Source organism: Argentina silus (assembly GCF_951799395.1).
Source record: "Argentina silus genome assembly, chromosome: Y".
In the NCBI taxonomy this organism is placed as follows: domain Eukaryota; kingdom Metazoa; phylum Chordata; class Actinopteri; order Argentiniformes; family Argentinidae; genus Argentina; species Argentina silus.
The window spans coordinates 36102622-36174710 of record NC_139654.1 but is presented as its reverse complement, the minus strand read 5'-3'; the positions used below and the strand labels follow the sequence as shown (position 1 = coordinate 36174710).

The 72089-nt window shown below is 42.9% G+C and overlaps 1 protein-coding gene across 3 annotated transcripts; it reads right to left on the bottom strand.

Annotated features, from left to right (window-relative positions):
• Window positions 1–44236: 44236 nt before the first annotated feature.
• LOC310824212 (TATA-binding protein-associated factor 2N-like) lies at window positions 44237–55679 on the bottom strand. 3 transcript variants are annotated; one of them, XM_083697029.1, is made up of 16 exons: window positions 55584–55679; window positions 54917–54947; window positions 54651–54693; window positions 52548–52614; window positions 51726–51813; window positions 49919–50019; window positions 49361–49502; window positions 47934–47968; window positions 47410–47442; window positions 47173–47291; window positions 46954–47083; window positions 46775–46879; window positions 45369–45444; window positions 45202–45284; window positions 44808–44916; window positions 44237–44617 (listed from the first exon to the last, which is right to left on the bottom strand). In XM_083697029.1, the coding sequence occupies exons 1-16, from the start codon at window positions 55591–55593 to the stop codon at window positions 44578–44580; spliced, it is 1212 nt and encodes a 403-aa protein (XP_083553155.1). In that variant the 5' UTR covers window positions 55594–55679; the 3' UTR covers window positions 44237–44577. The 3 variants fall into 3 exon arrangements, with proteins under 3 accessions (XP_083553155.1, XP_083553156.1, XP_083553157.1); XM_083697030.1 differs by having other exon boundaries at window positions 45205–45284; XM_083697031.1 differs by lacking the exon at window positions 47934–47968.
• Between the last annotated feature and the right edge of the window lie 16410 nt (window positions 55680–72089).

Genomic DNA, 72089 nt, shown 5'->3' with positions numbered 1-72089 from the left:
TATGTTCTTTACAAGTGTATGTAAACTTCTGACCACAACTGTATATGTCCGGCAGAGCTTTTTCGGTCTCCCTTGGTGAACACTCCTCAGCTAACACTAGCATAATGTGTGGGGTCCAAGGATCCATTTTGGGACCTATGTTGTTCAGTCTCTATATGCTGCCTCTAGGAAACATTATCAGAGAACATGGGATTAATTTTCATAGCTATGCCGATGATACACAACTGTACATTTCTTTATCACCCAATGACATCAGCCCTATTGATAAACTAGTTCAGTGCATTGATCATATCAACTCGTGGATGTCCCTTAACTTCTTACAATTAAACAAAGATAAAACGGAGGTCTTAATCATCGGAACAAAGGTTGAACGAGAGAAACTATGCACTAGCTTAAAGTCTCTAGCACAAAACACCAAGCCCCTCGCAAAAAATCTTGGCGTGCTTCTCGACCCTGATTTGAATTTTGAATCACACATCAGTAATATCACTAAAATATCACTTTTATCACCTTAGAAATATTGCCAAAGTGCAACCATTTCTCTCCCAGGCAGATACTGAGAGACTTATGCATGCGTTTATCACTAACAGGTTAGATTACTGTAATGCTCTCTTCTCTGGTCTCCCTGGTCTCATTCTCTTCATTGGTTGCTTGTCAGTTTTAGAATTGATTTCAAGATCCTTTTGCTGGTGTTCAAATCACTAAATGGTCTAGCCCCTGAATACCTATCAGATATGCTTTCAGTCCATCGAGACCTCTCAGGTCCTCTGACACTGGTCTTTTAGACATACCCGGGGTGAGGACAAAGAAATACGGGGAGGTAGCTTTTAGTGTCTATGGTCCTCGCCTCTGGAATAACTTACCTCATGAGCTTAGGGTGTCACAATCCATAAACACTTTTAAAAGAAACCTCAAGACACACCCTTTTAGCTTAACTTTCTCTTAATCCATTTGCACTTCTATTTTTGTTTTCTATTTATTTACCCTCTTAATCCATTATTATTTCTATTTCTACTCTATTCTCTATGTATATATGCATGTATGTACAGTGCCTATAGAAAGTCATCATACCCTGTGAAATCTTTACCTTTTGTCACATTACACCCTGGAAATTAAAATAAATCAAATCTAACTTTTTTGAGCTGTATGTATACATAATAACCCTCATCATCAAAGTGAAAATAAAAAAATTAAAAATTAATTAGTGAAATACCTGGTTTGGTTAAGTGATCAACCCCTGAGAGTGTACCATTATAAACTTGCTCAGGTGCAACCAATCAACTTCCAGATCAAACACCAGGCTAATTGCCCCCCACCCCCACATCAATTGTAGTGGTTTTGATTACTTCAGAATAAAACCAGCTCTTTCTTGAGGATTCCACGACTAGAAGTGCATGGTTCTGCAAAGAATTCACCATGGTTGGAAAAGTACTTTCAAAAGGCCTCCGGGATAAAGTTGTAGGAAGGCACAAGTTAGATGAAGGCTACAAAACGATTTCGAAGGCTTTAGCTATCCCTACCGTTCCGTTCAGAGCATCATTAAGAAGTGGAAGGCGTATGGCATCACCAACACCTTGCCTAGATCAGGCCGTCCGTCCAAACTGGATGACCGAGCCAGGAGGACATTGATCAGAGAAGCTACCAAGAGGCCAAAGGCAACTTTGAAGGACTTACAAGTCTTTATGGCTGGGACTGATCTGTCTGTGCATGTGACAACAATCTCACAAGCTTTACACAAAGCTGGCCTGTATGGCAGGGTAGCAAGAAAGAAGCCTTTTCTGAAAAAGTGCCACACTCAGTCTCGTTTGTGCGATGCAAAAACACACCTGGAAGATTCTGTTGCCATGTGGAAAAAGGTTTTATGGTCAGACGAGACTAAGATTGAACTTTTTGGACTGAACTCCAAGTGCTATGTTTGGCGAAAACCAAACACAGCACACCACCCAAAACACACCATACCGACTGTGAAGCATGGTGGTGGAAACATTATGTTGTGGGGATGTTTCTCTTCAGCGGGGACTGGGCAATTGGTCAGGATTGAAGGGAAAATGGATGCTGCCAAGTACACCCAAATTCTTGAGGACAACCTGCGTCCCTCTGCTAGACAGCTGAAGAAGGGCAGCTCATTCACCTTCCAACACGACAACGATCCTAAATATTCCGCCAAAAGAACTACGCAGTGGCTTAAGGATAGAAAGGTGAATGTCCTTGAGTGGCCAAGTCAGAGCCCTGACTTAAATCCGATAGAAAATCTGTGGATGGACTTGAAGAGAGCAGTCCATCACCGCTCACCACGGAATTTGACTAAACTCGAACAATTTTGCAAGGAAGAATGGGCAAATATTCTCCAATCTAGGTGTGCAAAGCTAGTAGACATATCCAAACAGATTGATGGCTGTAATTGCAGCAAAAGGTGGCTCTACAAAGTATTAAATCAGGGGACTGATGACTTTTCCAACCCTGTTATTCTTGTTTTTTTTTAATGGGTTTTGATTTCAGGCTGTACGATAAATATAGTAACTATTTCAAAGGGGTATGATGACTTTCTATAGGCACTGTATATATATATATATATGTATGCTTGTATGTATGCTTGTATGTTCTGTACTTATATATTTTAAATTTTACTGTTAAGCACCTTGTATTGCAATTTTGTATGAAAGGCGCTATATAATAATAAATAAAGCTTGATTGATTGATTCAGAGTTTCGTGGGAAATGGCCACTAAAATACGCCTAACAACCAGTTTTGTATAACCCTGCCCCTTCTCGCATGAGTTCCTCCTGGAGCTCTCCTGAGCCGCACCCTCTCATGTGAAGATTCATCCTCTGAGCATCACTTTTTCACGTGAACATACTTAATCCCTTTAGATCATGACATTTTTAGGCTCCTTTTCCCTATCGAAAACCATTGCTGTTTGGACTCACCATACATTTTCTCAGCTCTGTCTAATTCCCATTTCTCTCTTAACAAATAAATTATATAATAAAATTATCAAATGATTACATTTCAACTTTTTACTCTTTACACATGGTTAAACAGATTAGTTTCATAATTTAAATCATAAAACAGGTAAAATCTCCTTTCAACATAAATCAACCTTAAATCATCTGATTCGTTACATTAGATGTCTGTAACAAAGTCCGTTGTACACAGAGGCAGACGCAGCGTTTGAGTTAAGGGAACAGCTTCCCGTTTATTCATTAAGCGAATTGTCAATACTGTTTGGGCTTTCCAGCCTCTGGCGAAAGTCTCTCTCTCGTGTCCGCAGTTCCCAGCTCATCTCGCCTACTGAAATGGCAGAAGCACACACATCTTAAACATTCGCCGACGAGACTTAATTCGCAGCAGGTGTGCAACAAAAGTCTCGCCGACACAACCCCGGCCACGGTCCTGTAGCTCCCTCTACAGGCCGAACGCTGCATGTCCCCCCACATACCCCCACCGCCCGACACAGGCCGGGTACCCGACGGCCGACGACCTACTCCCCCCCCCCTGCACGGGAGAGGAAGTCTGTCACGACCATCTGCGCCCCCGGTCTGTGCACGACGGAAAAGTTGAAGGGCTGCAACGCGAGGTACCACCGGGTGATCCTCGCGTTTACATCCTTCATGCGGTGGAGCCACTGGAGGGGGGCATGGTCGGAGTAGAGGGTGAAGGCGCGACCCAGCAGGTAGTAGCGGAGGGTGCCGACCGCCCACTTGATGGCCAGGCACTCCTTCTCCACGGTGCTGTACCGGCCCTCCCTCTCCGACAGCTTGCGGCTCAGGTACAGCACCGGCCGGTCGGCCCCCTCCACGCGCTGGGTCAGCACTGCTCCCAGCCCTCTATCCGACGCGTCCGTCTGTAGGGAGAAAGGAAGGTTAAAATCAGGCGCATACAGGACCGTTTCTCCACAAAGAGCCCCCTTAAGGGCCTCGAACGACCCCTGGCACTGGCCCGACCATTGGACCGGATCCGGGGCACCCTTCCGGGTGAGGTCCGTCAAGGGACTGGCCAGCTCTGAAAACCCTGGTACGAACTGGCGGTAATATCCCGCCAGCCCCAGGAAGGCCCTCACCTCCTTCTTTGTCTTGGGCCGGGGAGAGGCGGCGATGGCCGCAGTCTTTTCAATCTGCGGTCGCACCTCCCCCCGTCCCAAGTGGTACCCCAGATACCGGATCTCCCTCCGCCCGATCACGCACTTTTTCGGGTTGGCCGTCAGCCCCGCCTGCCTCAGGGACCGCAGAACAGCAGCCACACTCCGCACATGCTGCGGCCAGGTGTCACTGTGAATGACAATGTCATCTAGGTAGGCCGCAGCATAGGCGGCGTGCGGCCGCAGAATACGGTCCATGAGGAGCTGAAAAGTGGCTGGGGCTCCGAACAACCCGAAAGGGAGCACGGTGAACTGGAATAACTCGAGCGGAGTGGAGAATGCCGTTTTCTCCCGGGACACCGGCGAGAGTGGAATCTGCCAGTATCCCTTCGTGCAATCCAATGTCGTGAAGTACCTGGCCGTACCAAGCCGGTCCAAGAGCTCGTCGACCCGGGGCATCGGATATGCATCGAACTTGGAGACCGCATTAACCCGTCTATAATCCACACAGAACCGTATCGCCCCATCTGGCTTGTTGACAAGCACGATGGGGCTACACCAATCACTGCGGGACTCCTCGACCACACCCAGCTCCAGCATGGCTTCCAACTCCGTGCACACAACGTTTCGTTTGTGCACCGGCAACCTATAGGGACGCGTACGCACCGTTAAACCCGGCTGCGTTTCTATATGGTGGTCGATGAGCGTAGTCCGACCGGGCAGGGGAGAGAACACGTCAGCGAACTTAAGCTGCAAATCTGCAATGTCCGCGGCCTGGCTAGCAGAGAGATGGTTATCAATATCGACCGGAGTGCTAACTTTCGATTTTGGGACTTCCGGACCGAACTCCTCTCTCTCCGGAATTACCGTAGCCAGAGCAACCGTGACCACGTCGTTCCATTTTTTTAGGAGATTGACGTGATACACCTGCAAGCTATCCCCCCGGTCCGAGCGTACAACCTCATAATCCACGTCCCCCATGCGACGTGTGACCACAAACGGCCCTTGCCACTTCGCGAGTAATTTCGTGCTGGAGGTGTCTCCCGGTGTAAACTCTCGTAGGGTAGTCCCCCTGTCATACAGGCGTTTCTGACGCTCCGGGGCTTGCAGCAAATGCTCACGTGAGATAGCCCCTAGGGCGTGGAGCTTTGTGCGCAAGTCGAGGACGTACTGGATCTCACTCTTACTGTCGCTAGACCCTTCCTCCCAATTTTCTTTAAGCAGGTCTAGGACACCCCGGGGCTTACGCCCGTAGAGTAATTCAAACGGGGAAAACCCGGTGGAAGCTTGGGGAACTTCCCGCACCGCAAACAACAGGGGATCTAGCCATTTATGCCAATTCCGACTATCCTCGTGGACAAACTTCCGGATCATTGACTTCAAGGTCCGATTGAACCGCTCACGAAGGCCGTCAGTGGCCGGGTGGTAAACACTGGTTCGAATCGCCTTGATGTTCAACAAGCCATACAGTTCCTTGAGGGTGCGTGACATAAAATTAGTGCCCTGATCGGTGAGAATCTCTTTCGGGATTCCCACGCGGGAGATGACTTGAAACAATGCTTGCGCTACACTCCTGGCAGAGATATTGCGCAGAGGTATTGCCTCGGGGTATCGGGTAGCGTAATCTATCAAGACCAACACAAATCGATAACCCTGTGTGCTCCGTTCAAATGGCCCGATAATATCCATCGCAATGCGGTCGAACGGGTTCTCGACCAATGGTAAGGGCTGCAAGGGGGCCCGTGGAATGGCCGGGGGATTTACTAACTGACATTCCCGACAGGAAGCGCACCACCTACGCACCTCTGCCCGAATCCCCGGCCAATAAAATCGAGCCATTATACGGTGCAGTGTTTTGTCATACCCTAGATGGCCCGCCATGGGGTTGAAATGAGCCGCCTGGAAGACCATTTCGCGGCGGCTGCGGGGAACCATCAACTGGGTTACTTCCTCCTGACTATGTGAGTCACGACTTACTCGATATAACCTGTCGCTGATAATCGCGAAATAGGGGTGGGCGCGCACCGTGTCTGGCCGTATCAAAGTACCATCAATTGCTATCACTTGGTCAAAGGCTGATCTTAGGGTCTCGTCACGAGACTGCTCGAGGGGGAAGTCGCCTAGCAGCGGATAGTTCGGCGGGGAAGTCTCGGGGTGAGGCGCCCCCGGCTCCCCGGCAGTGTCGCGAGGCGCCGCCTCGGCACAGAGCACATTACACGCCACACACCTCCCTAGCTGTCGTGCACGCATCCCGGTAGCCCTCTTTACCGCTTGAGGAAACCCCTCCCAATCCACACCTAGAATCAGGGGATGCGTGAGGCGTGGGCTAACCGCCGCCTGTACACTATGGTTTTTCCCCTCAAAATGAATTTCGATAGCGACCACCGGATATTCGTGAATGTCCCCATGCACACACCTCACCCGCACCCTCGATGCCTTCAACAATGCCCCCGGCCGAACCAGGCGCTCCTGGATCATGGACTGCATGCAGCCCGAATCCAAGAATGCCTGGTGCGTATCATGTTGTTTCCTTACCGGAATACGATACGCCGCTCCTGGTCCGGGGGGAGGGCCCGGTATGTCGCCGATGCGGATGACCTGTCCCACGTCCATCGCCCGACACTCGGCCTGCATGTGGCCCGGCCGTCCGCACCGCCAACACACCCCCCCTGTCGCTCGAGGTGCTCCCTGTGAGGCCGGGGTCGGTTCCGGATAGGTGCGCCCCTGCCATCTCGTCCTCGGGGCGGGCGCCGGCCTCTCTCCTTCTGCTCCCCCGGCTCCTCCTGGGCGTTGGCCCCCCCCCCCTTGCCGCGGGGCCGGGGTTGGTCGTTGTGGCCCCCGCGGTGGGAGGGAGAGATGGTCCTCGGCCTGTCCGACGGCGGTCTGGAGGTCCTGGGGGCGGTGGTACTGGACCCAGGCGGCGGTACGGGCCGGGAGTCCCGCGATGAACTGCTCCATTACCACCCGGTTCCCGACCTCCACCGCCGAGTTGTTCTCGGGGTCCAGCCACCGCCATGCGCTGTCCCCCAGCCGCTGGGCGAAGGTGAAGGGCCGGCACCCCTCCTCCAATGTCAGGGCCCGAAACCGGCGCCGGTGTTCCTCCGGTGTCAGGCCCAGGCGGTCCCGAATCGCCCGGGCCAGGGACGTGTAATCCCGTTGGGCGGCCGCCGGCAAACTGTGGGCCGCGAGCTGCGTCTCCCCTGACAGGAGGGGCAGCAGATGGTAGGCCCACTCTCGGACCGGCCACCCCGAGATCCTTGCCGTCCCCTCGAACACCGCGAGGAACGCCTCTGGGTCGTCCAGGTCCCCCATCTTCTGCAGCTGGACCTTGGGGGGACCTGGTGCCGCTCCGGTCCCCGGCGCCGGCCCGCCGGCCCTGGTGAAGTCCTGGAGGAGGGCACTGTCCGCGACCCTCGCCGCCGTCAGCTCCTCCAGCGTCGCCTGCTGGGTCTGCTGCAGGGCCGTCTGTTGCTCGAGGACGAGCGTTATCCTCGATATTGCTGCTGTTAGCGTCTCCATCTTCCGCCTTTACTCTGTGTCCCAGGTTGGGCGCCAATTGTAACAAAGTCCGTTGTACACAGAGGCAGACGCAGCGTTTGAGTTAAGGGAACAGTTTCCCGTTTATTCATTAAGCGAATTGTCAATACTGTTTGGGCTTTCCAGCCTCTGGCGAAAGTCTCTCTCTCGTGTCCGCCGTTCCCAGCTCACCTCTCCTACTGAAATGGCAGAAGCACACACATCTTAAACATTCGCCGACGAGACTTAATTCGCAGCAGGTGTGCAACAAAAGTCTCGCCGACACAACCCCGGCCACGGTCCTGTAGCTCCCTCTACAGGCCGAACGCTGCATGTCCCCCCACAATGTCATTTCATTCGTTTACATTTCAATAGTGATGTTTGCCGTTTGTCATTCAGTATTTTAGTAGTATATATCATTAGCAGTATATAGTATGTTTTGCTGGCTATATTTCATGTCATATCTTAGTAAAGATATCAAAATCCATCTGCGGGAAATCCATGTCACAGAGGAGCCCCATGACATATTCTTCTGTAGCCCCCCACGTCTGCCACCCCCGAACCCACCTGCCCCTCATCAGGGAGCGGATCGGAAGTGGGAACCGACATCGGGAAATCCCCAGGAGAAATATCGACAGCTCCATCATCCTCTCCTCCCTCTGGTTCGAAAAACTCCTTTTTAGGCTCATCCTGTTCCTTCTTATGAGCCGAGTTCTCAGTTTCACTGGATACTTCTTCGACAAGGACACTAGATGGGGCCATCTCCCCACGCTGGGGCACTTCACCCAGAATCCACTGGTGCTTTCTCTCCACTGATGCATCCAGCCCAAGTGACGCCGCCATCTCCTCCATGCGGGAGCCTACCACGATTTAACCGTCGAACCCCTCTTCTGCAGGTCTGAGTGCCATTCTCAGGTGGTCAGGGGTTAGACTTTCGACACTCTCAAAATGTACCATCCTGATACTCTTAAAATGTACAGCATTCCCCATGTCTGATATGATCATGATTGATACAGTATGAGCCACAAACAAGGTTCAGACTACTCACTTCTGTGTGAGTAACCTTATATGAGAGGTGATTACTTAAGTTGATTCTCACAGGATGATTTGCTTTTATAGCTCAGTGGGCTTAAGAGATAGAAGTGTGAGCATATACTGTAGGGTTCAAATACTATGTGTGTCCAAATGGAGCCCCTTCAATTTTATTCCAATGGGTGTCTTTCTCCCAGAAAAAAAGAGAAAGGAACCAGATAATTACTTATTCTCCCATGCCATGAGTGCAGAATACAACATTTCAATATCAGCACACTTCATTCTTTCCATAGTTCAGTGACTAGTGAAGTTGTTGAGTATGTGGGAGACTGAGGTTCAAATCCAGTGCAACAGGTATAGATCAAACTTGAGTGTTCATTGCATTTCCCTTTATCATACTTCAATGACTGAGGTCATGTTGCTATCAGTGCAAAATATTGTTATTGTATAGATACTCATCTGGTATGGTCTAGACTTTCTTACTATGTACTGTATATACAATATACGGTATACAGTATGGTAGTCATTGCATGATCAATATTATTCTCTATCATTTTGTAAACTCAAATAGAATTGCCTGAAGGTTTAACTGAGGCAAAGTTTACAATTCACATCCAAGCAGAGCTTTCATTTATATCTGGATACCAATATTTTACCAATGTAAAATTAGGACTGTGTAGTGAACGTTTGGTTGGGGACATAGCCTCAATGATTGCTTGCAACGACAAGGTAACCATTGTCACATCTTTCAATACAATATTTCTACAATATTTCTTTCTCAACCGATAAAAACATGACTGTACAAAAGTTTTGATTAGTTTTTTTTAAATTAAAGTTAGCATAAAAAATTACCCCAAGGTTTCGAGCTGAAGATTATGTCGTAGAATTTAAATAATAGTATTTTGAAATAAAATACTGTTAACCGGAGCTGTTGATTCATTCAAAGACTTTATTCACAGAGAATACGAAGCCGTTCAAGTTTGCAAAATTGACCCAGAGTTTTCGTCTGTCACCTGTCTTTATAGACTTCACACAGGTCAACGCCCTCCATTCAACGTATCCTTGTTTCCTGTCTACCTACACCAATAACATTCAAGAATTCCATTTCGTCATCAAGGTGGGCTACTCCCACCTGCCCTGGTGCCAATTCGTCTGGTCAAATCTTGATTAGCCCCAGGCTGTTTTCAAAAGCCTTTTGTCCTGGCTGTTTACAACTTTGTTTATCCTGTCTTTTGATCACTCTATCCTGTTTCTGCAGCTTTGATCCTTTGTTTTCTTCCCTCTAGCCAACCCCTCACTCTGCCTTCTACAAATGTTCTAGGACCATCTGTTTTTCCTGTGATCTCTTCGCTAGGTGTGGGATTGCTAACCCCTATATTGTCTTTAAATTTACCATATATTCCCCCCTTTGGGACTTAATAGTCCCACATCCTATATTAATGAGTTGAAAATGATATACTAATAAAACATGCAAGTAATTTAGGACAATATACAGTGGGGGAAATAATTATTTGATCCCCTGCTGATTTTGTTAGTTTGCCCGATTACAAAGAAATGAGCGGTCTATAATTTTTATGGTACTTTTATTTTAACAAATAGAGACAGAATATCAACAAAGAAGTCCAGAAAAAACACATTATATAAAGTTATAAATTCATTTGCATTTGATCGAAGGAAATAAGTATTTGATCCCCAAGCAAAACATGACTTAGTACTTGGTGGAGAAACCCTTGCTGGCAAGCACAGAAGTCAAACGTTTCTTATAGTTGGTCACCAGGTTTGCACACATCTCAGGAGGGATTTTGGTCCACTCCTCTTTACAGATCCTCTCCAAATCCTGAAGGTTTCAAGGCTTTTGCTTGGCAACTCGAAGCTTCAGCTCCCTCCACAAATTTTCGATAGGATTAAGGTCTGGAGACTAGCTAGGCCACTCCATGACCTTAGTGTGCTTCTTCTTGAGCCACTCCTTTGTTGCCTTGGCTGTATGTTTTGGGTCATTGTCATGCTGGAAGACCCATCCACGACCCATCCTCAGTGCTCTGGCTGAGGGAAGGAGGTTCTCGTCCAAGATCTTATGGTACATGGCCCCGTCCATTGGCCCCTCAATGCAGTGAAGTCGTCCTGTACCCTTAGCAGAGAAACAACCCCAAAGCATAATGTTTCCACCTCCGTGTTTGACGGTGGGGATGGTGTTCTTGGGATTGTAGCATTCAGCATTTCTCTCCCTCCAAACACGAAGAGTCGAATTTATGCCAAAGAGTTCAATTTTGGTCTCATCTGACCACATCACCTTCTCCCAAGCCTTCTCTGAATCATTTAGGTGTTCATTGGCAAACTTCAGATGGGCCTGTATATGTGCCTTCTTGAGCAGGGGGACCTTGCGGGCACTGCAGGATTTCAATCCGTTACGGTGTAGTGTGTTACCAATGGTTTATGGAGCTGTGGCTGGGGGGCTCTCATGAGAAAATGCCAGGGAGGGCATGTCTCTATCTATCTGTCTCTATCTCTCTCCCCCCCCCCCTCTATCTCTCTCTCTCAATAACATGCATACCATGATACTGCCATCATAATGCTTGAAGCTAGGGATGATGCTGATTGGGTGATAGACATTGTTAGATTTGCCTCTGATTTAAAGTTTTACTTTTAGACTAAACATTTTTTTTGGCAACACTTAAGCAGTATCATGATGTGTGGCAAACTCATTGCAGGAATGGGAAGTCTTTCTTTTTCAGTGAACATCTATGAATGATATGTGACTGATATGACCTACGTATATGATAGAGGCCAGCTTTTTTATCTGCCCTCTGTCATATAGGTCATATCTGTCACATATCTTTCTAAGATTTGTCCAAAGCCTTTGACCATTTTGACAGAAACATGCTATGAGACAAGCTGGAGACAATTGGCCTAAATGATAACATCCTGAACTGCCTTATCTCCATGTATGATAATGTGAAATGTTGTGTCCGAGTCAATGGCAGCTTAACTGATTGGTTCCCTGTTGACATTGGAGTGAAGCAGGGTGGCGTTTTATCACCCATTCTGCTTTCTATGTATATTAATGATGTCACGCTGGCCATCAAAGCACGAGGAAAAGGTGTCTGTGTAAACAATGAAAAAGTGTCTGTTCTTCTATATGCAGATGACATTGTACTGAGTTCTGAAACTGAAGATGAGCTGCAAGAAATGTTAATTACATACTGTTTTTAAATGGTGTGAACAATGCAAACTGAATATGAATGTAGACAAAACGAAGGTTGTACGCGAAAGAAACTCGTCAGTGCTTAGAACAGCCTGTAAGTTCATCTGTGGCCCTGCCACATGAGATGTTGTCAGTGAGAATAAGTATCTGGGGTCGATTATTAATTAATTTTTGGATTATGATGTGTTTGTTAAATACATAGCTAACCATGCAAATCATGCCCTTGGTGGCATTATTGCAAATTGTAAAGCCATGGGCGGCCTACCCTTTTCATGTTTTACAAAACAGTTTGATTCACTTGTGCTACCTACAGTATTATCACTTATGCTGCAGCAGTATGGGGGTAGAGAAACTATTCATGTGTTAATGCTGTCTTTAACCATTTTTATCTTGGAGTGGGGAAATACACACCAAATGCTGCAATTCAATGTGACATGGGCTGGACATCACCAGTGGCAATATATTTTTTTAAACGGGCAAAGGTGTTATACAGCATGCCAAATGAACGTTAGTTGTAACACAACAAAATGTGGAAAAAGTCCAGGGAGTGAATACTTACTGAAGGTACTGTAGATACTTACCTATACATACAAAGAGAGAGAAGGATGGTCTTTCATGGTTAAGACAGACACAGACAAACAGATAGACACACAGAGAGAGAGTTAGGAAGAGTGAGAGACAGGCAAGAGTGTTAGGAGGAGGGAGTGTGAGACATGGACAGGAGAATTAGGAGGGAGAGAGTGTGTAGAACGTAGTCCTATATAAGGCATAACGTAATGAGCTTGGACCCCGATATTCACTGCTCGCAGCTATATTTTTGGTTTGCCATTGCCAAGGGTTCACATACTTATTCATACAGGACTTGGCTAATCCTTTTGAACTATTTCTACATATACATATTATCTCTCTCTCTCTCTCTCATATATATATATATATATATACACACACACAATGGGGGAAATAATTATTTGATCCCCTGCTGATTTTGTTAGTTTGCCCGATTACAAAGAAATGAGCGGTCTATAATTTTTCATTTCAAATGCAAATGGTAATATCTATTCCATATGAATGTACTTCAGTTGAGGCTGGTGGAGGCAGAAATCAAGGACGGACTCATAAGTAATCAAACACCATTCCTCATTCCATTCATTACAATGAGCCCGTCCTCCGATTTCTGCCTCCACCAGCTTCCCCTGCTGTACGTCTGTCTCTCTCTCGTCATGACGACCATAAAGAGGCCATAATAATACCCCAGAGATGGGCAGTCTCAGCTTACTCATTGGTTACAATGTTGTTTGCTCTACCTCCCTTATATTTTTATTACATTCCACTGTTTTATTATGAGATCTGTAGTCCAAGACGTTTTATGTAAGACCTTGAAGGTACAGCATGTAGTTGTGCGTGTTGCTGCCCACGCTGCCACATTGAACATTTGACAACTTGCATATGCTACTTTTTCTAATAGTGCCAAACATGTACATATCCTTGTAAACAAACCAAACGTGAAATAGGTACATAAAGGCCAGTGTCCTACCCAACACAAGATGTAAGGAAACGCTTTGTTTGGACTAATACAGCACTCTTCACTTGAACGTTCTTCATCATGTGATCTCATTCCTTGATGGCTACCGATTTATTGGTATGTATGATATTTAAGTTAGGCTCTACAGTAGGGGTTCGGTTGGGGGAGGGGAGACAGAATATGACCTTTGAACCTTGATTAAGCACCACTGTGATGGTCGCAGCTACGCCCCGCCCAGGTCTGTGTTTGTTGTGCAGCAGGCTTCATATGGTCCGAAGGCTCCGCCCACTTCCTGGTTGGTAGAAATTCTATCTCCTGATTGGACCATGCGTGCAGGAATTCGGGAGGGAGAGGGCGAGTTGAAAAAAGAGAGAGGCAGCAGTGTGTTGAGAGCTGCTGTGTGTCAGTATTCCCCTTCAAAGGGACATGCCTGATGGCTTTACCAGGCGCTGCACTGGAAGCAGGTCTCTGGGGCTGCAGGAGAGAGGACCCAGGCAGTTTAGGGGCTGGGGCTGAGGCTGGCAGCTGGGACTGGAGCTGGAGGGCTAGGACTGAGGCTGGCTGTAATGTTGACGAATGCGTTAGCAGCCGACAGTCATTTATGCAACATTTCTGTTTGCAGTTGGACGCTATTATATTTGTGGTGAGTTAATTTGAAGCTAGCGTTGTAAAATTTAGCAACTCTGCTAAGATAAGTAGAGTTACTTATACTTTGCTATCTAAAACAACAAGATCTAACTATAGCTACATCATTTTGTTACCTTTGTAATCTGAACAGTCTTGCTGCATTTTACCACAACATTCTAAATAGCCAGTTTCATCTAGTCTGGGCTGTTATCTGTACCTGCCAATGTGTCCACTGCTAGTGCTGGCTAAAATGGGAGGGATGTAAAATGAAAACAAATTATATAATTGGTTTATTTGATTAAGTTTTACTATCCAGAGCACGCATCCTATTTGAGTATAACATGAGCAGGTCGTGGTGACGGACGCAAAATCTCTTAAATCACACCCATCGAAAACTGAGCAGGTGCCTATGTCAACACGCACCACCACACAAAGTGATCGCATATAGTGAGAGAGTGCAACGCAATGGAAGATGGAGATAAGGTAAGGTGAACACCTAATTGGCGCAGCCCGACCGACCGACCCGTGGCCATTATTTAACAGTAGCAGCAGGATGAATATGTTAAGAGGAGCTCATAAATAGAGGGGTGAAAAGCCCCCCTGTAGGGTGAAAAGCCCCCCTGTTCTATGCCACGCCATGGCAGGGACCACACAGACACAAAAGGCAGCTTGGGACACTGTCACTGTCCACGCACACAAAAACAGGCAGCACTCAATCAGGGAGAGAAGAGGACTCTAATGGAAACTGTTGGGAACAGATACATCACTCACGAACACAACAGGCACAATATCATCACAACTGATTTGTCTGTGAAGCTGTAACAGGTGCAAACGATGCACCAAAGAAAACATTAAAATCCTCAAAACCTTACCCCAACTCTACACCCCACTTCAGTCACACTGTAAGGGTTACAACGATGATTAAGCTATACAGGTGTAAAGAGGTACTGTGAACAGATTAAGCCATGGGTGTCAAACTCGTTTGGTCACATTGAACGAAATGCAACCTCACGCAGGCCGGAAAAAACCCGAAATGTGTTAGTAAAACTATGTGCTATGTGCACCGGCGCCTCATATTATTGCAATACTGGATATTACAGTAGTCTATACTCAGCCTACACTCAATGCCTCATTTCCACAGAGCTCAATATCACAGTGTTATAGCCTACTCAGACAAATGCCTCATTTTCAAGATGGGTTCATCTGTGGGAATCTGAAGGTTGGAACAAAAAATAAAATTAATTAAAAAAAAAAATCATGATTATTTTCATTGGCTGGTCCAATTATTCAAAACATCCTATTTTCCCCCTCCCTGAGTGATGGAGCTTTTAGTATCTGACTCTCTGGCCACTCCTCTTTAGCTCAGCTAATCATTGACAATAATTGTGCCTCCTTTGCTCAATTACCAGTTTAACCTCCCCTACTCCCACCGCTACTTGCAGATTAAACATTTTGTTAGAACTGGCACAATTCAATTCCCCAATAAGCCTACAGGGACAGCCATGGAGAGCATCTTTGAATTGTGCAAACTTTTTGCATCTGCGACACACACACACACCATGAACACTATTCACCATTACAGGATATCAGGATTTGTTTATGCTCCACTATGTCTGACCTCATTCATTCCAATATGTGAATATGGAGCACACATAGACCAGGGAATGTGCCAGAGAGTAGTGCAGAGTAAGGAGAGAAGTCTGTATGTCTTAACATTGCAGATGCCAAAGGAGGTGAGGAATGCTACCGCTAACAGTGAGGAGGCCAGGTGCGAGAAAGAGAGAGGCAACATGGTCAAAACAATAACTGACAGATACTGTTAGTCAGGGCCGTAGCCAGGGTTTTGAAATAGGTGAGGTCCAGAGTAGGATTGCTTTTCTTGCGCTCGCAAAGCGCGCCCTGCCAGGAGGTTTCTGTGCGTCTGCCAAAGGGCTCTTGAGGCTACATTTGTGCACAACAATAAACAGGGGAAATGTCTGTCTTGCTCACACACAGTGAACTCCGTCTATGATGGCTAGCCTATTTATTAACCCTAACCTTAGAAAACCTGCATTTTTGGATGAGCAGAATTCATACCAAAATGACACCTACAAACACAACCCAAGCTATACACTACACACAACTCATGATCTATACTTAAATACATACAGAGGAACCTGTTGGCAAAAATACTTTTATTAAAGCTGCACAATGTGTCAGTCATAATTTACTCTCACTCTTCTGTCTGTCTGTCTGTGTGTGTGTGTGTGTGTGTGTAAACTAATGTAGAATGATAGAATCAACACACAGAAAAACACAAATGGCAAAGTTTGCTGCACATGGCGATTTTCAAGTAAAAAAAAAAAAAACGTTCTGTAATTTTACCAACTTTACTGTCGTGTAATGTTTGTGTAATATACAAAAATATTGATTCTCCCCTGCTCTGCTGTATGTGTGTGTGTGTGTGTGATGTTTGGTTGAAGAACACACTAGCTACAGGCTGTTCACTAGCCTCCCTTGTGTTGATTTCATGCATACATGATCAACACATCCACTTCTTCACTACTTCCTCTGCACGTCTTGGCTCACTGAAATTACATAAATTAAGAAAGACAGATACAGACACACAAGTTATGATTAGTTAGTGCAAATGCGACAGGGAAATATTGATATACTAATCTTCACAACATGCATTAGGACTACCTTTTGGAAGGCTAGCTGGATCCTCCTGTGGCCAGAGGAATCCCACCGCCTGAGAACTCTCTCCTTGTCAATTCTCACTTTACAGTGAACATGCATAAGCGCCAGTCCTGTGAGCCGTTCATTGGACATGCTGGCTCTGAGCCAGGTTTTGAGCCTTCGCATGGCAGAGAATGACCTTTCGCAGGCACATGTTGTCACTGGAAGTGTTAGAAATATTTTCAACATACATTTTATGTTGGGAAAGAAGGCCATTTGCGTTGTTTGCAGAGTTTCCAAAGCTGATGTAGGCAGGGACTCATCTACCAAGTGAAACTTGTGCCTCCAGCGTTCTATTTCCTGCTCCACTGTGTCTGGGTCTGGTGGGTCTGGTATGTCTTCTCGGTACCACTCTACCAGCTCTTCCCTCCCTTTCTTCTGTCAGCTTTTTTAGAGCTTTTGGTACCAGGTAAGCTGCTAGTATGGTAAATTTAAAGACAATATTAGCCTTAGCAATCCCACACCTAGTGAAGAGATCACAGGACAACAGATGGTCCTGGAACATTTGGAGAATGCAGTCAGAAGGGGTGAGATCAGATAGGTGGGGGTTAACGAGAGGGTAGGAACACAATGAAGTACAATGGATCAAAGCTGCAGAAACAGGATAGAGTGATCTGAGGACAGGATAGATGAGTAATAAACACAGTTGTAAACAGCCAGGACAAAAGGCTTTAGAAAACAGCCTAGGTCAATTGATCTCTCAGTAGACTGACCGACGCCAAGCCAGGTAGGAGTATCTTCCTGGATGACGAAATGTAGTTCTTGAATGTTATTGGTGTATGTAGACAGGAATTAGAAGTTTGTTGAATGGAGGGCATTGACCTGTGTGATGTTTATAAAAAGACAGGTAACGGAAGTGGAAAGGGTTCAACTTTGCAAACCTGACCCGGCTTCTTTCTCTGTGAATAAAGTCTCTGAATGAATCAACAGCTCTGGTTAACGGTATTTTATTTCAAAATACTCTGATTTAAATTCTACGACACTAGCATCGCAGGCTCATTCCTTTGAGAGAACTTGACATCCAGTTGACTAGTGATGTGGTCTATGAAAGGATAAAATAAATGTATTCTTTAGTGGTCTTCCACTGACTCTGTGGGTAACGTTAGGCCTGTAGTTCTGTTTCACAGATATTCTCCGCTTGGCTGGGACCACATCGACAGAGTTGGCCAGGGCTGTGGCTTTTCGAAAACATGCACTGAATCCTCGCTCACATCTCTGTTTGGCTATGACTTCACGTACATTTCTTGCCTCCTCATATGCTGTGATGATGTCCAAGTTAGTAGCCTGCAATTGTTTGGTGAGGGGCTGCATATAACCTAGGACATGGTTGGTCATCACATCAGTAATGATAGTCTCGTATGATTCCATACTATGGAGGAGATTACTAGCCTTTCCAGAGATGGAGGTTGGTTCTGTCTCCATGCTCTTTAAAGCAGAATGTGCAGCAGTGAACTTTTCCACAAAAGCGCATAATGTGGTTGGCTCTGGTGCCCCATCGGGTGTCTGACATCAACGGGATCCCTGCTGTCCTTGATTGGGCATCTTCTCTTCTGCACTCTTCCTGCAAGGCTTCTTTCCTGGCACCTGTGGCTGAGAAGAACACAGCAATCCTTTCAATGATGGACATGGTGTTCCTCACTAAAGGAATGTCGGAGCAGCCATGCACCACTACCAAATTGAGAGCATGGCTCCTACGGTGGGTGTACACTGCCCTGGGGTACAGTTCCTGGATTCTCTTTTGCACCCCACTCAACTTCTCCACTCATTGTAGAGGCCCCATCATAGCCTTGACCCCTAAGGAAGGTTGCCTCTAGACTCCACTTTCTGAGCTGTCTGAGAATGGCTACAGTTACTGTTGCTGCATCTTGCTTAAGTAAGGGACAGAAACCAAGAAAATCCTCTCTGATCTCAGTTTTTCCTTCCTCCTCCTCACTGACGTAGCGGACACATATGGACATCTGTTCAGTCCCACTTATGTCCATGGACTCATCGGCTAATACAGTGAAGTACTTGGCCTCCTTTATTTCCTTTAACAGGGTCTCTCTGACTTCCTCTGCACAGCATTCTATTAACTCATTCTGAGTTTGGGGGGGAAAGGTATTTTCCATTTCGTGGTGCTGTCTGCAGATGTTGCTTTAGGGTGGAATCAAATTCTGCTTTCCATCTAACAAAGTGCCTAAAGTTCCCATTCTCACATTCACTTTCCCCCTCCCAGCTCCCCCGGAATGCTACATTTCGCTGACCAAGACACACGATTATGTCAATGATGGATAAGAGAGTCTTACGATTGGCCATAACCTTTTCATCATATTTTTGGCTAATAACTGAGCCAATGTTCTTTTTATTTCCTTGGACTATAGACAGGAAGTTCTCTGCTAGTTCAGTGGCTCTTTGATGCCCCTCTGTCAAGCTATGCCTTGGGATAATGCCTCTCTTGTCACCAATCGCGTTCTTCCAGTCAGTGAAGCCCTTTGTAGTGAAGCTAAAGTTGCAACCCTTAACCTTATTAGAGGCGAGGCAATGAGCACAATAGGCTGCATTCTTCATGAGGTGAGTAACGAAGCCAGTCATATTTTTTCTCCCACAGGACATTATATTTTAGCTGCTTTCCCCCAAATGCCCGATGGGGATACCTATGCTGTGCTGTTGCCACCCACTTCTTTTGGAGCAAACAACTTTTCTCTGCATCTGTAAATGCCTGGCTCTGTGTGAATTTATTCTTTAATTTCACAGGATCAAAAGGATGTAAAATGACACCTGTTTCTCTGTGTTCCTTCTCTGTGTTATCCTCTCTGTTCTTCTGTCCATCTTGCTCCTCTCTGTGCTCCTTCTCTCTGTTCTCCTCCTATCTGTCCTGCTCCTCTCTGGTCTCCTCCTCTCTGTTCTCATCCTGCTCCTCCTCTCCGTGAGAGAATATAGTATACACTTTGTGACAAAAAGTGATGACGTCACATAAATGTAATCATCGAAAATAATACTTGAAAATTATAAGTCCCGCCCCCTTTGGGGGCGGATGTGGTGTGCTGTTGATGCTGGTCCAATGAGACGTGGGGGGAGAGGCTAAAGGTGTTCTGGTGTTTGTCGGAACTTGACATTTTTATGAGGCTGTGGTCACCCCCGTAGGATGTAGATCCGTGAGAATGGAATGTATGGATTAGGGGAGGGGAGGGGAGGGTAGGGGATGTGGAGGGGGCCCCCATGGGGGGCCCTGAACTGCCTGAAGAACCATAGGGGGTTCAGCTAAAGTTTGTCACTGATAAGGGGTGTTGGGAAGGGTGTTTATTGACCCATGAGACGTGGGTGTGAGGCTAAGGTGTTCTGGTGTTTGTCGGAACTTGACATTTTTATGAGGATATGGTCACCCCCGTGCGCTATAGAACCGTGAGAATGGATTGGATGGATTAGATCGGGTCCTGGGGGGCCCTGAACTGTCTGAAGAACCACCGGGGTTCAGCTGAAGTTTGTCACTGATAAGGGCTGTGGGATGGGTGGTGATGACTTTATGCTGCATACATGCATCTATGTCAACATTGCATATGAGGCTTAAAATAGAAGTTCAATACTGAGGGTTAAAATGTGCAATTAAATTCTACCTCTTGTTACCTGTTCAAGTGTTATGGTAACATCACACTGCTGGTCATTTCCTCATAATTACACGTGATATATCTATCTGATAGGCATCGCTTGAGTCTTGCATTGAGGTTCAACATTTTTCAACGTTTGCCATGTGGGACAGTGAACCTGCATTCTGTAATCCTAGTTTTTGTAAGCTATCCTGAAGCATGTTCTAAATGTTTTTTCAAGAAAAAAGTGGCTTGAAAGTCTTGGGATCTTTAGCATTGAGCTGTAAGACCAAATTGTTAGGAAAGTATTTGTTGGTCGTACAAAGCTTTTGGCTTTTTCCTTTTTTTTCTACATGCCAATGGAACAGCATTTTTTGTATTTCATCCAATATGTTCGCAAGTAACATGTCAGTAAAGAAAAGGGTAATGAAAGTCATAGCAGCTCACCACCAAAAATCTGAATTTGACTATGGGTATTGTCTCTTATTTTAACCCTTGGCTTGACATTTTAAATGTACAACATGTACCGCTATATTCCCATAGACACATATAGAGTTCATGAAAAGTATCACTAATTTGGATCGTTATCTCACAATTTGTTATTTAGGTCGATTTTTAGGATAGAACTTGAGTTGATGGTATTATTGTGGGAACTCAAATCAGTCACTCAGCTTTTTCTATTGGCTACCCTCATCAATGCAGAATATGTGCTTGGCCAATGAAATGTGAATGTTCTCGTTTCAGTACGCTGAACGCTTCATCTTTCACTCCACCGTTTCCTAAATCATTTTACCTCATATCCTTTGTTCATCCTAAATTTGTTTCTAATACTGCTTATTCATGTTTTAAGTTACCTATTTATACCAGCACCTTAGATTACCAGACCTGTACAACATTTGATAACAATGTTATTTTTGCACTAAAATAAAATGACTTTTGGAGCTATTGCTTGAGTTGAGTCTAGTGTGTTTCAGATGGTTGGACGTTCAGATTGTTCTGTTTTAGAGAGGAGAGGTGATGAGGGCAGGTGGATGTTCATCATGAAGCTTACTTTGTTTAATACCAGGCTAGTTTGTCTGGTGAGACCACACCAACTCATTGCATAGCTTGTTAACCAACTGGTCCCGGATACACGTAATGTACGTGCACTACTAATTCAGAAATTCATTTTTACACCCATTGGTCGAGAGGGATACTAACTAGCCAACTAGCATGCAGTGGGTGATATTACAGAGAATAATGCCTTTAATGTTTTATTACAGAAATAACTGCCAATAGGTTGTCATTGAATCTCCCCCCATAAAATGTTGCTGTTCATTAGTTATGATCTCAGTTTTGAGCTATGGTGAAGCGTAACAGTGCATATGCAAAACATTGTGAAACTGACATTTATTTTGACTTTTGTTGGACATTCAATATATAGGCTAGGCTATATCTTACTGGTTGTTTGTAGTCTGTCTGTCTATCTCTAGGGTGTGGAAAGTATCCAGCAAATTGGTTCTTTGATGAATATGTGTAGGCCTAGTACTTGTTTCTGTGGTCACCGAAACTACAGCATTTATAGAGAAGTCAAGATGCAAAAATGCATCATGGAATGTTGCCACTGGCCATGCAGGTAGAACTAGTTACATATCAGGATGTAGTTGAATTATCTGTCAACCTGTACATTTTTCATCGTTAGGGGACACAGTTTATCTGAAGCTAATCTATTTCCAGTGAATGGATATGTTCATGGGTGTGTGTGTTGTCATTCCAATGAGGGATAAGTGCTTAATTTGAGAGTGACCTGAACAATAGCAAGCCCAGGATGTAAATAATGAAATCACATTTAAATCATACATGCACCATTTCTAGTCTAGTACTTGCATAAAAACTAGGCTTAAGGGTGCCCTCTGATCAGATCTTGACAGTTTTTAGGGAAAAGGCACATTTAATTGCGAAAGAGTATGGTTATGAGGGGTCTGTTTTGTTTAACTAAATGGCATATCATCATGGATATCATAGACCAATTCAGCTCACCAGTAGACACATTTCACGTGCCTCTGTTGCTTGAATGCAACAATTGAATTGGATTCAATTGGATTGTCTGTTGATCTTTTTTCATCATGCTTAATCGAGTTGTTGGGAGTGTTTTAGAGATTGTTCAACGTCGTCATTGCTCGGCTTTACCCTTTGTTGGTTTGTATGACTTCTTCAACTGGTCCCTACATGGATGTCTCAGTTCAGTTGTCATTCTCCATTTAAAATGGGCTAAGAATAGTATAGATGGATGCCTTTTCCATATGACCCATATTTCTCTGTGTTGCAGAAGGACATTCAAGCAAACAATGTTAATAACAAAATGAAACGTGAATCTGGGTTTGCACTATTGTAGGCCTATAGCCTACTGCTGACCATCTAAACATCTCCTAAAAGTATAATGTCAGATATATAGGCACAGTAATGCCTCTCTTTGCCTTTCTCCTATCTTCCCCTGAAGAGCTAACCTCCCCCTTATAGTAGAGTATAACTTATTTTCTTAATTCAAAGGTAACAATAGGTAACACTGAATGTACTGAAAGCCAGAGTGTTGATATACTTTAAGAAATGACGTATCCACCTGTAATATGCGTATTATGCATGTTCATTAACTTGAACTTATTGACCCCTCAAATTGGGATAGTAAGAAGTCGAAGTTGTCTTTGTTTTCTGATGTCTGTTCTCTGGCAAAAATTGACCCTAAGAATGAGACTGATGGAACATTAGTCATGTTAGTCGTTGAATAGGCATCTACTAGAAAGATTGAATTTGAGCTGGTGCGAAGATTGGTCCTACTTTGTATTGCCTGTTGAGGTGCTGTAATAGAGGAGCTGTTACCATAGTTGCGGTGTCGTGTGATCTTATTGTATGTTTAATTTTGGGCTTCAGCTTTTACTATTCATATTCCCATCAGACGACAGTTTTTTCCTCAAGTAACCAACAGAAACAATTAATGTTTGTCACCTTTTTGCGGAATGCCTGAAAATGTTATGGTTATCGTCAAACCCTCCTACAACCTTTAATACGCGTAATGGCTCCATAACAATGATGCTTCTCGTACCGTTGTCCGTTATGGTTTATGAGTTGACTTCTCTTGTATTTTTGTTTGTTTAGCTTATGTCTAGATGTTGCTCTTTTATTCCCCAAAAATATGTATGATGGCTTCTGCAGGCCCTGCTACAGTATGATGGTCTCATATCTCACTCTGTTTTGAGTAGTCAACATTTTATTTTATTTTATCAGGTCTTTTTTGGTTGCGTTCATTTGGAGAACTATGATCGTCGTCACGCAGAGCTTGGCTCCATCCATCCATCGACTCGCAGCGACTCTATCCTGAGAAAGTACGGTTGCAAAAGAAATCGGAGAACTTTCGTAGAGCTTCCCCAAACCGAACCAATGCCATATAGCTGAATTACATGCAACATGCAAGACATCATAACTAATAATGCAAGGTATTTTGTATCTTTCCGAAAGCATTGAGGGCTTCAGAGCAACTTGGCTTTTTATATACCAACTTGGAAAATTACCTCAGAACGGTCTCGGGTGCTAGTGTTGTATATCCCTAATTTATGATGACAAAGATCAATTTTAGTGACCAAATGACACAAGCCAATACTGTGTACAAACTTTATCATATCACTTCCTTTAACCTTTAGTTAAGCAAAATTTGTAATTATGGATGAACTTTGAATGTATGTACATTAAAGTTCATGGGACCAAATTTTGTAATTGGGAGTTCAAGTCTCAATGTTGTTATGTACGCATGCAAATCCACCCTTTTTAAAATGTAGTAATACTGTAACTAAAACAACCAATGAACGCTCAGCAGACACTGAGTTGGGACTCATTTGTGTGGCAATATAAGCTGTAGTCATGACTGGATGATATATTGATGTACCAATGAAATGGATATTTAGATTTGCAATGAATCACTATCAATATTCCTGCAATATGTTTTGGTAGTATAAATAGTGGGCTGCGGATTGAAAGAAAGAGGCATGTTGATGGGATGTTGTATGCAGAGCAATAATGACTAAAGTCTGAGTTGGAGTTATGATTTGCTGAGCAGTGTAGATGGGCCAACGTTAGGTAAGATGCATGGCAGGTATCACTCTGAGCGGTACCCTGGCCTGTGGTCTCCAGCACGTCTTGTGGCAACTTTCATTTAACATTTAAGCATTGGTAGGAGGTCATCTAATTAATTGAATATAGGTTACCTGTAACTTTGCAAACCTATAAGTAGTGTTTTTAGTGGTTCGTAGTTGGCTTATAGATGCCACTGAGTGATCATCAAGGATCTAACATCTGCATCTTGAAGTGATGTTATGCAGTGCCGCAATAAAACCAGCGAGGCTTTTCTTGCCCTTTGCCATTTAAAGCTGTTTGTTGCAACCAGAAAACGACAAGAACAGTAGCACGCTATTCATTATCCAAATTTGATACAGTTTTTGATATGACGATAGATGTATTTTTGCACGCTACATTTTACAAAGGGAATACACATTTGAAATTACTTTTCTCAATGTATTTGTGACATGATATACTGATGTAGTGGCATATATCGGTCATTCAAGAGATCAATCGATTGAAAGGCACTGTACAGAGAAGGTTGTATGGAAATTAAATTAAAGTTCTTATGTCATTCTTGTTGTCTGAGCTGAAAACATCCTGCATGTTATTGTTTTATGTGTGCCTTTTCAGAGATTTCCTTTCCACCTCCCATATACTGGGGTTGCCATCCCTATTTCATTTACAGCGCCACATAAAATAATTTCTACATTAATTATCATGCAACCTTAAAAGTGAAGACGCTGCATAGAACGATCAGTATTTGTGTTTTGCACTTTCAAAGTAGTTTCAAAATTGCCCCACTTAAGGTTGGGCAAACTGACAAAAAAACAACAATAAAAGACGAGGTATTTTAAGCTATCGATAGGAATTATAAGGAATAACATGACTTTGAAGAGCTTTTCTAAAAAGGTAAAAGATATATCTATATATATATATCTATCTATATAGATAGATATTCATATATATTCATGAAGTATCTCATAAACCTGATATATGCTGCATTGACTTTTCTCATTTCTTTTTTTCTCTTGTGTGCTTCATATTATCCAATAAAAAATTGTATTTCCCCTTTTTTGAGAGGTTTGATCATCACCTAAGGCTGTGCACTGGCCATGCAAAAGCTATTTTCTGATTAAGGAGGTCTTGAACAACATGTACTGCTACATGTTCACTGTCAGATGGAATGAAAGGGTATGTATGAATCTGAAGCGGAATGGTTACGTAGGATTATGTGTAATTTATGCAATTGTTAACATTACATTTGATCAAAGGAATATTTCTAAATTGTAGCGACGTTACTTTCCATGTTTTGCTTTGTAAGGATGCTGTATGTGTCCATATAGCCTAAAACACTGGGTTAAATCAATGAGGACTTAATGACCACCAACACAACTATCGGGTACCTGGAGACTCCATGCTGTTCAATGTGACTGGTGACTCAGGTATTGCCGTGAAAGGGCTGTATCAGCTACTGTGTCCTATTCCTGTCCTATTCCCCCGCACCTTTGTCTTAAGATAGCCTTAGAACTACACATGGAGTACATTCTTCTCGTACATTTGGCCTTAAAAGTACAAAATTATGCACAAGAAATCCACAACTTGCAAGAGAGCTTGATTCCCATAGACACTTCAGAAACCATGTCATGCGTCATTGCCATATATCTACCTCCTATGAATGTAGGAGTGTCCTGGAGATGCAGTCACGTGCTGAACTTGTTTTAATTCCTTTTTTTTTTTTTTTTTTAAATGAATGACAATCATCCCCAAATTCTAATTGTGTTCACTATGAAAAAAAAGTTGAGACATGAGAACATGTTGGCCTTTTTAAAGAAAAATATGATAAGAATTTGGGGATGATTGTCATTCATTTAAAAAAAAAAAAGAAAAAAAAAAAGGAATTAAAACAAGTTCAGCACGTGACTGCATCTCCAGGACACTCCTACATTCATAGGAGGTAGATATATGGCAATGACGCATGACATGGTTTCTGAAGTGTCTATGGGAATCAAGCTCTCTTGCAAGTTGTGGATTTCTTGTGCATAATTTTGTACTTTTAAGGCCAAATGTACGAGAAGAATGTACTCCATGTGTAGTTCTAAGGCTATCTTAAGACAAAGGTGCGGGGGAATAGGACAGGAATAGGACACAGTAGCTGATACAGCCCTTTCACGGCAATACCTGAGTCACCAGTCACATTGAACAGCATGGAGTCTCCAGGTACCCGATAGTTGTGTTGGTGGTCATTAAGTCCTCATTGATTTAACCCAGTGTTTTAGGCTATATGGACACATACAGCATCCTTACAAAGCAAAACATGGAAAGTAACGTCGCTACAATTTAGAAATATTCCTTTGATCAAATGTAATGTTAACAATTGCATAAATTACACATAATCCTACGTAACCATTCCGCTTCAGATTCATACATACCCTTTCATTCCATCTGACAGTGAACATGTAGCAGTACATGTTGTTCAAGACCTCCTTAATCAGAAAATAGCTTTTGCATGGCCAGTGCACAGCCTTAGGTGATGATCAAACCTCTCAAAAAAGGGGAAATACAATTTTTTATTGGATAATATGAAGCACACAAGAGAAAAAAAGAAATGAGAAAAGTCAATGCAGCATATATCAGGTTTATGAGATACTTCATGAATATATATGAATATCTATCTATATAGATAGATATATATATATAGATATATCTTTTACCTTTTTAGAAAAGCTCTTCAAAGTCATGTTATTCCTTATAATTCCTATCGATAGCTTAAAATACCTCGTCTTTTATTGTTGTTTTTTTGTCAGTTTGCCCAACCTTAAGTGGGGCAATTTTGAAACTACTTTGAAAGTGCAAAACACAAATACTGATCGTTCTATGCAGCGTCTTCACTTTTAAGGTTGCATGATAATTAATGTAGAAATTATTTTATGTGGCGCTGTAAATGAAATAGGGATGGCAACCCCAGTATATGGGAGGTGGAAAGGAAATCTCTGAAAAGGCACACATAAAACAATAACATGCAGGATGTTTTCAGCTCAGACAACAAGAATGACATAAGAACTTTAATTTAATTTCCATACAACCTTCTCTGTACAGTGCCTTTCAATCGATTGATCTCTTGAATGACCGATATATGCCACTACATCAGTATATCATGTCACAAATACATTGAGAAAAGTAATTTCAAATGTGTATTCCCTTTGTAAAATGTAGCGTGCAAAAATACATCTATCGTCATATCAAAAACTGTATCAAATTTGGATAATGAATAGCGTGCTACTGTTCTTGTCGTTTTCTGGTTGCAACAAACAGCTTTAAATGGCAAAGGGCAAGAAAAGCCTCGCTGGTTTTATTGCGGCACTGCATAACATCACTTCAAGATGCAGATGTTAGATCCTTGATGATCACTCAGTGGCATCTATAAGCCAACTACGAACCACTAAAAACACTACTTATAGGTTTGCAAAGTTACAGGTAACCTATATTCAATTAATTAGATGACCTCCTACCAATGCTTAAATGTTAAATGAAAGTTGCCACAAGACGTGCTGGAGACCACAGGCCAGGGTACCGCTCAGAGTGATACCTGCCATGCATCTTACCTAACGTTGGCCCATCTACACTGCTCAGCAAATCATAACTCCAACTCAGACTTTAGTCATTATTGCTCTGCATACAACATCCCATCAACATGCCTCTTTCTTTCAATCCGCAGCCCACTATTTATACTACCAAAACATATTGCAGGAATATTGATAGTGATTCATTGCAAATCTAAATATCCATTTCATTGGTACATCAATATATCATCCAGTCATGACTACAGCTTATATTGCCACACAAATGAGTCCCAACTCAGTGTCTGCTGAGCGTTCATTGGTTGTTTTAGTTACAGTATTACTACATTTTAAAAAGGGTGGATTTGCATGCGTACATAACAACATTGAGACTTGAACTCCCAATTACAAAATTTGGTCCCATGAACTTTAATGTACATACATTCAAAGTTCATCCATAATTACAAATTTTGCTTAACTAAAGGTTAAAGGAAGTGATATGATAAAGTTTGTACACAGTATTGGCTTGTGTCATTTGGTCACTAAAATTGATCTTTGTCATCATAAATTAGGGATATACAACACTAGCACCCGAGACCGTTCTGAGGTAATTTTCCAAGTTGGTATATAAAAAGCCAAGTTGCTCTGAAGCCCTCAATGCTTTCGGAAAGATACAAAATACCTTGCATTATTAGTTATGATGTCTTGCATGTTGCATGTAATTCAGCTATATGGCATTGGTTCGGTTTGGGGAAGCTCTACGAAAGTTCTCCGATTTCTTTTGCAACCGTACTTTCTCAGGATAGAGTCGCTGCGAGTCGATGGATGGATGGAGCCAAGCTCTGCGTGACGACGATCATAGTTCTCCAAATGAACGCAACCAAAAAAGACCTGATAAAATAAAATAAAATGTTGACTACTCAAAACAGAGTGAGATATGAGACCATCATACTGTAGCAGGGCCTGCAGAAGCCATCATACATATTTTTGGGGAATAAAAGAGCAACATCTAGACATAAGCTAAACAAACAAAAATACAAGAGAAGTCAACTCATAAACCATAACGGACAACGGTACGAGAAGCATCATTGTTATGGAGCCATTACGCGTATTAAAGGTTGTAGGAGGGTTTGACGATAACCATAACATTTTCAGGCATTCCGCAAAAAGGTGACAAACATTAATTGTTTCTGTTGGTTACTTGAGGAAAAAACTGTCGTCTGATGGGAATATGAATAGTAAAAGCTGAAGCCCAAAATTAAACATACAATAAGATCACACGACACCGCAACTATGGTAACAGCTCCTCTATTACAGCACCTCAACAGGCAATACAAAGTAGGACCAATCTTCGCACCAGCTCAAATTCAATCTTTCTAGTAGATGCCTATTCAACGACTAACATGACTAATGTTCCATCAGTCTCATTCTTAGGGTCAATTTTTGCCAGAGAACAGACATCAGAAAACAAAGACAACTTCGACTTCTTACTATCCCAATTTGAGGGGTCAATAAGTTCAAGTTAATGAACATGCATAATACGCATATTACAGGTGGATACGTCATTTCTTAAAGTATATCAACACTCTGGCTTTCAGTACATTCAGTGTTACCTATTGTTACCTTTGAATTAAGAAAATAAGTTATACTCTACTATAAGGGGGAGGTTAGCTCTTCAGGGGAAGATAGGAGAAAGGCAAAGAGAGGCATTACTGTGCCTATATATCTGACATTATACTTTTAGGAGATGTTTAGATGGTCAGCAGTAGGCTATAGGCCTACAATAGTGCAAACCCAGATTCACGTTTCATTTTGTTATTAACATTGTTTGCTTGAATGTCCTTCTGCAACACAGAGAAATATGGGTCATATGGAAAAGGCATCCATCTATACTATTCTTAGCCCATTTTAAATGGAGAATGACAACTGAACTGAGACATCCATGTAGGGACCAGTTGAAGAAGTCATACAAACCAACAAAGGGTAAAGCCGAGCAATGACGACGTTGAACAATCTCTAAAACACTCCCAACAACTCGATTAAGCATGATGAAAAAAGATCAACAGACAATCCAATTGAATCCAATTCAATTGTTGCATTCAAGCAACAGAGGCACGTGAAATGTGTCTACTGGTGAGCTGAATTGGTCTATGATATCCATGATGATATGCCATTTAGTTAAACAAAACAGACCCCTCATAACCATACTCTTTCGCAATTAAATGTGCCTTTTCCCTAAAAACTGTCAAGATCTGATCAGAGGGCACCCTTAAGCCTAGTTTTTATGCAAGTACTAGACTAGAAATGGTGCATGTATGATTTAAATGTGATTTCATTATTTACATCCTGGGCTTGCTATTGTTCAGGTCACTCTCAAATTAAGCACTTATCCCTCATTGGAATGACAACACACACACCCATGAACATATCCATTCACTGGAAATAGATTAGCTTCAGATAAACTGTGTCCCCTAACGATGAAAAATGTACAGGTTGACAGATAATTCAACTACATCCTGATATGTAACTAGTTCTACCTGCATGGCCAGTGGCAACATTCCATGATGCATTTTTGCATCTTGACTTCTCTATAAATGCTGTAGTTTCGGTGACCACAGAAACAAGTACTAGGCCTACACATATTCATCAAAGAACCAATTTGCTGGATACTTTCCACACCCTAGAGATAGACAGACAGACTACAAACAACCAGTAAGATATAGCCTAGCCTATATATTGAATGTCCAACAAAAGTCAAAATAAATGTCAGTTTCACAATGTTTTGCATATGCACTGTTACGCTTCACCATAGCTCAAAACTGAGATCATAACTAATGAACAGCAACATTTTATGGGGGGAGATTCAATGACAACCTATTGGCAGTTATTTCTGTAATAAAACATTAAAGGCATTATTCTCTGTAATATCACCCACTGCATGCTAGTTGGCTAGTTAGTATCCCTCTCGACCAATGGGTGTAAAAATGAATTTCTGAATTAGTAGTGCACGTACATTACGTGTATCCGGGACCAGTTGGTTAACAAGCTATGCAATGAGTTGGTGTGGTCTCACCAGACAAACTAGCCTGGTATTAAACAAAGTAAGCTTCATGATGAACATCCACCTGCCCTCATCACCTCTCCTCTCTAAAACAGAACAATCTGAACGTCCAACCATCTGAAACACACTAGACTCAACTCAAGCAATAGCTCCAAAAGTCATTTTATTTTAGTGCAAAAATAACATTGTTATCAAATGTTGTACAGGTCTGGTAATCTAAGGTGCTGGTATAAATAGGTAACTTAAAACATGAATAAGCAGTATTAGAAACAAATTTAGGATGAACAAAGGATATGAGGTAAAATGATTTAGGAAACGGTGGAGTGAAAGATGAAGCGTTCAGCGTACTGAAACGAGAACATTCACATTTCATTGGCCAAGCACATATTCTGCATTGATGAGGGTAGCCAATAGAAAAAGCTGAGTGACTGATTTGAGTTCCCACAATAATACCATCAACTCAAGTTCTATCCTAAAAATCGACCTAAATAACAAATTGTGAGATAACGATCCAAATTAGTGATACTTTTCATGAACTCTATATGTGTCTATGGGAATATAGCGGTACATGTTGTACATTTAAAATGTCAAGCCAAGGGTTAAAATAAGAGACAATACCCATAGTCAAATTCAGATTTTTGGTGGTGAGCTGCTATGACTTTCATTACCCTTTTCTTTACTGACATGTTACTTGCGAACATATTGGATGAAATACAAAAAATGCTGTTCCATTGGCATGTAGAAAAAAAAGGAAAAAGCCAAAAGCTTTGTACGACCAACAAATACTTTCCTAACAATTTGGTCTTACAGCTCAATGCTAAAGATCCCAAGACTTTCAAGCCACTTTTTTCTTGAAAAAACATTTAGAACATGCTTCAGGATAGCTTACAAAAACTAGGATTACAGAATGCAGGTTCACTGTCCCACATGGCAAACGTTGAAAAATGTTGAACCTCAATGCAAGACTCAAGCGATGCCTATCAGATAGATATATCACGTGTAATTATGAGGAAATGACCAGCAGTGTGATGTTACCATAACACTTGAACAGGTAACAAGAGGTAGAATTTAATTGCACATTTTAACCCTCAGTATTGAACTTCTATTTTAAGCCTCATATGCAATGTTGACATAGATGCATGTATGCAGCATAAAGTCATCACCACCCATCCCACAGCCCTTATCAGTGACAAACTTCAGCTGAACCCCGGTGGTTCTTCAGACAGTTCAGGGCCCCCCAGGACCCGATCTAATCCATCCAATCCATTCTCACGGTTCTATAGCGCACGGGGGTGACCATATCCTCATAAAAATGTCAAGTTCCGACAAACACCAGAACACCTTAGCCTCACACCCACGTCTCATGGGTCAATAAACACCCTTCCCAACACCCCTTATCAGTGACAAACTTTAGCTGAACCCCCTATGGTTCTTCAGGCAGTTCAGGGCCCCCCATGGGGGCCCCCTCCACATCCCCTACCCTCCCCTCCCCTCCCCTAATCCATACATTCCATTCTCACGGATCTACATCCTACGGGGGTGACCACAGCCTCATAAAAATGTCAAGTTCCGACAAACACCAGAACACCTTTAGCCTCTCCCCCCACGTCTCATTGGACCAGCATCAACAGCACACCACATCCGCCCCCAAAGGGGGCGGGACTTATAATTTTCAAGTATTATTTTCGATGATTACATTTATGTGACGTCATCACTTTGTCACAAAGTGTATACTATATTCTCTTCCGTGCTTCTGTCTGTCCTGCTCTACTATATCCTCCCTATCCTCGTGGTCACTTTTCTTTGGTTTCTTCTGGTTTAGTTTTACAAATAAATCTGACGTATTCTGCTGTGATCTTTTTGGCATTGTTCTTCTCTTACTGGTCTCTCTCAATGTTCTGTCTGACTTGTTTTCTGTGGGAGGAGGGATTAGGGAGGTTGATTAGACCTTATTGATTACATCACATGTTTTGCTTAATAATAATGTAATAATAATTTAGAATGAAGGGTTGGAATTAATGCATGCAATTATTATTAAAATATAGCAAACGGCCGTGCTGCTACAGTCTACTGAGAGCAAACACGAATTCAAATGTAATTCCTTTGGTTCTTTTCATGCCGCATGAATAAAGCCAGCCAGTGAATAAAGGGACTGATTATACAGTTAACATGGCCGGAGCCAGCTATGAGGTCGGACCTCGGTAAAATGTTCGAATAAAAAAAAAAAATCAGTTATATAGCGTGTTAATTTTTTTGTGTTTTTTTTCCCGAGGTCCGGACCTCGGTGACCTCATAGCTGGCTACGGCCATGCACGCAAGTTCTCCGAGAATGGAATAGGGTTAGGGTTAGTCGAATAGGAGGCTCTAAAAAGGGGAAGACAGGGTACTTACAGGCGAGGGCTCCGAGAATGGAGCCCACTGCGGTGTTGAATCGAATAATTTAGACCCTCAGAAGGCAGCAGGCAGGGTCGTGTTTTCTTGGTGACAGCCGATGTCTGTTTTTAGCCTCGGAGGCTAACGCAGCAGGCCGTTGTTGTCATTCCATAGACAGCAATAACAGCTCTCCGTAATCCACTCGGTTGGTAAAGAAAAAAGACAATACTATAAAGTAAAAAGAAAATCGAACCAATGGTCAATCCTAACAATGATTAAGAAATAGGATGAAAAGCGGCAGTCAAAAAAGTTTGCTAGGGAGAAACCGGAAGCGAAGTGATAATCCGAAATTGAGTGTCCACTTCACTTGTACGGGGAGGTGGGCTATCGAAATCCCTCGGCTGAGGTACGGTGCTATTCCAGAGAAATCAGATGGGCTGATAGAGGAATCGAGAGTATTTCGGCAGCGGCCATTGTGGATGGAGCCTCTCTAAATGTATACGAAGTTAGACAGATTAGGGACATATAGGGTAAGACTTACTTCTCTTATTTTTACTTTGATTAATTTGATATCTATTAGTATTTTTTTGTATTATTTACTTTTAATTTCGTTAACTTCTTCACTCATATCTATTTACTTTCTATTTACTCTAAATTACCGTAATATCGTTTTTACTTTGATATTTCGTTAATTTCTTTGATTTCTTTTACCCCGTGGATTTATATTTACTTTAGTATTTCGTTACTCCTAGATATTTACTTTTACTCTAATTTCTTTGGTTTCTTTTTTTTTTACTTTAATTGCTTTAGTATCTTTTATTTTCGGTTAATTACTTTACCTTTTCGTTTAATTTCTGCGATTTATTTTTTACCCCATGGTTTTCCTTTAGTCACTTTTTGTCGGTTTTTACAAAACTAACAGAAAAAAGTATTTTTGTTCTTATTACTTGGACTGGAGATCGAGCGTCAGCGAAGTCTTTCGGCTAAGGGCGCGGTCATCATATCGGGTGGACCGGGGAATTTATAGCACACAGTCTATGCTGGATGGAGCCAATCTAAATGTATACTTAGTTAAACGGATAGGGAAAGATTTAATTTCTTGTATTTCGTTAATTTCTTTACCCCGTGGATTTATATTTACTTTAGTACTTCATTACTCCTACATATATTTACTTTTACTCTCAATTCTTGGATTTATTTTCTTACTTTAATTACTTTAGTATCTTTTATTTTCGTTTGTTTACTTTAAACTTTCGTTAATTTCTTCGATTTATTTTTTACCCCGTGGATTTACGTTAATTACTTTTTCTTATTTTTTATTAAATCACTTTAATGATATATTGTATTGCCATGCTGTAACACTTAATGTTTGAATAAAGAACAACCCTGCATACCAAGGAAAAGTTTTATTAGATTTATACATAATATAATAATTGTCACCTAAGATGATACGTCATCCTCCTTACACAGTGCATATTACATCCTAGGATTTGAATGGTTATTCTAGTCACTTTATTGAAATATCTCCTCTAGATGAATTGTCCTCATCTATAAATCAAATTCCTGCAACCACACCAACTGGCACTCATAAGAATAGAGCCGTCGTTAACCATTGGGGCCATTTCATATGCTGAGTTCTGATTTGTAGGTCACTTACAGAGCATAGTATTAAGCTGCAGCAGGGGAAACTGTGGGAAGTAGACAGTTAACAGGGTGAATCGATTCGACACCAGCCTAAGTATATCTTTTGAAATCTAGTAGGGTAAGACCCTTTAGACTGAGGATTTAACCCATTAGAAGGAGGGCTGGAAGCAGGACTCCTGTATAGGGTCAATTTTTACCAGGAGACAAGAGACATTCTATTGGTAAAGTGAAATTTCATACATCGTGTCCAATCTATAATATCAGAAATTGACTTAACTAAATTGGGACTTATTGCATAGTAATGTGTGTTTATTAAAACACTTTAAATAGGTGTAAAATAGCAGCTTGCGACAGATTCAATTCAACCTAATATACATTTTAGTAATGGGTGAGTAACATTATCAAGGTTAAATATTTGTAATCAAGAAATCCTCAATATGTTATTGAACAGAATATACCCCACCAACATTAGACAACTACGCAGAATACACTGAAATCAATGGCTGGGGTGTAGATTAACTGAAACACTAGATAACAGTGCTCAGGCCAACTATGCAAAGTGCAGATACTAATATACTAATACTGGGTAGGGCAGGGGTGTCCAAACTTTTTTTTTTAAAGAGGGCCAGATTTGATAATGTGAAGATGCCCGGGGGGCCAATGGTCCCTTCTGACATTTTTTTTAACAATAAAAGTTACATACAAATGCACTCTTCTATAACAATTTTATTTTCATTGTCACAATTATCATTTTTTTTATTGCAATGGAACCAAATGTAAGCCACTCAGGCGTGAACAAATCAAAAAAAAAATAATAATAATCTGCCTTTCTTTCACATCTGGAGTCAGATAACAGAACAAACTGTATGGAACACCTTAAACTTCCATTTAGTTGATAAAAATCTTAACCTCATGTTCATTTTAAACATGACTTATTATGAGTAATGCAAAGTCTGTTAACATTTAAGTTTAAAACATATGACTCTTGCTCTCGTCTTTCACAAGATCATTCAGAAAGTAATATTTTGTGTCACATCTACAGGTACATAACACCAGCAGGCAAACCTATTCAAAAGTTTAATACAGTTATAAATATATGCACTTGGACTTATGGCACTATAAGTCCAAGTGTATATATTTATAACTGTGCTTTTGGCTTTTCACTGTTTATAGTGGCAGATGTTACCATTCAAAACACTCAGAATTTCAGATTGACCAAGAAACAGGTAACTTATGAGAAGGGTGACAATGAGATCTGGATTTCAGTACACAGGCCAGGTCTGGTTTGAGGGCAGTGGTTGAGATGTGTAAAATGTCACGTAGGTGGAAGTCACTTAGTCTTGACCTCAAGCAGTTCTTGTTTAAGTTCATGACAGAACGTCTGCTCACACAAATATGTATATGTACAGTGGGGGAAATAATTATTTGATCCCCTGCTGATTTTGTTAGTTTGCCCGATTACAAAGAAATGAGCGGTCTATAATTTTTATGGTACTTTTATTTTAACAAATAGAGACAGAATATCAACAAAGAAGTCCAGAAAAAACACAAAGTTATAAATTCATTTGCTCGAAGGAAATAAGTATTTGATCCCCTACAAACCAGCAAGAATTCTGGCTCATACAGACCGGTTATATGCCCATGAGGCACACAGATTAGTCCTGTCACTTTAGGAAAAGTACTCCTAATCTCTGCTTGTTATGGGTATAAAAGACACCTGTCAATAGAATCAATCTCTTCCATTCCAACCTCTCCACCACCATGGGCAAGACCAAATAACATTCAAAGGACATCAGGGTAAGAGTTGTAGACCTGCACAAGGCTGGAATGGGCTACAAGACCATCAGCAAGAAGCTTGGTGAGAAGGAGACAACTGTTGGTGCAATTATTAGAAAATGGAAGAAATACAAAATAACCATCAATCGCCCTCGGCCTGGAGCTCCATGCAACATCTTGCCTCGTGGGGTAAGGATGATCATGAGAAGGGTGAGGGATCAGCCCAGAACTACACGGGAGGAGCTTGGTAATGATCTCAAGGCAGCTGGGACCACAGTCACCAAGAAAACCATTGGTAACACACTACACCGTAACGGATTGAAATCCTGCAGTGCCCGCAAGGTCCCCCTGCTCAAGAAGGCACATGTACAGGCCCATCTGAAGTTTGCCAATGAACACCTAAATGATTCATAGAAGGCTTGGGAGAATCTGATGTGGTCAGATGAGACCAAAATTGAACTCTTTGGCATAAATTCGACTCTTTGTGTTTGGAGGGAGAGAAATGCTGAATGCTACAATCCCAAGAACACCATCCCCACCGTCAAACACGGAGGTGGAAACATTATGCTTTGGGGTTGTTTCTCTGCTAAGGGTACAGGACGACTTCACTGCATTGAGGGGCCAATGGACGGGGCCATGTACCGTAACATCTTGGACGAGAACCTCCTTCCCTCAGCCAGAGCACTGAGGATGGGTCGTGGATGGGTCTTCCAGCATGACAATGACCCAAACCATACGGCCAAGGCAACAAAGGAGTGGCTCAAGAAGAAGCACACTAAGGTCATGGAGTGGCCTAGCTAGTCTCCAGACCTTAATCCTGTAGAAAATTTGTGGAGGGAGCTGAAGCTTCGAGTTGCCAAGCAAAAGCCTTGAAACCTTCAGGATTTGGAGAGGATCTGTAAAGAGGAGTGGACCAAAATCCCTCCTGAGATGTGTGCAAACCTGGTGACCAACTACAAGAAACATCTGACTTCTGTGCTTGCCAACAAGGGTTTCTCCACCAAGTACTAAGTCATGTTTTGCTTGGGGATCAAATACTTATTTCCTTCCATCAAATGCAAATTCATTTCATATCGTCAACAGCTGTACAAACAGAAACGAATAAATCCGTTCTTCTTGTTTGGCCTTTTAGGCTTTGGAGATCAAGCAGCTCCTCTGTTATGTTCATGTAATCGTCAACTCCTCTCAAAAAAATCAGTAGCTGCGCAGTGTCAGATGCATCTGTGCTTTTATCGCAGGCTAATGAGAAATAATCAAAAGTCACTCCCCTGTCCCCCAATTGTCTCTGAATATCTGATGATATGTCCTCTATTCTCCGTGCCACAGTGTTACGAGCCAGGCAAACATTAGCAAATTCTTGCTTCTTCTCGGGGCAAATGTTCTCCACCATTTTCATGACACAGTCTTTGATAAACGTACCCTCTGTGAAAGGTTTGCCATATTTGGCCATTAACATGGCCACTTCGTAGCTTGCTTTGGTGACGTTTTCATTTGACTCACAGGCCCGCGTGAAGAGTCGCTGTTGTGAGGCCAAAGCAGCTTGGAGTTGCTTCACTTTTTCAGCGCGCTAACTCCTTGTTAGCTTGTCGTATGCGTTAGCATGTTGTCTGGTAGTGTCTCTTTACATTGAATTCCTTAAACATGGTAACAGTCTCTTGACAAATTAGACAAACACAATTGCTCCGATTTTCAGTGAAAACATATTGTAATTCCCATCTCTCCTGGAAGCGTCGGCTCTCACTGTCAACTTTCCTCTTTTTATTTACTGGCGCCATGGCAGAAACTAGCGAGAAGTGTTCACAGCAAGGTCACAGAGCCATATAGTTAGAGTTCACCATGCGGTGAAAGGCGAAATTGTATTTTGAACCTTTTAGGATTTATTTATTCTGTTTGACAGTCCTAGCGGGCCATAAAGAATACATTATAAAACCGAAGCTGCGGGCCGTGTGAAATCTGACCGCGGGCCGTGATTGGCCAGACTTTGGATATGCCTGGGGTAGGGCCTCCCTTTGCTCTCAAAACAGCTTCAATTGTTTGTGGCATTGATTCCACAAGATGTTGGAAACATTCCTTTGAGATTCTGGTCCATGATGACATGACAATTCTTGCAGAGGTGCGCTTTCAAGCTGTGAATCTCCCGTTCTACCACATCCCAAAGGTGTTCTATTGGATTCAGATCCGGTGACTGGGAAGGCCACTGAAGAACACTGAACTCATTGTCATGTTCATGAAACCAGTTTGAGATGACTTTTGCTTTGTGACATGGTGCATTATCATGCTGGAAGTAGCCATTAGAAGATGGGTAAATTGTGGCCATGAAGGGATGCACATGGTCAGCAACAATACTCAAATAGGCTGTGGCATTCAAGCGATGACTGATTGGTATTAACAGGCCCAAAGTGTGCAAAGAAAACATTGCCCACACCATTACACCACCTCCACCATGAGAAGGTGTACAGGTGTTCCTAATAAAGTGTAGGGTGAGTGTATCATAAACCTGATGGCAAAAGTCATGCATGTTGTGTCAAAAAATAATCCATAAAAATGCCAATGATTACATAATACACATCCTCCAATGCCTGTGATAGTAGCTAGGTTCAGTTAGCTCGCTCGCAAAGTTTCACTGGTAATCTTATCGGAACCCTGGCAAGGAAGCAGCTTTTTCTGATCGTCATGACTGTCCAAATTTCAACCCTCACTGCCTGGGGAGATGCCCATAGACTTGGGACATTCATGCAATTTGTGTCATTCAAAATCAACCATAATACCACAGCCCTTTTTGGTATAGGTTATTTGATCATGTGTACATCATTTTATAGCCTGCCAGTTGCAATTGGTGTAATAACGTGGTAGCTATGTCACTTCACATGCCAGTACGTAGCTTTGAGATGTCAGGGTAAATCCAGTGCCTTTTAAATGTCCCCAGGAAATCCTACTTCATATTTGATTTAAAATGTTTATTCTAAAAGAATAGAACAATTATAGAATAAATAATTTAGGTCTTCCATATCATATAAATAACAAAGAAAAGTGTCTTAAAGGTATTACTTTGTATTTTAACCACTTTGTATTTGGTACACATTTGGTAACCATGTCCCCAGCACAAATTGGCAACTTTTACAAGAAATGTTAGTTATTAAATAATAAAACTCAAATTATTTGCTCTACATTTTATAGACCAAGTTCAAACCTTTCTAATCATGTTTATTTTTAATGGGAAAAAAAAAAAAAAAAAAAGTGATTTACTGTGTCCCCGAAATAATTTTCCACCCTGTTAGTTTGTACTTTTTCTGCTTTAAGAAAATAGCCTACCCTTCCCATGACAATGTTCAGGAAATGACTACATTTCCTTTGGAGGGAATTCAACTGAGCCAACTGAAGTAAGTATGAACTGTGTTATCTTTTTTTCCCCAAGTTTTATAATGTCAACCTGTTTGTCACAACCTTAAAGTTCCACTCTGTTAGGCTACTTTATTAAGAAAAAGAATTACATTTTATAATTTCAAAACTTGTTTTACAGTGCCTATAGAAAGTCATCATAACCCTTTGAAATAGTTACTATATTTGTCATATAGCCTGAAATCAAAACAAAACTTTTTCCAGCTTTATGTACAAATTTAGCCATACGACATCAAACTAAATTTAAAAAAAAAGGCGACAGTTCGGAAAATTTATTAAAAAAATAAAAACAAGAATAACATAAGTCATCAGTCCCTTGATTTAATACTTTGTAGAGCCACCTTTTGCTGCAATTACAGCCAATCTGTTTGGATATGTCTCTACTAGCTTTGCACACCTAGATTGGAGAATATTTGCCCATTCTTCCTTACAGAATTGTTGGAGTTCAGTCAAATTCCGTGGTGAGCGGCGATGGACTGCTCTCTTCAAGTCCATCCACAGATTTTCTATCGGATTTAAGTCAGGGCTCTGACTTGGCCACTCAAGGACATTCACCTGTCTATCCTTAAGCCACTGCCTTGTTCTTTTGGCGGTATGTTTAGGATCGTTGTCGTGTTGGAAGGTGAATGACCTGCCCATCTGCAGCTGTCTAGCAGGGGGACGCAGGTTGTCCTTGAATTTGGGTGTACTTGGCAGCATCATTTTCCCTTCAATCCTGACCAATTGCCCAGTCCCCGCTGAAGAGAAACATCCCCACAACATAGTGGTGAAAAAGTGTGTGTGTACTGTTTTACTCTATTTCAGACAAAGTCGAGAAGATCAACTCCAGAAAGACAGAAACAAGCGAATGCTCTTGAAAGAAGTTAAAAGACTGCAAGCTGCCTTGGAAAAAGCAAAAAGACTTGTACAAGAAGAGAATGCAACGGCACAAGACAAAAGAAAAGGAAAAAACGATCGGAAAAAACAAATCTCGCACACAAATGCTTAGACACCCTATCCATCTCTCCACACGCAGGAAACTGCTGTTACATGCAACTGTAGTGGAAGAATTAAGACAAAAATACCAGGCCACATGAAGAGAGAGAAAAGCAGATGCTGGCAAAAGCCACCTATGGAACATTAAGAAATACAGACTGCAGAGGCTAGCTCGAAAAGCTCTAGGCTTCTAGAAGAGAAGAGCATCAATGAATGGGGACCTGTGCTCGTTCCAGTGGAAGAAAAGAGAGAGAGTAACACCAGAGTGTAAGCAAGGCGTTAACGAATTCCAAGAGCAACTAACGAAGTTTAAATGGCACCTCTTTAACATTTGTTGGCAATACAAGGCCTACAGGGACCTGAGGGAGAGCCTGAAGGACCATGAATGTCTAATCCACGTGGACTTCAGCGAAAACTACGTGTGTAAATACACAAATGAGGTCCAGTTTGTGCATTTCGGCGGATCCCACCAACAAGCGACCCTCCACACTGGAGTCTTGTATGCAGGAGCACAGTCACCTAGAGCCTTCTGCTCTCTCTCCCCTTCAAGGAGACATGACCTGCCAGCCATCTAGGCACACTTGGATCCCATTCTGGAGATGGTGAAGTACCCCAAACTGAATTAGCGATGGACCAGCAACCCAATATAAACAAAAAGGGGAACTTCTTCCTTCTTTCCACCAAGCCATTCAAAAGAGGCATCAGTTGGAATTTGTTTTTGACAGCTGTGATGGGGACAATGAAAATTCATCAGGTGATGAGTACCTTGGCAGGCCATATTAAGTACAGAGACATAACCTGTCTTTGCCAAAGAGAGGAGGGGTCATGGACTGCCCATGCTTCGATTTAAAATGATCTCTTCCAGCACTTAAAGCTAGATAACACACTGTAATCTTGATACGAATTATTTGGAGGCAGTAATGAACTGTAAACTTACCTACATTTTTTTGTTGCCCCTATGCTCGAACGCTGCCTGCACCATTCGTTTGTTGACACGTCAGAGGTCAGTACAGTGGTGATGCTAATGTGCTTTTTAAATTGAAACGTTTTTAACCGCTCTGCGTTCTTGCATTCTTGCCAGTGTGATATTTCAAGTGTTCTTATAGGTATGTTCTTGTAAGAACGGGAGGACGCAGAGCGCAAGAACGCATTTTGGAACACTGCCTTAGTCTTCCTAACAATTGGTCTTAATTTAAATACATGCGCTGAAAAGCTGTTTGGTCACTGTACCATTTCACAAAATGTTAGCCCAATTTGCGAGATCTCACATCGCTGATCTGAAGATAGTTATACGAGTAAAATCGCGTTGCACTCTTTTTGTCCCCGATGGCCAGCTTTCGGAATGCTGCCTGAAATCGGCAAATGTCTGAGACGAGGTAATTCTCCAGTTTACTGTACCCCTAATGCAAAGCGATTTTACACGTCGTGTCGAAGAGGAAGTTCCTAATATGGATTCCGTAAGCTACTTCCAACGTTAACTCTGATTACCCTTGGCTCGTTAACCTACTTTAACCGTTTGCTAGATAGCTAGCTAGCTTAAGTTAGTTTACATCTACATTTATGGCATTTAGCAGACGCCTTTATCCAAAGCGACTTACAACAAATACATTTGTTTAAGTAAGTGAATCATCTATCCATCAGTCATCATAAGACAGTCATCAATGCTCGGGCCATAGGCAGTCACAATGCTAGAAGAAGAATTTTTTTCTAGAAGGAAAATTTAACAGTAGAGAAACTTGTACAGGGGGGTAGTGGGGGTGAAGAGGTCTTTAGGAGAGACCGTTAAGATGTAGCCTGAAGAGATTGGTCTTCAATCTAGGGCGGAAGATTGGTAGTGACTGCAGTCATGACAGCAGTGGGAAGCGCGGCCACTGCATCCACATAGAGGCGGCGGTGCCATGGCGGCCAGCCGAGGTGGAAGAGCGGAGTGATCGGGCAGGGGGGTTTGGGGGCTGACCATTGCTTGCAAGTAGGGAGGGGCTGTTCCCTTTGCCGCCCGGTAGGCGAGCACTGGGGTCTTGAATCTGATGCGAGCTGCTACTGGGAGCCAGTGAAGGTTGCGGAGGAGGGGAGTGACATGGGAGAATTTGGGGAGATTTAACACCAGACGGGCGGCAGCGTTCTGGATGAGCTGCAGAGGCCTGATGGTGGAGGCGGGGAGACCGGCCAAGAGTGTGTTGCAGTCGTCAAGGCGAGAGATCACAAGTGTTTTTACCAAAAGTTAGTCGCGATTTATTTTGAAAAACATAGCGTAACACATCATTTTTGAAATTGTGCATACAAATCATTTCGAAGAATTAGCTTCAAATACCTAATTTACAAATAATATTCTCACTTACATTTTTACACGCCATAGTTATGTGGAGATCATCTACTTCGTGTGCAAATCGCAATGATCACTGGGAACGGAAAGCATACTGGCTAACATGCTTTGTTATTCAGACCTCCCAAGTACGTCAGCAGATCTAGTATGTACTTAACATTTAACCAACTTGGTATACGGAACATAACAGGTTTAGGCTATTACAAAAGTGAGGTGAAAAGTGAGATGAAGTCTTACAACACCCCCTGCACCATGTTTCACAGATGAGGTGGTATGCTGTAAAATCTTGGGCAGATCCTTTTCTCTCCAAACAATAGAAAACACCAAGGCAAATCCAAAGCCTAGAATCAATACTACACTGACAGCTCTCTTATGGCTGTTGACAGAACACACCGGACTTACCGGAAACACCTGTCAAGCCAATTGTCCCATTACTTTTGGGTACCCTACAATAGGGGGACTATGCATAAAAAGTGTTTCCAAATCCAAACTTTTGGAGTGTAGAGCCAGAAGAAAAACTGCTTCACTGTCCCATTACGTATTCCATGAGCGCCTGTGCCGATACGTTATTCCAAAAGAGGGTTATTCTACTCTTCATCCGTGTAAAAGAATACAGTGAGCCTTGAAGTTAGAGGGATAGTACCGCCCACAACTCATGGGCAGCAAAATATGAAGACATCAAAACATTTCTTCTCTTCAGCTGTCATGATGCAAACAGAGGAACAGTGTGACTAAATCTGTGGAATCCAACTAGTAGTTAGAATAAAATAAGATAACAGGCTTTAAGATCAGAACAGTTTAATATAATTTTGAAAAAAGAGAAACCCAAGAAACAGTTCATTTAAATTTTACAAAACAATGACAGTCTCCACAATGCCTGGAACTAGTAGAATGAGAGAAATTATTATAATTATTATTTTTCTCCAATGACATTTTAGCCTTCCCCCTACACAACCAACACTGTCAATCAGCCCAAAAGTCCTTTCACAGTTGATGCACATCCTTCCCTTCCCAACAGACAGATCAGAAGCAGTACATGGGAATTGGCAATGAAAGGTATGCAAATCAGAGTGTAGATCAACACCCCCCCCCCCCCCACCCCAGTGGTGTCCATGTGAATCCTTAGTATGGCCGGTCTCTTCGGTCTTCTCTATGCTCACCTCTGGGTGGGAAATTAAGCGTTTAAGGTGCTGTACTATGAAGGCTTTAGTTTTCAATCAGCTTACGGAGAAAATTTAGGAGACAGTTGGCCATATTCAATATTTTAAATTGCACATATTAGGTGTGCCCTCTTCTGGTCAGACACAGCTGGTAAAGACCATAGGAGGTAAATGAAGACCTATGCAACTTACCTTCCACCCATCTTGTAGCTTCCGCCATATCCACTGCCTCCATAGCCACCACGGTCACTTCCACGGTATCCCCCACGGCATCTGTAGCCACCACCTCTGCTGCCACGATCTAAAAACACAAAAACAGTAGCATCATTACACTGGAACACTCAATGTGAACATTAATCTGTTCTGTTTATTACATTTCAAACATGAAACAACCAATACCACATAATCAGGCCAACTAGGCCACTGTACCAATGAGTGAGTGCAGCAAATTATTAACAGGCAAGCATTAGTATTCGACGAGATACTTGCTAGAGTAAGGAACACTCGCAACTGAATTGATTAGAAGCAGAACATGGCTTATTGATCACTGCAACAGAGGCCAGTAATAACACCTAGCATCGCATACCACCTCCAGAACTGTCTCCTGGTTTTAGTGTGCCGCACTTGTTGCATTCATATCTTCGTGCAAAATTCATGTTGCCACAAGAACTGTAAGGGAGAGTGAAACATGTTAAAGCCAATTACATTTGTAAGTGCAGCCAGGTTGTTCAGGTACAGTATTTAGCATCATACCTGTTAGGACAAGGCCAGTCTCCTCCCTTTATGTCAAAGTTAGGTCCACCACCACCAAATCCACGACCCCTGAAACCTGAGATAAGACCATGTGCACAAAAAAATGTCAATGTGCAAGAGACAAAGGACCTCAGACACACTATGCTATTGTACATTTCTAAAACCTTGCCAGAGAATCTCACATTATGCAATCCATGCCAAAATCTTTGCATCTTGCTGTTATGAGTGTTCTCACACTACACAATTGCATTGATGTATATGCTGTGATCAAGATCTGATAGGTGGTTAATGTTTTTACAGTAACGAAAGATGAGGAAGATGGGGTTAAAAAAAATAAGTGGTTGAATGTAGAGGATCGAGAGGATCTACTGGTTAACTTGACTGTGTTAGAATAATTCGGTAAAAAAATGTGTTCTGTTGTAGGCCATGTTATTTTGTGTAGCACACAAGACCCTACATTCATTTGCTGGTGACTGGCTCTGGTTTCCCAACCGGCGCAAGTGGCTTCTATAGCTGACTCACCTGTTCCTCTGGTTGTCACCAGTTTATCCGCTGGCCATGCATTTCTATTGTCTATAGCTGTATTCCTATGGAAACCGCCTGGTAGACCCCATCACTACACGAGCGATGACCAAAATGTATAGCATGTGAAGAAGAAAAAAAAAAAAAAAAAAAAATAATAATAATAATCAGCACGCCAGACAGGTTGGGAGAACGGAACAGCCATTAGTGGTGCGTAGTTGACCTGCTCACACTATGCAAGTAACTGCGGCACGATCCTAGCCTACATTCTTAGGATTTCATCCCAGTTATGAAAATTCACCAGGGATGGCAAAAAACTTGGCATAATCATGTTGTGTATGCCCAGTATCAGTCTAAAACATTCAGAAAACATTGAGTTTCATCTTCTGAACAGTAACAAGGGACACACCAGGGATCCCACTTTTTCATTGCCGATACCGATTCTGAGTACTGAACTTTAAGTATCAGTCAATACAGAGTACCGATTTGATGAGGCTTTTGTTTATTTTTTATAACTGGATTTAAAAAAAAAAGACTAAGGAGAAGAAGTTAAAGCTAAAGTGAGTGACATGTAGCCAGGTAGATAAGAGTTGTACTAAGGAGGCTGGGTTTGAGCAATTAGCACCCTTGTCTTAATCTATGGGAACTGGAACAATGATTCACACCTTTGATTTGGAGGCCAAAATTTTGTTGTAAACTTGTAAAGTCTCCCCATTACTCCGCCACTAATCTTTTTAGGCAGCAGTTTGGGTTTCTTGTCTAGAACATCTGAATACCTAAATTGCAAGGTGAAATAAGGAATTCTTCAAATTCAGATTTATAAAACAATAGGAAGATTACAACATTTGAAAGCTCAACCACTAAAAGTTAACAGAACAAACCACCTCCTCGCCCCCCTCTTCCTCCTCCGATGGCGCCACCCCTCTGTGTAAACTCGGCTCTTCGGGTGGCAAAAGACACTTTGATGGGTTTTCCATTGAACTCCTTGCCTACATATGAAAAGACATCAATGACGAGAACAGAATTGTACACTTGTGAAATGTGTATAATTCTATGGCCTTACCATCAAACCAATCAATGGCTGCTTTAGCAGAAGGTGGATCATCAAAGGAGACAGTGGCCTCTCCTTTCAGCCTTCCAGTAGCCTTGTCAGAGTACAGGTTTATCATGGGCTGGCCAGTCTTCTTGTTCAACTATAGGATAGGTAGAGTAGTGTCACACTGGGGCACATGAATCTTGGGAGCCACATCTGCACACCAGGAGACGCAGTCCCATGCCATACCTTAATGATCCCAATCTGTTTGAAGTAGTCGCCAACTTCATCAGATGTGACCTCCTCCCCAAGCCCCTGGACAAAGATGGTGTTGTTGTCGGAGTTGTCCTGCTCCCCACCACTACCAGCTAATGACACAAAGGAAAGCAGAACTCAGCAGCTGCATCACCTGGATCTAACAGAAACTTTGGGGAGATGGAAACACTGGTTAAACTTCATTGCAACAAGATGTTAAGTGCAGCGCACCTGGTTCATCCTTTTGGCCATAGTCTCGAGGACCTGTAACACAGCAAACAGGAAAGGATGGGGAGAGAACCATGAGAAATTGTACTTAAAACAACTGCAATGAACTTCCATACAAACAGGAATTCACCATCAACTTCCTATCAATAAGATGCATGATGCTACATTAAACAATTTGAGAAGACAAGTTCTGCTGCAGTGTTTTGAGACAGTTGCATTATGTACCAACACCTTGCAACATGAGCAGAATGTCTGAGCTAGCAAGTTTCCTTCTTCGCCACAGGCACACTTCTCATCCTCTGGCATTAACATTCAACCATGTCCTCATGCAACAATACCATTATTTATACATTCAGGGTTCAAGCACTAAAGATCTGAAGAGCATTTATAAGAAAACCCCCTAAGAACAATGGGTGGAGTCCCTTGGGTTTGGACAAGAAAATGGTGGCATTCAGTTTGTTTGTTTATTTTTTTGCTAGTCAAATTTTTCCTCCCCCACCGAGACAGTTCTGATGCTCGTCACTTACCACCGTAATTTTTGTAGCCACCACCGTCACCACCTCTGCAGAGGAAAAATTGGAGAAATGATGGCTTTCCTTTGTCCCAACAGAGCTCAAAGCTCCCCTACATCCCCATCAGTATGCACTCCTGTCTGCGACTATGGTGGAAATGTCTCACGAGGGAATTAGTTAGTTTGACAGTTTACATCAGTGGACAGACTAGGAAGAACTCCCACTTGACAGGGCTGATGAGTGAAAAGGCTCCGAGCCAATTTTGATTGTTAAATGACCAGATTGGATAGGAATAGTAGGTAAGCCAACTTTTTGATAAATGGCTGCAGCACTCAACAAATCTAGTGTTCGTCCATTGAGTGCTTATGAGAGCTCCATTAGCTGAGGTCCAAGTTCTATTTCATTCACTCTGAAACCTGTAGTATAAAATGTAGATGCATGTTATCACAATACAAATGTTGCCATGCCAAATATACAACACTTGAATGAAACATGTTGATGTAAAGCAGCTCAAATGTTGCTCGAGTGCAAGTTTGAATCAGGGTACTTCCCAGAAACGGATCACTCTAGGACATTGTTAAAGCTGTTCATAAGGTGGTTCTCAAAGCAACAAGACAGCCAAAGATTACCTTTAGCCCTTAATGTGATTGTCTAGAAAACTTAACTGAGCACAGACACTACTAATAAGTAATTGAATTAGCCATTAGCAACCTGTACAGCCAGCAGGCATAATAGCACAAAACAAATCAAATGGATTGAACATTGATGAAGGTCATGTTCGATACGTGCTTAAGTGTTCACATTCAAACATACCTTTGATGTCAATAACTTATCAGGGACAATCAAATAAAATGCAATTGAGTGTGACAGGGCTACATGTCATTCATTAGTCAAAACCAGTGGTTGCTTAAAGCTTCCAGTTACAAGACATTAACTAATTTCAATAATCACAGCCAAGGATAAGATGAATCCACCATCTCAAATGAATGACATCTTGGGGGCAAACTCTAAGAAGCTACATCTCTACACTGAAACAGCTACTTCAAGAAAAATGCCTTACAAATATAAAGGGACCCGAATTCTGCCCCTTGGATGAAGTGAAATCCTCAAAAGTGAATGCAATAAAAGTGTATACTTCACTCCTTGCATCACTGAGAAAACCACATCAGTAGCCGATAACCCAGGGAAGTCATCTGTCACACAAAACCTTAGCGCTTCACATTCATAACCATTTCATAAGTTATAATTTTGCATGCATATGAAACCTAAAGGTGAAACAGCACATCCAAGGTGGGGATAGGGGGTCGAGAGCAGGGTGGGCAAGCCATTAGTCCATATGTGGATGAGGCAATGGTGATTGGTTATCATGCAATACATTGGAACATCTACCTGGCATGTTATGTGTAGAAGTACCTTGAGGGCAGTCACACTCTGGGACTTACCCCATACCAGACAGAGGGCTGCCTCTTCCGCCCCGATCATATCCCCCACGGTCGTATCCGCCACGCCCTCGGCCTCTATACCCTTCAGACCTGTCTGAGCCCCCATCATCTCCACCATACCTCTTGCCCTGACTGCCTTCACCTAGGGCACAGAAACATACAGAGATGGTAATATTGTCCATTCTCCAGACAAACAATACTTGGTGCTTTTCCACAGGAGACTGGGTCCCAACTCCAGTCTTTCTTTGGGAGTAAGCAATGGTGAAGTTTTTTTGTACATTGTGTTTCCACCACCCAGGGTGATTGAGGACTTGGGGCAAGAAGGGAGAAGCAAACTATTGACGATCAGAAACTTTTTAGGTCTGAGCTTCAACCTCAAGGAAGCAGGACAAGTCAATAAAAACTGAAACTAATGTCAATAATTTTCTAATTTTTCATCAGCGATTTCTTAGTAACATGACTTTGAAACTAGCCACAGACTTTTGTGGTTGAAGATGCACTGAATGTTGCTATACAAATCTTGCAATGTATTAAATAAAAATGTACACATTTTCCAACCTTCAATCCTTTTTCCATAGCCTCCAGGAGATTGTACATAAGATCCTGGTTCACAATAGGATCCCTGCTGACTGTATGATGCCGACGACTTGTCACCATACCTTGTTTGAGAACAGAGTTGACACTAACATGAATGACATTGACAAATCGCAGACGTGACTAAAAGGCAACATTCGCAATGAGATTAGACTTGGAGACAAAAGTCCATAATCATTAGCACACCTGACTTAATAAAATTTCCAGACTCTGAACGCGATAGTGGAAACGGCTCCCAAATCTGGGAAGGCCCACCAAAGTGTCTGCTTTCCATATCAAACGATTACTGTGTAAATGTTAGGTTACTTTAATAGTCTACAATTAAAAAGGTTAAAAATATGGAAGTAGCTTTTTTGCTAACCACAATTTATTAAGATAGCAGACTGACAGGACTGACTGGGCATGACGCACATTTTTTAATTTACAGTTCGTCTTGTGGCAGCATATCTGTTTGTAGTTGAATGCTATTACATTTGAGTTACTTTGGAGCTATAGCTTCGTAAAATTGTTCAGAACTCTACTTACGCAAGTTAGTAACCTTTATGTTAAGGTTGTTTTTCTAGCTTTCAAAATACAACACTGTGCTAGCTCGAACAACAAGATCACTTTAGCTACATCATTTTCTTTCCACTGTATTCTTAAGTCTCGCTGCATTGTATCACAACTTTGTAAATGGCCAGTTTCATCTAGTCTTGGCTGTTATCTGTACCTAACAAATGATATTATTAGTTTATTTGATTGAGTTGTACTACCAAGAGCAAGCATCCTATTGGAGTGTTAGAGCAGGTCTTGCTTACAAACAAAACATAGCATTTAATGGCTAGATCTGGTGAAACGTAAATTCAAACCAAAATACTAGTGATTTTCACTTTAGTGGGCCTTTCACCATTTTAAATCTGATATTAAAAAGAGCAAATATTATCATTATTGTTGTTCAGGCGAGCGCCAGTGGAAAATGAGCTAACAAAGTGACCGCAATCCAGCTGCATGAAAGCATGCAACAGCTCACTCGCATTAACAAAGTTACGTCTAGGCCATTATTCGACTTGAGTCGACCATTTAAATTGATGAATAATGATTTTCAATGTTTGGCTTGCCTCGCATAAGTCAGTCATATGCACTCAAATACATTTTTAGAAAGAAAGGCCTCTGCTGAAGAGGATAATATCCAGGTTTTAGCGATACCATGTTCCAACACTTAAAATTGAGCATTTACAAGTATTAAATTGATATTTAGAAGATCATGTTTCTGTACCCCCCACTACCTGGTGGTCTCCTGGTTATGCTAGAGGGTAGAAGGGCTAAGTTATAGCATCTGGGGCGGCAGGTAATCTGGAGGTTAGAGAGGCCGGCCAGCAATCAGAAGATTGCTGGTTCAATCCCCGCTCCAGGAGGGAGCCGGATGTGAGCTGGTGACTGGAGGGTTACTGGCATCATATCCAGGTGCCTACCACTGCCGTTGTGCCCTTGAGCAAGGCACTTAACACCTAACTGCTCCGGGGGGGGGGGGGGGGGGGGGTGCAAAAATTACCACATTCCAACAATTGAGGAGAATTGATTGCATGGCCAATAAACAGTCTTTGCCATTCTTTGTAATAATCAAATATTGTATAGAACAACTCACTCAATGCCTGAGCTAAACTTAATTATGACTAACACAATATTTTTGAAATGTTGCGCACCTCGCCAACTCATATTTGATGGACCCCAACAGCCACAAGTTACATCAAGGCAGTGGTGTACTCGATTTGTTGAGTAGAAGTGATCTTACCCAGACAAGGAGTCAGAGCCCTGCTGCCCATAGCTGTTGTAGCTCTGCTGGCCATAACTTTCCTGTGTTGTCTGGCCATAACCCTCAGCTGGAAAAGAGAAGGATTATAGTACAGTGGAACCTCGAGATACGAATGCCCCAATATACGAATGTTTTGAGTTACGAATGAAAATTTCGTAGAATTTGTGCTGAGATACGAATGAAAATTTGAGATACGAATCCTTTTTTTTTTTTTTTCGCGAGAAGTGGCAGCCGCGCGTGAGAACTGGCAGCCGCCTGCACACAAACCCTTTTTTTTTATTGTTTATTTGAGATACGAATGTTTTGACTTACGAAGGAAGTCTCGGAACGGATTAAATTCGTATCTCGAGGTTCCACTGTATAGGGATAGTTCACCCAAAACATAATTTCTTAATCCATCACATACCTGAGATGTTGTCTGTTGACCAGTAGTGGCTTCATCTGCACAGCGCCTGTCATTCCATTTGGCATAGCAGTCTTGTGTTAGCATAGCTTCTGCTAGCAGTTTTACATGGATTCTCAATACCTTTTTCATAAGCCTGACATCATTATTTTCGCAAATTTAGTTAGATTGATATGACAATTTATTCAAACTGTATCCGAAATGTGCAAATCCATGTAAAACAGCAAGCCGAAGATACGCCGGCTACTGTGGCAAATGAAATGACAGGCATTTTGCAGATGGTGTCACTGCTGGTCAACAAATGTGTGATAGATTAAGAAATTAAATTGTTTAGGTGAACTCTCCCATTAGAAATCACAACTTTTAACTCCTTTTACATCACTGCATGCAGATCATACCCAGCTGTCCATAGCCACTGTAATTCTGTCCACCATATGAGCCATCACCATTTCCTTGACCATAGCTCTGCAAAAAAAATGTAATTGTGTAAGACAGGGGTGTCCAAACTTTTTTTTAAAGAGGGCCAGATTTGATAATGTGAAGATGCCCGGGGGCCAATGGTCCCTTCTGACATTTTTTTTTAACAATAAAAGTTACATACAAATGCACTCTTCTATAACAATTTTATTTTCATTGTCACAATTATCATTTTTTTTTATTGCAATGGAACCAAATGTAAGCCACTCAGGCTTGAACAAATCTAAAAAAAAAAAAAAAAAAAAATGCTGCCTTTCTTTCACATCTGGAGTCAGATAGCAGAACAAACTGTATGGAACACCTTAAATTTCCATTTAGTTGATAAAAATCTTAACCTCATGTTCATTTTAAACATGACTTATTATGAGTAATGTCTGTTCACATTTAAGTTTAAAACATATGACTCTTGCTCTCGTCTTTCACAAGATCATTCAGAAAGTAATATTTTGTGTCACATCTACAGGTACATAACACCAGCAGGCAAACCTATTCAAAAGTTTAATACAGTTATAAATATATGCACTTGGACTTATGGCACTATAAGTCCAAGTGTATATATTTATAACTGTGCTTTTGGCTTTTCACTGTTTATAGTGGCAGATGTTACCATTCAAAACACTCAGAATTTCAGATTGACCAAGAAACAGGTAACTTATGAGAAGGGTGACAATGAGATCTGGATTTCAGTACACAGGCCAGGTCTGGTTTGAGGGCAGTGGTTGAGATGTGTAAAATGTCACGTAGGTGGAAGTCACTTAGTCTTGACCTCAAGCAGTTCTTGTTTAAGTTCATGACAGAGAACGTCTGCTCACACAAATATGTATATGTATATGGCTTTAGAGCGAATAGAATTGATTGCCTTTACCACGGGTTTCATAACATGATCAAATTTGAGATGTTTTGCGCAGAGAGCCTGCTGGTGAATTATACAGTGGAGTACAATAGCGTTACCTCCTTCTTCGCTGACTTTGTTGCAGATCAATGTGGACAATTCACATCGTTCACCAACCATGGCAGGCGCACCATCGGTAATAATCCCACTAACTTTACTCCATGGTAGTTTCATATCGTCAACAGCTGTACAAACAGAAACGAATGAATCCGTTCCTCTTGTTTGGCCTTTTAGGCTTTGGAGGTCAAGCAGCTCCTCTGTTATGTTCATGTCATCGTCAACTCCTCTCAAAAATCAGTAGCTGCGCAGTGTCAGATGCATCTGTGCTTTTATCGCAGGCTAATGAGAAATAATCAAAAGTCACTCCCCTGTCCCCCAATTGTCTCTGAATATCTGATGATATGTCCTCTATTCTCCGTGCCACAGTGTTACGAGCCAGGCAAACATTAGCAAATTCTTGCTTCTTCTCAGGGCAAATGTTCTCCACCATTTTCATGACACAGTCTTTGATAAACGTACCCTCTGTGAAAGGTTTGCCATATTTGGCTATTAACATGGCCACTTCGTAGCTTGCTTTGGTGACGTTTTCATTTGACTCACAGGCCCGCGTGAAGGGTCGCTGTTGTGAGGCCAAAGCAGCTTGGAGTTGTTTCACTTTTTCAGCGCGCTAAATCCTTGTTAGCTTGTCGTATGCGTTAGCATGTTTTGTCTGGTAGTGTCTCTTTACATTGAATTCCTTAAACATGGTAACAGTCTCTTGACAAATTAGACAAACACAATTGCTCCGATTTTCAGTGAAAACATATTGTAATTCCCATCTCTCCTGGAAGCGTCGGCTCTCACTGTCAACTTTCCTCTTTTTATTTACTGGCGCCATGGCAGAAACTAGCGAGAAGTGTTCACAGCAAGGTCACAGAGCCATATAGTTAGAGTTCACCATGCGGTGAAAGGCGAAATTGTATTTTGAACCTTTTAGGATTTATTTATTCTGTTTGACAGTCCTAGCGGGCCATAAAGAATACATTATAAAACCGAAGCTGCGGGCCGTGTGAAATCTGACCGGACTTTGGACATGCCTGGTGTAAGAGCATTGAAAATTCGATTCGATTTTAACAAATGAAACCACACTTACCTGTACACTCTGCTGAGGGGGAGGAGCACCATAAGAGCCATAGCTGTGGTCAGGAAGGATCATTTCAGTTAATACACAAACAAACACATTCGATACGTCACGTTACGGCCGTATATGACATTTATAATTTTAAGCATTTTTTGTTAATGGATAATCACTAACTGCATCATTGAGTAAGGGACCAAGGGTTTACACCCTGTTACTAACATGTTAGATGAATTTCAAAATGTGATGAAACCGGCAATGCCTCGTTCGTCGTGGCTTACCTTTGTGCGCCAGGCTGACCGTAGCCCGAATCTGTAAACGAAAGTTAGAATAAAGCTAGCGAGTTATACGCAACCAGTAATTTAAGACTAAATGTACTACACATTAATCAACTACCTACTATAAGATTTTTTGCTGTGCAATAAAATAGAACATGAAACCTATTATAAAGGGTTATCTACGCTACAAGAAAGGATATTCAGTCATACTATCCTTGGTTACATGGCGGAAGTAGCTAACACAGGCCTCAGAAATTTGCTGGGAACTCAGCTAAATATAAGCTAACATCTCTGCAAACATTAACGGGACCACGCTGGTCTACAGAAATGGCGGTCAATTCTTAGTCTCATCCAACATAAGAGACACTACACAAAAGCAAATGGTCGAGCGAGTCTAGAGGCTTAAAGCTGATTTAACGGACATCCTATGTTTCTTTTTTAAGAAAAAGAAACCAACCCCCCCAACAAATAACTGCTTACTTATTTGTACATGTTCTCCCATCGCGACTGAAAGCTCGCTCGTTTGAGATAGCTAGTTAGCTTGCCAGCCAACTGGCTAATAGACCCTCTTCATACAGCGTTTTATTTAACACATTTTACTTTAAAACACAAACGTAATAACTATTTAATATATCTCCCGCACACACTCTTAGCTCACATCAAATCTTACCAGAGGCCATTCTCTTCACTGTCCTTTTTTTTTTTTTCTATTAAAAAAAAAAACCGATGACTCTCTTCTCACCAAATTTAAAACCAGAAAACACACTGCGGCACTTATGAACTCTGACCTTCTGCTGGAATGCACCAACGTGAAGTTCGTGAGTTCAATTTGTACACAGTTAATTAAACAATATTACTGATAAAACATGTGTTTTGACTATAATTATGTCAGTTCTGAATACAAGTGGTTTCACATTTAGCGAAGCGTCACCTTTATTCAGTGATTTGTTTCAAAATAAACACCCCTATTCCTCAACAATGACATGTGCGAATGCGCCATTTTTATTTCATGCATTTATTCACTGCCTTGCGCTTTCAACCTATGATGACAATAGACGAGATTGAGATGTGATGTGAATAATGAATTAAGCAGACAAAAGTCCATTGTAATGTTAGAGTGACTGAGATTCAAGCAAATGTAGCTTCCAAACTATATATTCTTACTTTGCGTGCACCTAAAGTACTTGCGGTAGATGTTGTGTTCAGCATTTGTTGTGTCTCTGTAAACGGTAGATGGCAGCAATGCACAATTATCATAATTATTTTGGAAAAGCCCATATGTATTATAAATGCATATGCCACAGTCATGAAGGGCTGTGGTGACCAATTAATGATTTAATAAAATCTTAAATTCCAATGTGTGTTGGTGCAGTTTCCTTTCTGGTAGTGAATTATTTCCAAGAAAACAACACATTACAGACTATTCAAGATTTATTCAAATTGTATTCATTTTAAAAGACACCCAGATAGCATTATTTCAGTTGAAACACCTATTGCATTACAATATTGAATGATTACAAATGTAAACAGTTACAAATGTCTTAATAAGGCAGGTATAACATTTAATAAGGCACTGGCTGAGTTTAGCCTACATATGCTTTTCACACTGACATTGCTCCAAAGAAGGGCCAGGACTTTTTCCTGGTCAGGTCACATGATAAGCAAAAACATTCTACTCTCAAGGAATCAATGGTGGTGTTTGAGGTCAACTGTATTGCAGTCTGGCTGCACAGTGCACTATATCTTTATGATGCCTGGAAGGGTGTTTAACATTTCCAACAAACACTTGAACATGATATAGCAATCTGGTGTACTGACTGCAATGTCTTACATTTCAAACATGACCAATAATATAAGACATTTGGCCAAGTCAACTAAACAAGAGATATGCAACATTTCAATGGGAAACCAATGAAAATGACTAAGAAAACCTCAACAGGTTTGGGTATTATCCATTACATACCCCCCTACTCCCCTGATGTCCCCCTGGTGGGCCGGCCCGTGGCGGAGTGGACCCAGTGTAAGTGGGTGCTGGCCGTGTCCTTTACATGTAATTCAGATGTCCCTTAGATGTGTCGGGGGGCCTCAGGCCACCTGCTTTATGGTGATTCTCTCCTACTGTTTAATGTATCAGTTTGGGCCACCTTGGAGTCTGGCTCCTCTCAAGGTTTTTCTCCCCTCTGGGGAGTTTTTTGCTGTCTTGCTTGTTGGGGTTTTGGGGTATTGTATTTATTGTTTATATTGTTTAGTATTGTTCTTGGTGTAAAGCACAATTGTCTTGTAAAAAGCGCTATACCAATACATTTGATTGATAATTTCCCAACCATAAAACATATATCTAATACAGTGATTAGTGTAGAAAAAAAAAAAAAAAAAATATTGCTGGGGTCTAACCTATGGCACAATATCGCACAGCATATTTTGCATGGCACCTGTGTTGCATGTGTTTTCGATTGACCGATATAGAGTTCTGTTAGCATTTCCTATCATTTTGAAAAGTCTGAGAAATGCTCAGGATGTATTCTGCTGTGTTTTCAATGTTGTAGCATCATTTAAACATCTTCTTCTCCAAAGCTGCTTTGCAGGAAATATGGTATACATGATCTACATCAAGACAAAGGTATTTTCATGCAAAATGTTTCATTAGATTAGCTAAAACAACATGGCTGCTATAAGCCAAAGTGCCACCCTGTGATCAAACACAACCATATTCAATGGCATAGGTGAACTGTGGTGGAATTTCAAGTCAAAAAATACTTTGAAATAAAATGCCAGAGACTAGAGCTGATGGTTTATCCAGAGACTTTTATTCACAAGTAATAAAAGTCGTTCACATTTGCAAAGGCGACCACGTTGTTCTTTCAGTCAACCGCTTTATAGTTTCAAATAGGTTACCTCCCTCCTATGCAAATCATTCATACTTCCCAGCTGCATCCACCAATAACATTCAATTCTTGACCTCACCCTGAACACCGGCGTTCCACAAGGCTGTGTGCTGAGCCCCCTCCTCTACTCCCTCTTCACCTACGACTGCACACCTGTACATGGCTCAAACACCATTGTCAAGTTTGCAGACGACACAACGGTGATTGGTCTCATCAGCAACAACGATGAGCCGGCCAACAGGGAGGAGGTCCAGCACCTAACAATGTGGTGCAATGACAACAACCTGGCTCTCAACACCAGGAAGACCAAAGAGCTCATTGTGGACTTCAGGAAATCAAAAGCTGGCACACACACCCCCATCCTCATCAACGGGACTGAGGTGGAGCGAGTCACCAGCTTCAAGTTCCTGGGTGTCCACATCTCTGAGGATCTCTCCTGGACCCTCAACACCTCTACCCTGATCAAGAAGGCTCACCAGCGTCTCTTCTTCCTGAGGAGACTAAAGAAGGTCCACCTGTCTCCTCAGATCCTGGTGAACTTCTACCGCTGCACCATCGAGAGCATCCTTACCAACTGTGTCACAGTATGGTATGGCAACTGCTCGGCATCTGACCGGAAAGCACTGCAGAGGGTGGTGAAAACTGCCCAACGCATCACCGGTTCCTCACTCCCCTCCATTGAGGCTGTCCAGGGCAAACGATGCTTGCGTAAGGCACGCAGCATCGTCAAGGACATTTCTCACCCCAACCATAGACTGTTCACCCCACTCCCCTCCGGGAGGTGCTACAGGTCTCTCCGCACCCGAACCAGCAGGTTCAGAGGTAGCTTCTTCCCTGCGGCTGTCACCCTACTGAACTCGAACACTGCACCTAGGTGACAACCTACCAACCCCTACAGCCCCTGCACCCCCCCCCCCTGCACCCCTGCACCCCCCACCCCCCACCCCACCCGGACAATTGCACTATTACTGTGCCACTGCTCTTACTCAATACCACTGCTCTTCTGTACATATCTGTCTATACTGTTCATAATCTGTCTATACTGTTCATAATGCACATATCCCTATATTTTCTTTAATACTACTGTTAATACACTGCACATATCTGTACATACTGTACATACCTGTTTATACTGTTCATACGGCATTCCATATTTATATTTATTCTGCTATCTACCTTATGTTACTGTTAATACATACAGTGGGGGAAATAATTATTTGATCCCCTGCTGATTTTGTTAGTTTGCCCGATTACAAAGAAATGAGCGGTCTATAGTTTTTATGGAACTTTTAGTTGAACAAATAGAGACAGAATATCAACAAAGAAGTCCAGAAAAAACACATTATATAAAGTTATAAATTAATTTGCATTTGATCGAAGGAAATAAGTATTTGATCCCCGACAAACCAGCAAGAATTCTGGCTCATACAGACCGGTTATATGCCCATGAGGCACACAGATTAGTCCTGTCACTTTAGGAAAAGTACTCCTAATCTCTGCTTGTTATGGGTATAAAAGACACCTGTCAATAGAATCAATCTCTTCCATTCCAACCTCTCCACCACCATGGGCAAGACCAAAGAACATTCAAAGGACATCAGGGTAAGAGTTGTAGACCTTCACAAGGCTGGAATGGGCTACAAGACCATCAGCAAGAAGCTTGGTGAGAAGGAGACAACTGTTGGTGCAATTATTAGAAAATGGAAGAAATACCAAATAACCATCAATCGCCCTCGGTCTGGAGCTCCATGCAAGATCTTGCCTCGTGGATGATCATGAGAAGGGTGAGGGATCAGCCCAGAACTACACGGGAGGAGCTTGGTAATGATCTCAAGGCAGCTGGGACCACAGTCACCAAGAAAACCATTGGTAACACACTACACCGTAACGGATTGAAATCCTGCAGTGCCCGCAAGGTTCCCCTGCTCAAGAAGGCACATGTACAGGCCCATCTGAAGTTTGCCAATGAACACCTAAATGATTCAGAGAAGGCTTGGGAGAAGGTGATGTGGTCAGATGAGACTCTTTGGCATAAATTCAACTCTTTGTGTTTGGAGGGAGAGAAATGCTGAATGCTACAATCCCAAGAACACCATCCCCACCGTCAAACACGGAGGTGGAAACATTATGCTTTGGGGTTGTTTCTCTGCTAAGGGTACAGGACGACTTCACTGCATTGAGGGGCCAATGGACGGGGCCATGTACCGTAAGATCTTGGACGAGAACCTCCTTCCCTCACTGAGGATGGGTCGTGGATGTGTCTTCCAGCATGACAATGACCCAAAACATACGGCCAAGGCAACAAAGGAGTGGCTCAAGAAGAAGCACACTAAGGTCATGGAGTGGCCTAGCTAGTCTCCAGACCTTAATCCTATAGAAAATTTGTGGAGGGTGCTGAAGCTTCGAGTTGCCAAGCAAAAGCCTTGAAACCTTCAGGATTTGGAGAGGATCTGTAAAGAGGAGTGGACCAAAATCCCTCCTGAGATGTGTGCAAACCTGGTGACCAACTACAAGAAACGTCTGACTTCTGTGCTTGCCAACAAGGGTTTCTCCACCAAGTACTAAGTCATGTTTTGCTTGGGGATCAAATACTTATTTCCTTCGATCAAATGCAAATTAATTTATAACTTTATATAATATGTTTTTCTGGACTTTTTTTTTTGATATTCTGTGTCTATTTGTTAAAATAAAAGTACCATAAAAATTATAGACCGCTCATTTCTTTGTAATCGGGCAAACTAACAAAATCAGCAGGGGATCAAATAATTATTTCCCCCACTGTATATACTGCTAGACTGCATTACCTACACAGCTCATATGCTGCTACACTGTTCATACTGCAACCTATTTATTCTGCTTATAATGCTACTGCTTACTCATATACTGCTTACACTGCACTACTTATATTATACTATACTGCACTACTTACTGCTCATATATTGCACTGCATTTCGTTGTCTCTGTACTTGTACTCTGTACAATGACAATAAAGTTGAATCTAATCTAATCTAATCTAATCAATTCCTACATCTCGTCACGGCCTGGTTTCCCCTCCTATTGTAGTAGAATTTAAGTAATGGTATTTTGAAATAACATACCGTTAACCAGAGCTGTTGATTCATTCAGAGACTTTATTCACAGAGAAAGAAGCCGGGTCAGGTTTGCAAAGTTGAACCCCTTCCACTTTCGTTACCTGTCCTTTTATAAACATCACACAGGTCAACGCCCTTCATTCAAATTCCTGTCTACTTACACCAATGATATTTAAGAACTACATTTCGTCATCCAGGGGCTACTCCCACCTGACGTGGCGTTGGTCAGTCTGTGGAGAGGTCAATTGACCTAGGCTGTTTACAAAAGCCATCTGTCCTGGCTGTTTACAACTGTGTTTATTACTCATCTATCCTGTTTCTGCAGCTTTGATCTATTGTACTCCATTGTGTTCATACCCTCTAGTCAACCCCCACTTATCTGATCTCACCCCTCTGAGATGTTCCAGGACCATCTGGTGTCCTTGTGACCTTTTCCCCTAGGTGTGGGATTACCAAGGCTAGTATTTGTCTTTAAATTTACTATATATTCCCCCCTTTGGGACTTAATAGTCCCACATCCTATATTAATGATACACTAATAAAACATACAAGTGATTTCAAGACAACATACATAGGCAACTCACAGAAGTAAACATAACCCGTATGGCATCAACAGTATGACATTCTATTAGCTCCTGGGGACACGCCTCCTTTACAGGTGGGGGCGAAAAACCCATCCTTATATTTGGGAAAATTCCCTCACGGTTCTCACCTTATCCAATCATCATTGAGCAACCACTTTACAGGTCTGCAAATGAGCACCCGTCCCCATGAGCAACAACTTAACTACATTTAAATGACTACACAAATTGTTAATAAAAAGTAAAACAACACATCAACCAATAATGGGACTTTATGTCCAACACAGGGGACCATTCCCTGTCTCTGAACCATGGCCATTCCATTGTGCCTCTATGCATACATTCAACATGGTCATTCTATCAGTACTACACACAATAATTGTTACACATAACACCTTAAAACACATCAATGTCCATTCAAATTGTCAATATTCCCAAAGGGAATATAGTCCTTGTATGGCCAGGGTTTCGTCTTCCTTGATGATTGAGCCATGTTCCTCCCAAGTAGGTGTAGCTGTTAGCGCTTGCTAGTCCTGGCTGGGAGTCTAGACGATCTCATCATCATCGGATGAGGGGGCAGAAGACTCACTGCTGCCTCCCCAGTCGAGAACAGGATATAGGTCTTGTTGTCCTCTCATTCTGTTGAGTGCCATCGGAGCTATCTCTCTGGTTACACTCATCTGCTTAATTGTGCTCTGTATAAAAAAGGATCTCAAAACAGGCATTATACAACAAAATAACAGTCCTAACGCTGCAATCACTATCACAACCATTATTCCCATTTTCGCCAACATTCCTCCCCATGATCCTAGGATGTTGTCAAACCAATCTAATTTCCCAAAGTCTGTGCCCTCATTTCTTCTGTGCTCCTGTACGATCTCACCCATTCCTTCGTCTTCTTCTCTGGTTTGCCTGAGTTCTTGCCTCGGGACCCTGGTGCCGTGGTTCAAGTGGTACCAGGTTAGGCTCCCTCGAACTTGTATTGGAGTGGGGGTGGCTCTCACTACCTTGTACGGTCCCTCTCTCCTTGGCTCGTTCCACTTCCTTCTGAAGACTTTGATGTACACCTGGTCTCCTGGAGTTGGGCAGGGGTGTCTCCGGCTCCAGCTGCTTGTCTTTTTCCTGTGAACATATAACTTTGTGTATTTAATCAATTCATATATTGTTTCAATTCTATCTGGCGTTGTTCAAGCGGTGGTCCTTTGTAAGGTCCTTGTATTGTTAGCACTGGCATGGGTCGACCCGTAAGCATTTCATGCGGTGTTAAATGCGTGTTTCTGTTAGTCTGCATGCGATAATTCATTAATGCAAGTGGCAAGGCATTTACACAATTAAGCTTTGCGCTGGCACATATCTTATTCAGCTTTGTTTTGAGGGTACCATTTATTCATTCTACCATTCCTTGTGATTGTGAATGGTAGACACAACCCAATCTTTGCTTTATTCTTAACTGCTGTATGACTTGTTTCACAGTTTTCTGAATAAGTTCTGCACCGTTATCTGAGCTAATCTCATTAGTTCTTCCAAATCTGGGTATTACTTCTCTTGTTAAAAATGTAACCCCTGTTCCCTGCTTCTACCCATCTGCTGAATCTATCTGTAACAACAAGCATGTATCTTTTCCCAATTACCTTTTTTTATCATGTCTCCATAGTCCATTACCAAATTTGTAATTTAAATGTTTTTAATTAATTAATTTATAAGTTTAAATGCATTTTCTACCATTGCCTGTACATAGGGTGACCAATACCCTTGGATATTTATCTTTCTCACAACTTCCCCCCTTGCGCAATGGTCAAAACCATGCGCACCAGTGATCAAAATCCCCAGTAGCCCAGTAGGCGCTACTATAGTACCCTCATATGATCTCCACACTCCTGTAGAGTCCACCTTCGCCCCTCTTCGGAGCCACATGGATTGCTCAAATGGCCCTGCAATCCGATGCATGCGTATCATATCCTCTAGCTGCGTTATTGGTTCTATTTAATTGATTATCTGACTTTTCTTTCATCTGAACCTGTCGTTTAACCAATATGGCTACTTCCTGTGGTATATATTATTTTTATGAATTCCTTGCCTGCAGAACGTTTTACCAATGGACTACTTGATTGGTCTAGGACTGAACATTCCCCTGTGTGCCTGGATCCTGGACTTTCTGACGGCCAGGCCACAGGTGGTCAGGGTGGGTAGACACACCTCCAGCTCACTCACACTGAGCACAGGGTCCCCCCAGGGCTGTGTCCTTAGTCCCCTCCTCTACTCCCTGTACACCCACGACTGTGTGGCTAAGTCCAGCGAAAACTCCATCATCAAGTTTGCGGACGACACGGTCGTGGTGGGGCTGATCTCAGATAACAATGAGAAAGGCTACCTGGACGAGGTGGCGGACCTGTCACTCTGGTGTCAGGAGAACAGTCTCATCCTGAATGTCTCCAAGACAAAAGAGCTGATTGTGGACTTCGGGAGAGCACAACAACTAAGGGCCTACACACCGCTGGACATCGGAGGGACTGCTGTGGACAGGGTGAGCAGTTTTAAATACCTGGGAGTCCACATCTCAGAAGACCTGACCTGGACTACCCACATCAGTTCTCTGGTGGGAAAGGCAAGGCAGCGCCTGTTCCATCTCAGGCAACTGAGGAAATTCAGAGTCTCCCGGAGGATCCTTCAGTCCTTCTACTCTGGAGCTGTGGAGAGCATCCTGGCTGGCAACATCACCGTCTGGTACGGTAACAGCACGGCCCAGGACAGGCGAACTCTGCAAAGGGTGGTACGCCTGGCAGAAAAGACCATGGGAGCTCCAACCCCCCCTCTCCATGTCCTGTACACCAGGAGGTGTAGGACCAGAGCATACAGGATTATGAAGGACCCTCACCACCCGAAACATGGACTGTTCCAGCCGCTGCCGTCAGGAAAACGCCTCCGCTGTCATGCAGCAAAAACAGAGAGGCTAAGACTGAGTTTCTTCCCCCATGCCATCAGAATTGTCAACGATGACCCCACCAGTGCCCCCCTCAAGTCACTCACACATGCACTGTCATTCTAACACATATGCACACACATAATCATCCATCTGCTATTTATATTGCTTACTGGCTATACTGTTCATATTGTTTATACTGTCCATACTGTATATTTTTTAGTACTTCTATTTTTATTTTATTGTATTTTAAAACTTATTGTGTTGTTGCACTACTCTGTGGCACTGTCACTTTTGCATTTCACTGTATACTTGTATGCACGTGACAAATAAAGAAATCTTGAATCTTGAATCTTGAATCTTGTTTCTTTCCAATTACTTTTTAATGCGGTTCTCATCATTGGTCCCAAAACTCTTGCTCTATACCCTTTATTTACCATTAATGACACATGATGAGCAGGATTAGATTAGATTAGATTAGATTAGATTAGATTCAACTTTATTGTCATTGTGCAGAGTACAAGTACAGAGACAACGAAATGCAGTTAGCGTCTAACCAGAAGTGCAAAATAGCAGAAAGTGCAATGAACAGTATTTACAGGTAGTGCAATATATGATCAGTAGTAGTGCAGTATAATATAGCAGTGCAGTATAGCAGTATATGAGTAACAGTAGCATTATAGCAGAATAAATAGTTACAGTATGAACAGTGTAGCAGCATATGAGCTGTGTGGGTAATGCAGTCTAGCAGTATATATATGTATTAACAGTAGCATGAGGTAGATAGCAGAATAAATATAAATATGGAATGCCGTATAAACAGTATAAACAGGTATGTACAGTATGTGCAGTAGTATTAAAGAAAATATAAGGATATGTGCATTATGTGCAGTATGAACAGTATGGACAGGTATGTACAGAAGAGCAGTGGTATTGAGTAAGAGCAGGGGAGGGGAGTAATAGTGCAATAGTGCAATGTCCGGGGGGGGGGGGGGGGGGTGGGGGTTGCAGGGGTAGTAGGTTGTCAGGTCGGTGCAGTGTTCAAGTTCAGTAGGGTGACAGCCGCAGGGAAGAAGCTGCCTCTGAACCTACTGGTTCGGGTGCGGAGAGACCTGTAGCGCCTCCCGGAGGGGAGTGGGGTGAAAAGTCTATGGTTGGGGTGAGAAATGTCCTTGACGATGCTGCGTGCCTTACGCAAGCATCGTTTGCCCTGGACAGCCTCGATGGAGGGGAGTGAGGAACCGGTGATGCGTTGGGCAGTTTTCACCACCCTCTGCAGTGCTTTCCGGTCCGATGCCGAGCAGTTGCCATACCATTGACACCCAGAAACTTGAAGCTGGTGACTCGCTCCACCTCAGTCTCGTTGATGAGGATGGGGGTGTGTGCGCCAGCTTTAGACTTCCTGAAGTCCACAATGAGTTCTTTGGTCTTCTTGGTGTTGAGAGCCAGGTTATTGTCGTTGCACCACACTGTTAGGTGCTGGACCTCCTCCCTGTAGGCCGACTCATCGTTGTTGCTGATGAGACCGATCACCGTTGTGTCGTCTGCAAACTTAACAATGGTGTTTGAGCCATGTACAGGTGTGCAGTCGTAGGTGAAGAGGGAGTAAAGGAGGGGGCTCAGCACACAGCCTTGTGGAACGCCGGTGTTCAGGATGAGGGTTGAGGAGGTGTGGTTGTGAAGCCTAACAGACTGCGGCCTGTTGGTCAGGAAGTCTAGAATCCAGTTGCAGAGGGAGGGGTTGATGCCCAGTTGCCTGAGTTTGGAGATCAGTTTGGAGGGGATGATGGTGTTGAATGCTGAGCTGAAGTCAATAAACAGCATTCTCACATAAGAGTTAGTCTTGTCGAGGTGGGACAGGGCGGAGTGAAGTGCCGTTGAAATGGCATCCTCTGTACTCCTGCTCTGCCGGTAGGCGAATTGAAAGGGGTCCAGTGTGGGTGGTAGGCAGGTCTTGAGTTGAGCTAAGACCAGCCTCTCGAAGCACTTCATGATGATGGGCGTGAGTGCCACTGGTCGGAAGTCATTTAAGCTCGTTGCAGTGGAGTGTTTTGGCACCGGCACGATGGAGGTGGTTTTGAAGCACGCGGGGACAGCTGCTTGGGCTAGGGACAGGTTGAATATGTCAGTCCAAACCTTAGTCAGCTGCACAGCGCAGGCCCTGAGGACGCGTCCGGGAATCCCATCAGGACCAGCAGCCTTGCGTGCGTTAGTCCTGCTCAGTGCCGCACACACGTCGGTGGGAGATAGAGTGAGGGGCTGGTGATCCGCAGGGAGCACAGCCTTGATGGCCACCTCCTTGTTGTCCCTGTCAAAGCGGCCGAAGAAGTGGTTCAGCTCATCAGGGAGGGAGGCGTCAACGGAGAGGGGTGAGGTGTTAGTTGTTTTGTAGTCTGTGATGGCCTGGATGCCCTGCCACATGCGTCGGGGGTCAGAGTTGTTTCTGAAGTGATCCTCTATCCTCAGCTTGTGGTTGTGCTTGGCCTTTTTGATGCCCCTCTGCAGATTAGCCCTGGATGAGCTATAGGCCCGAGCATCCCCTGATCTGAAGGCAATGCCGCGTGCCTTCAGCAGGAGTCGGACCTCACTGTTCATCCATGGCTTCTGATTAGGGAAAGTGGTGATCCGCTTGAGTGTGGTGACACTGCTGATGTTGGAATTGATGGAGTCCAAAACAGATGAGGCATATGAATCAATGTCCGTGTGGAAGTCATGGGTGGCCTGAGTGGCAAACACACCCCAGTCAGTGTTTCCAAAACGCTGCTGGAGCGCTGAGTCAGCTCCCTCTGGCCAGACCTTGACTGTCCTCACTGTAGGTTTCACTCGTTTGATGAGTGCTGAGTACTTGGGCAGTAGGAACAATGAGAGGTGGTCTGATTGACCTAGGTGGGGGAGGGGAACAGCTTTGTACGCATCAGCCATGCTGGTGTATACTTGGTCCAATGTCCTGTCTCCTCTGGTGGGGCATGAGACATTTCGGTGGAATTTGGGCAGTACAGTCTTTAAGTTGGAGTGATTGAAGTCACCCGCGACAATGAAGGCTGCCTCGGGATGCAGAGTCTGTTGTTTGCTAATGGCAGCATGCAGTTCTTTCATAGCAATCTTAGCATTAGCATCCGGGGGAATATAGGCTGCCGTGATAACAGTAGACGTGAACTCTCTGGGCAGATAGAAAGGTCTACACTTAACCATGAGAAACTCCAGGTTAGCTGAGCAGTGACTCTCGGTGATGGTAGTGTCCGTGCACCACGTCTTGTTAACATAAATGCACAAACCTCCACCTCTGGTCTTACCGGAGTCGCCTGCTGTTCTGTCTGCTCGGAGAACGCAGCGCCCTGCTAGCTCGATAGCGTTGTCGGGAACCTCGCTGTTGAGCCAGGTTTCAGTGAAAACCATGATGTTACATTCCTTAATCCATTTGTGGGTGGTGATCCGCAGCCGCAGTTCATCCATCTTGTTTGCCAGGGAACGAACATTTGCAAGGAAAAGGCTAGGTAGTGAGAGTCGGTGTGGAGTTAGCTTTAGCCTAGCTCTCAGCCCACCTCGGCTCCCTCGCCTGTGTTTTCGTTTCCGAGCCGGTCTGGGGCCTCTTCCGGTCGGTGTAGCGGTATGATATAATATTAGGTATATTATACCATTTTTGTACGAATTCTGATTCATCTATTTGTATAGCTGCTCCCTGTTTTTCCCCCTATAATATATTGTGACATTAATGGGACAACCAGATTTTTGGTTTGCTCCTGCCAGATTTGTTCTTGGCAGGAGTAGTAATTTAAGTCAAATCGTGGTCTCCTTGCATCTGGCAATTGGGCTTCAATAAATTTTCTCCATTTTAACCAATTTTGCTCAATTTCATAATTTATTTCCCCTAACCTGTAAACATTTGCGCTTGCAGTTATTGGTATTTCTTGTATCTTTATTGCCATATTATCTACATATACACCTTCTGGGGAACACCATATTTTCATCCCCAGCATGCATAATGCATCCCTCCCCAAGAGATTCACCGATGACCAGTCAGAGGTCAGTATGGGCAGGGTTGTGGCTCTGTCTCCTATCTTCTATTTGAACCTACAGCATTGGTTCTTGATCAGCTTCTGTGGTTAATACTGGAAGCTAGTAACCATAATTTAATCCCCTATATGGATTGGCCGGTCCTTGTGGAGGCTCCTGCTGTTGCTGACTATAGCCCTGTCTACTATTCTCCCTCGGTTTCCATGGATTAGGGCAAACCCTTCGGAAATGTCCTAGTGTTTGACATCTCCAGCACACGTCAGATGGACCTTGTGGGCTTGTTCTTTGGAACCTTCCGTGGGGTCTCTGTCTGTCCTTCCGTGGCTGAAACTGCTGGGGCTGCTGGGTATACACCTGAACTACAAGTACGGTGGGTTGCTCTTGTCCCTGAGGTCTCAGCACTGGAAGTGGTTCTGGTGTGGCTCTGTATGGAACTGGTGTCTTGGTTTCGGCGCCCATTACGCCTTGTTTTCGTTCTGTGAGTTCCCCCAACTGGAGCTGTGTTAACCTTCTCTGGTCCTCCTTTTCTTGCTCCTTTAGCCTTGACTCATCCTTGTGTGTTTTGGACGTGAGTCCCACCACATCCTCTAACCTGCTTTTCACCGGAGGGGACATGGCATCTATCACTGCGGTTCTGAACAGAGTTGTCATCAGCGGGTCTCCCTCTGGGTCTACTTCAGTCTCCAGTTTCCACTTCTTTGGTTGCTGGTGCAGGTATGTGGCAGGATTCTCAGTCTCTCCCAGTGGGTCTCCCTTCAGGGTCTTAATATCCATCCTTTGTGGATATTCTTCTCTCAGGGTTGTCCACATCTCATTTCTGGTCTGGTCAAATGACATCCCATCGGCTCTGGTATTGTCCTTTGCTCCTTCCAGTCCACAGCTTATGAGAACGTCTTCCATCTTTGCCACCCCCAGTACCTTGGCCAACAGGGCTATGAGGTCTCCCACCGCCAGCAGTTTCCCTGCAGTCTCTTCCTCAAGGCTTCTAATCCCTTTACTTGCTCCATCATGTATGTTAAGTAATCCGCTAACTATTCCCTGCACATCCTGCATACCCCAGGGCACATAGTGTCCTTGATTTCCTTTTATCAGGATGGGGCAATGATATCTATCTGGGTGACCTATCTTTCCCCTATCCCTCAACTCTCGTTCAGTAGTCCTGGATCTTTCCTCATGTCTTCTCCTAATATTTTCTTTCCAGTCACTAATTATTTCATCTATTGTTTGTGCTTGGTCTATCTCCCTCTGGCTTATCCCAGACCTCCTCTCCTCCTGTTCCTCGTCACCGGACCTCGGGTCATCTCTTGGGTCATCTTCTGGGTCATCTCCGGGTCCCCAGGTGGTTGCTCCCTCATCTCTGGGTGTGCTGTATAGCTGTCTCTCTGTTCGGCGTGCGATTGGTTCCTTCTCTTTTCCTCTCTCTCTTACTCCGGCTTCCAATGGTTTAGTCCTCCACACACCTTCTTCTAATCCTGCATAACAATCAAGCTCTATGGGGCTTCTAGATCCCCTTCTCACTTCACTTCCCTTCTCTTCTTTTAACATTGCTTCTCCTTCTGTTTTGAACAATTTCAACATATCTATTTCTCTCTTTCTTGAATTTACTCGAGTTTTGGGGTTTCTTATCAGTGTTCCCATTTCCTTACCCACTGCAACATCAAATGTCCCTTCCTTTGGCCACTTAGTACAATTCTTACTGGTTAGTTTTTCCCATTTTTCTGACTTCTCTTTTATTTGGTTATTTAAAAGAGGGTTTTTATTCTCTAATACTTCTACTGGAGTTACCATGGTAATCCCTTTCTCCATTTTTCCTTTTGCAGTAATTATTTTTAGGGTTATTGTAAAATGTCTTAATTTTCACTCTTTTCTGTAATTTTGTCAAAAGAGAACAATATTCAAGATCCAAGATTCAAGATTCTTTATTTGTCACGTGCATACAAGTATACAGTGAAATGCAAAAGTGACAGTGCCACAGAGTAGTGCAACAATACAATAAGTTTAAAAATAGAATAAAAAATTCTATTTTAACTTTCTAGCAAAAGTTCTAAAAATATACAGTATGGACAGTATAAACAGTATAAACAATATGAACAGTATAGCAGTAAGCAATATAAATAGCAGATGGATGATTATGTGTGTGCATATGTGTTATGATGACAGTGCGTGTGTCAGTGACTTGAGGGGGGCACTGGTGGGGTCATCGTTGATGATTCTGATGGCGTGGGGGAAGAAACTCTGTGAGAGGCCTTAGCCTCTCTGTTCTTGCTGCATGACAGCGGAGGCGTTTTCCTGACCGCAGCGGCTGGAACAGTCCATGTTTCGGGTGGTGAGGGTCCTTCATAATCCTGTAGGCTCTGGTCCTACACCTCCTGGTGTACAGGACATGGAGAGGGGGGGTTGGAGCTCCCATGGTTTTTTCTGCCAGGCGTACCACCCTTTGCAGAGCTCGCCTGTCCTGGGCCGTGCTGTTACCGTACCAGACGGTGATGTTGCCAGCCAGGATGCTCTCCACAGCTCCAGAGTAGAAGGACTGAAGGATCCTCCGGGAGACTCTGAATTTCCTCAGCTGCCTGAGATGGAACAGGCGCTGCCTTGCCTTTCCCACCAGAGAACTGATGTGGGTAGTCCAGGTCAGGTCTTCTGAGATGTGGACTCCCAGGTATTTAAAACTGCTCACCCTGTCCACAGCAGTCCCACCGATGTCCAGCGGCGTGTAGGCCCTTGGATGTTGTGCTCTCCTGAAGTCCGCAATCAGCTCCTTTGTCTTGGTGACATTCAGGATGAGGCTGTTCTCCTGACACCAGAGTGACAGGTCCGCCACCTCGTCCAGGTAGCCTTTCTCATTGTTGTCTGAGATCAGCCCCACCACGACCGTGTCGTCCGCAAACTTAATGATGGAGTTTTCGCTGGACTTAGCCACACAGTCGTGGGTGTACAGGGAGTAGAGGAGGGGACTAAGGACACAGCCCTGGGGGGACCCTGTGCTCAGTGTGAGTGAGCTGGAGGTGTGTCTACCCACCCTGACCACCTGTGGCCTGGCCGTCAGAAAGTCCAGGATCCAGGCACACAGGGGAATGTTCAGTCCTAGACAAATCATCTTATCAGCCAGTCTGGTGGGGACTATGGTATTGAACGCTGAGCTATAGTTTATAAACAGCATTCTCACATAGCCCCCCTTCTGTCTGTCAAGGTGAGAGAGAGTGGTGTGGAGGACCTGGGAAACTGCATCGTCTGTAGATCTGTTTGGTCTATATGCGAACTGCAGTGGGTCCAGGGTCGGAGGGAAGGAGGAGCAGATGTAATCCTTAATCAGCCTCTCGAAGCACTTCATGACCACTGAGGTTAGAGCCACGGGTCTGTAGTCATTCAAGCAGGCTGGGGAGGTGGATATTGTATTATTGGTTATCTAGGATATCACTTTAAAATTAAAGAAATAAGTTAAGAAACAGCTTTGGAATCAGCTTAAGATATCCTAATCACAATTGATGTCTTACACCCTGGGAATCAAATATAGGTATAACCAACAACTTGTGTACTTGCATGTATGTATATGTGCTTGAGAATGTAGTTGTATGTATGACAATGTATGAATGAGTGTGTATCTATATTGGTATAATTATGTGTATGTGTCTGTGTGTAATGTATGTATGAGAGTAGTATGTGATGTGTGTATGAGTATACGAT

Coding starts and splice junctions, on each gene's coding strand:
- LOC310824212 (XM_083697029.1), bottom strand. Junction 47,292..47,409: donor TGGCCAAAAGGATGAACCAG/GTGCGCTGCACT, acceptor TTGTGTCATTAG/CTGGTAGTGGTGGGGAGCAG. Junction 46,880..46,953: donor AGCCATTGATTGGTTTGATG/GTAAGGCCATAG, acceptor TTTCATATGTAG/GCAAGGAGTTCAATGGAAAA.